General features: G+C 45.2%; 1 protein-coding gene across 3 annotated transcripts; it reads left to right on the forward strand.

Annotated features, from left to right (window-relative positions):
* Nucleotides 1-2,096: 2,096 nt before the first annotated feature.
* On the forward strand, nt 2,097-59,707 carry LOC147620120 (ubiquitin-like protein ATG12). Of its 3 annotated transcripts, none has more exons than XM_086772307.1 (7): nt 2,097-2,411; nt 8,297-8,397; nt 26,291-26,339; nt 26,518-26,576; nt 26,722-26,790; nt 59,006-59,068; nt 59,158-59,707. In XM_086772307.1, the coding sequence occupies exons 3-7, from the start codon at nt 26,321-26,323 to the stop codon at nt 59,215-59,217; spliced, it is 270 nt and encodes an 89-aa protein (XP_086628433.1). In that variant the 5' UTR covers nt 2,097-2,411; nt 8,297-8,397; nt 26,291-26,320; the 3' UTR covers nt 59,218-59,707. The 3 variants fall into 3 exon arrangements, with proteins under 3 accessions (XP_086628433.1, XP_086628432.1, XP_086628434.1); XM_086772308.1 differs by lacking the exon at nt 2,097-2,411 and adding an exon at nt 8,087-8,206; XM_086772306.1 differs by lacking the exon at nt 8,297-8,397 and having other exon boundaries at nt 2,098-2,411.
* Nucleotides 59,708-72,089: the final 12,382 nt, after the last annotated feature.

Here is a 72,089-nt window from a genome sequence, read left to right on the forward strand (position 1 = left end):
ATAAATGGTCAAGCCAAGAGCTCTAACAAAGTCCTTATTTCTATACTAACTAAAATTATTGAGGTTCAATGCAATGATTAGGAATTTAAGCTTACTGTAGCTTTATGGGCTTATCATACCTCTTATAAAATTGTAATTGGTTGCATACATTTTTAGATGGTATATGGGGTTGAGACAGTAATGCCTTGGGAATTCATGATACCTAGCTTAAGGGTAGCAATAGTCGAGAGACTTGAAGGTAATATGTTGGTAGACCAATTGTTCATTCTTGAACAACTTAAGAAAGAAAGATTAATGTGCAAAACACGTTAAACTAAAAAGGATTTCCAAAAAAAAGGCTCGATAATAATCTCAAGGGGGGTAAAGAAATTAAAATTAGAGATCTTATACTTATGTACGAGGTTTGCAATGAGAAAAATAATCTCAAATCTACGGGAAAGAACCATTTAGAGTTTGTGAAATAACGCCCCAAAGTATCATGTGTGTTGAAACTCTAGATGGAGTTGAAACAATAGGTTTCCTTAGTGGGAGTAAATTCAAAAAGTACTATGACTTTCTCATCGAAGAAGCCTTATGAGCTTCACATGATAAGAAAGCAGCCACACAAGGAAAAAGCTGCGTTAAAAAGTTCCATGCTCAACAAGAAGTAAAAGAGCGATAAATCCGACATCAGCAAAACGACAAGAAGCTAGCCTTGGACCTATACAAGCCTGTGTCAGACAGGTTAAAGGGGGGACAGATGATCACATAGCACCTCTTCAAACACCCATAGAGTTGAGTAGCCCTTATCGTAAAGTGTTCTATAATGCATTGCTTAATATTGGAGCTAGTACCAATTTACTCTCTCTTAATGCATGGAACCATTTGGGAAAGCCTCAACTCATGGATACCTCTTTGAAAGTGAAAGGTATCAATTGTAGGAATATCTTAGAATACTACAAACTGACATATATTGTGATAACAAGTACCTAGTGGGAGACTTCCTAGTTATGCCTACAAGAACACTAAAGGAACCACTAATACTTGGTCACTAGTGGATGAAAGATGTAAAGTGCAATATTGACTAGTCAACAAACCACGTCTCTCTGGGGGAATTCCAACCCCCACCGCTCAGTCCTCTACACACAACTCATCATCATTACCTCTTGCTCTCATTGAGAATCATAAAAAGGAAACCTCACCATTGTCTGAACCTAAAAAAAACTCTTCCACCTCATTGTCTGGGGATCAGCCAACTCATGGTCCTTTTCCCTCCACATTGTCAAAACCTCCTTGTCAAAAGAGCCAACCCCAATGGGCTAAAAATAGGCACCCCAATGGGCTAAAAATAGGCACCCCAATACACTTCAAATGGGTTCCCAAAATTTCACTATCCGCACCATCTCAACCAGCCCAGCAAAGAAAATCTCAAAGAGAGAATCTCTACAGAAGGTCCACATTACGAGAGTCACCCCAAAATAGATACCTACATGCTTACTTAAAGCTCAAGGCTACTACAAGGGTAACCATTCAATTTGGATATCTAAGCAAAAATAAGTACCCATAGCCTCAATGTTAACCAACTCCCAAGTCTCTTTAGTGCTTTGTATGTGTGTGCACGGGCCTTTTCACATTGTTGCGTGCGTATGTGTGCACACCCATGTGCACCCCATCCATCCGTGACATGCACAACGCCCCCTCGTCTCAAAATCAAAAAAATTAACCCTCCTTCCTCCTTAAAAAAAAATCCCCCTCTTTTTTCCCATTTTTCCTTTTAATTTTTCTACTTTTTTAATTTTTAAATATTTTTCTATTTTTCCTTTATTATATATATATTCCCCTTCTTAATTTTTTGCTTTATTATTTTATTATTTTATTTAAAGCAAAATATCCCCCTTTGCATTTTTCCCCAAAAAATCTCCCTTTTTTGTTTTTGTTTTTTCTAATTTAAAATTTACACAAAAGCCTTTATTTTTCTGTTTAAAAAATAATAAATCCTCCCTAGTTTTTTTATTTTTTATAAATTAATTAAAAAGAACAATTAATCGATTAATCAATCATTAACGATACTTAATTTTACCCCTTCCCCTAAGTTCTTAAAAAAACACTAAAAAAAGCCCGCTAGTACCCCTGGCCTCCACGTCACACCCGCAGCCAGCGCGCCCCGCTTCCTTCCGCAGCCGTCGTCTGGTCCCTGCGCCCCCGGTCTTGTGGCCGCCCGCATGGCCGACAGTGGTGGTGCGGTGGCTGCGAAAAGTGACCTTGAGCAGACGGACTATTGTATGGCTTGAGGCAGTCGGAAGCCAGGTGTCAGCACACACATCTACACATATACTGCGCATAAGCCGACACAGACTAACATCCAGAGCATTAGCCTTCATTACCCGGAGTCGTCGGCCACATATCGGTTGTGGAATCCCACAACAAATCAGGTATTCAGCTGTCAAACTTCATGAAAACATTTTTCCCTTTTAAAACATCAAGTGTCCATCATCCCGAGTGTCCTTTACTGTGGTGAGAGCTGGTCAATTGATCCTGAAGTAGCAAAGATAGCAGAATCCGGAGACAAGATGCGGCAGTGTATGTCCACCTCCATCATACATTATATCGTTGTCTACGAGCAAGCTGTGATTTGCCATTTCCATGGGAAGGATCCGAGTGGAGTGCAAAAGCTCGGTGGTGGGCTATTGGCCCACCTCCCTTTTGCTTCATATCCATCATCGCCATCATTGCACAGTGCAGGTCATGCTACTCGGTATCAATATACAATTTAAAAATGAAAATTGTAGGGAATAAGTGAATTTGGGAATACTAGTCACATGATTATCACGATATGGCTAACTTATTGCCCGGAGTGGAGTATTCAGAAGTTGTTCATTACAATGTGATTTTTGGACAGTCACTTGTGAGCAATTAGTGAAGTACCTGCCATCATATACCTTCTATAACCTATGAGGTAAACCATGATGAGTTGGCATGCCGGAGGTTGGTAGTCCTCTGGATTGTGAACTCTCCTGAGCCGCTGTAAAGAAGCCACACCCCTCCTCAAACTCCTCTCGTGCTCCCGAAATCCCTCCAATCTGCTCTGGGCTGCCTCCTCTAAGAAACTATTGATCTCCCCAGGTCCAAATACAATGATGCCAAGGGTCCTGTCCCCTGAGTGCCACTATCATCTCCTCCTAAGGCAGAGTACTCTGCTCTTGAGACTGTGGCTGTGCCTCCTCCAAGTCTGTCCTCTGCTGCCTCTTTCTCCGCCCATGCACCAAAAGTTAGCATGGGAAGGGCCTACCGGACTATGCTCCAAAAGAGGGCTCTACTTGCGGGGTTCAAGCCCGTCAATGAAGCTGCGAAGCTGGTCAAAGGGGCTGAGTGTCTCTATCTCGAGAGCCAGTTTTTGAAACTCTGAGATGTACGCGGCCATGGAGCCAGTTTGACTCAGGCGGCGGAGAGAAGACCTGGCATGAAAGTTCACATTTGCAGGCTCAAAAGCCTTGCAAAGAGCACGTGCCACACCGGAATTTATCCCACGTTGGAGTAGACTTGCCATCTGAAATCCTGCGTCGCCACCAAAGGAAGGCGGTATCTTTCAAGAGGGTACTGGCCAATGCCACCTTTTTATTTTTGGGCAATTTGGTATTTGAGAAATAAACCTCCATCTTGTAGAGCCAGTGATCGATTAACCGCTTATCGCGGCGGCCATTGTAGGGCTCAGGTAACTTGATATCCATCTTTCTTGTCTGTGCTGTGGTCATTAATTTCTACAAAAGTTTGAGTTCAACATTGTCTACCTGAAGCTTGGACTTCAAGTAGCATCACACATCACATGGTAAGAGTCATTCTACATCTAGTATTTTAAATGTGTACATTTATGGCGGCCGGATCGGGAGGAGTTGAGGGATCGTCCTGCTGGCCCACCGAGGATGACGATGAAGTTGGTGAACGCGATCGCCGCGCTCGCTGTGACTTCCTGGATCCCTTGCGCTGGTGTTGGTGCCGTTGTTGCATGTCTTCCATTCGTGATCTCATTGATGCCATACCGTCGAAAAGGGCCCTTTGCAAGACCTCCATCTGTTGTTGAAGAGTGGTCATCTGCAAGGCCTCCGTCTGAGGATCGGCGGGTGGGACGTTGTCGTGCGAAGTTGACATCTGGAGTACTCAGAGAGAGTACTGAGGTGAAGCAGGAAAGGTCCACTGGGGATGTAGGATGGAAGGAATAGCTGCTGGAGAGGCAGTAACGGGATCCTCGTACTCGAAGTCGGGGTCCTCCACTTCCTCGGGATCGTCCTCGGAGGTTACTTCGTCTGCTCCTACTTCCTCGTTTGGTGGCTGGGCATCGGAGATAATGGAGTATAATCGGGGACGAAGATCTCGCAGTAGAATGTCACATGAGGGCGCATGGAGAGGATATTGCGGAGGCCATCCACACTGCACTTTGGAAGAAAGTGTGCCAACTGAGGGTACCGTGACCGGAAGTACTCGAAATTAGTGAGGTGCAGTGGCTCGCAGGTGAGGAAAATAGTCCAGATCGCCCAAGTGTCGGGTTTGGTTACATGCGGGCTGCTGACATGTATGCGGTGCACCTGTGAGGCCGGGGCTACTGGGATAGGAGAGTCCGGGAGACTTGGAATCCACCCAGCATCGGCGGAAAATGGCACCGGTTCCGGAGTGGGGGCACGAAGAGGGCTGTGTTCGGGAAGGAGAGCCTTGGGGATCTCGTCTATGTAACTCAGGTAGGGGATGTGCATGTAGGGCTCCTCTGGAAAATTGTCCATGAAGCATGCACGTGAATGGCAATAGCGCACACACATTGTGACGTGGGTAGAGCCGGGAGAGAGGATGAAGGCGAAAGTGCTGTCGGCGGCATCTTGACACCCCGGGGGGGGGGGGGAGAGGGGCGGCTTCACACTTGCGCTCACTCTTAAAAAAAAAAAAAAAAGAGGCCCAAATGCCCCGTAGCGTGCCCAAATTTTGTTTTTTTGTTTATGGCTTAAGGATGACGGTGGCTTGGAATCGTCACGTACCCGATCGGAAGAGGGGGTGCGCCTCTTCGAAAAGGCGCCGCCAGCTGCATCTGCACGATGCGAAGAGGGGGGGCGGTCGATACTCAGCAGCGAGGGAAGCGAGGAGGGGGGGTGCTCCATACTCAGCAGAGGGGGGGGGGGTTCTGACATGCAGGGCTACCACCACCGGCAGCAGGGAGGGGGTAATCTAGGTGTGCAGAAAGGGTTCCCTCTCTGAGACACACAAAGTACGTGTGTATGGGTGTGGATTTATTTATTTATTTATTTATTTACATCACCATGGGCAAAGCTTTACGCCAAGTCCACCATCGCTCCGCTGCTTCCATACAACACTGAGAAGAGGGGTGGACGAGGGAGTGCCACGGAGACGGTGAGGGCTTCACAACCCACGGGTAGGAAAGGTTTTAGCTCTGATACCACTGTGAGGATTATGTTGTTAATCCCTCATATTGTGTACTAATTACTACTTCAGTACTTAACTTAGAGAACAAGAGACTTCAGGAGAACACTCGAGAGAAGATTGAATTGAATTGGAGATGAAGAGACACATTTGAAGAGGCATGCCCTTTGACAAAAGGACATGACCTTAGACGAAAGGATACAACTTTAGGCTAAGGGATGTGTCTATTCGATGTAGAGGCACAACCATTCATCAAGGGATACAACCATTTGTCGAAGGGATGTGGCTATTCGATGAAGAGGTACATCCTTTGGCGAAGAGTCGCAACCAGTCGAGGGTAGGGGTTCCCTTGGCTGGTTACTCTTTGCATCTGCAACAGGAATCAGCAATGAAGAGAGGATCTGATACATACATACGTCACAATCGTGAGAGAGAGAGAGTGTGTGGTGGGGGAGAGAGAGAGAGAGAGTTGAGCGAATGCAGGAGGGAGAAAGAGAGAGGTGGGCCTGTGCGGGGGAGAGAGAGAGAGTGAGAGACTCTTACGATGAGCGAGCACGACCAGCACGCAGCGAAGCCCAGCACGTGTGTGTGTGTGTGTGTGTGTGTGTATATATATATATATGTATATGTATATGTACATGTACATGTACATGTACATGTATATGTATATGTATATGTATATGTATATGTATGTGTACATATGTATATGTATATGTATATGTATATCTATATATGTATGTATGTATCTACATATACATATGTCATATACATATACATATACGTATATATGTATGTATGTATGTAGATACATACATACATACATACATACATACATATATATATATATATATATATATGTTATCTTTTGATAGACAAGTAAGAAGTGAAGTTTGCACACATTGAACATTCTAGCATTTTAGTCATACACATACAAACTACTAGAGTCTAGACTCGAACTCCATAATCAAGACACTCACAACACAGTGCACACAAACATTAATTCTTAAGTCTATAATTCATGGAGTTTTAAAGTCCTTAGTCTACACATACCCAAATAAAGTTCACACCATGATTGGAACAATGCAAAAAGAAAACAACATGATTGGAACGTTTTGAACCATGCCAGTTGAAAAAAATAGCAAATTGAGAGTTGTTTATAATAAAAAACGTACTTAAACGTGTGAGAGTTCAAAACGTCGTATATCATTTAGGATGCGTTTTTTATCCTACCTTGGTCACACCCCTAAAGTGGCGAGACTATGAAATCTCTCTTGAACGTCACCTTTTGAACATTGTACTCAAATTGTTGAGCACGGATATGAGCTTTTGTCTACCCTTTAGCGTTGCCCTCTTGCTTATCATCAAATACCATTGGGGGTACTAGATTCAAAGAGGGTAACAGCTGTACGGCATTCGTGTTTGAAGATGGAGGGGTGGATGTAGCGTCAGCGGCGGTTACTGTAGAGGAGGATGGTTTGGAGACTTTATAAGCTTGTAACTTAATGCAGTCTCTCTTACAATGGCCTACTTGATGAGAGAAAAAACAACGATTCTCTGTTTGATACCGCTTTTACTCCTCTAGCTAGAGACAACCTCTAGTAATTCCCTCTTTGGCCTTTCCCTCATGCGTCTTTTTATTCTTAGTCTTGTCTTTTTATTCTTAGTCTTTTCTTGGTGCTGAGGTGCTTTGGGACTTATTGTCCTTACTGTCTTTATTGTTATGAGAACCCTTACCCGGATGGGATGAAGACTATTGCTTGCTGGGTTTGGGACTGGTCTGGACCTGCTTAGGCTTACCTCTGTTTAGCATCATCTCTTGATTCTATGCCAGAGTCAAAGCCCGGTTGTAAGAGTGAGGCTCGAAATTGTGAACGGAAACCTGATGTTTGTATCTAATCCCTTGAGAAACTGTTTTAGCTTCTCATCTTCTCTTTCCCAACTACTGTGTCATGGTGATGACCTTATTGGAATAAGTCAACACGGGCGACCCATTTGGGAGAGTTTGTAAAACTCATCCTTGAAATTGGTCATGTATTGGGTGGAAGGAATCTCGCTTTGAGCTCCGACACAAAAGTCTCCCAGGTCGTACGTGTGATTAGGTCTGTGTGCAGACTTGACCAATGTTGCCACCGCTTCTCCTGTGAGGTGTGGAGCCATCGGATGGACTTTGTCTTGTGGATTTGAAACTTTAGCTAAAGGGAAATATTCAACAAATTGATGAATAAACTGTGTAACTACAGAATGATCACACTTACCATCATACTAATTGAAGTTTGGTTGAGGCCGTATGATGGTGGTGGATGGAGCGGATGAGATGCTAGGACCAGTCACACCAGGTGCTGTTTTGGGAAACGTTGCCATAAGACTGGTCTGAAAGGCTGCTAGCAACTACTGATGCTGAAGTTGCATGGCTTCCCGATCTAGCTTATCTTGGTATTCTGCCGCCGCGCATTCTATCTGGTGTAACCTCCTTGCTTTTGGTTTCCTCTATCTGTCGCACCTCAACAAGTTCCCGTCTTCTTTGTTGCTCCATGAGAAGACGCGTATGCTGAAAACTTTGGGGACCCTACTCCATAATCTGCCTTTTAGTTTGCTTTATGGTTGGTCTTTAGACTGATCCTTTTATTTCTTTTGCTTCTTTTGCTTCCTGTAGCTATAGCTTGAGTAACTTGTTTTGTTCCATTAGCTTTTGAAGGATAATAGTTGCGCTTTGCGGAAGTGTTTCTTCTTTTCTTGTGTCTTCGGGGACACTTTCTTGTGCAGTGTTGTCTTCGTGGACACTTTCTTCTACAGTGATGCCTTCTAGGTAACTTCTTTCTTCTTCTCCTGAGATGATGAATGGCTGCGTGGTTTCCCTAGCCTCAGTCTTACCATTCACGGTTTTGCTCTCACTTAGGTAGTCAAGCTTGGACACAACCAGAAGCTCTGATACCAATGTAACATGCAACTGGCTAGATCGTGTAACACACAGCAAGACCTTCTTTAAACCTTTATGAAGTGAGTATGAAGCAATATTTTATACATAGGAGGTAGAGCTATAGAGAGAGAGAGAGAGAGAGAGAGAGAGAGAGAGAGAGAGAGAGAGAGAGAGAGAGAGAAATGAAATGATATATTAACGTCTTCAAAAGGCCAAAATGACCTATGAGACCAAAAAGGTTACAACAATTGGTGGATCTGATACAATGTCTGTGTAAGAAAAGCTAAAACAACTAACTGAAACTGAAACTGAAACAACAACTAACTGAAACTGAAACAACAACTATGAGGAAAAGTAAGGTACTAGGAGCTCCTAATGGATAACATTTGGGAAGGAAAACTCCAGCAACAAAGGTAAGCATCATATACATCACTATCCAAAGATGTCTCTCATCGATCGATGGCGGATATCCTCAATGTCCTCCATGGTGAGTACTCTGACTGGACGTCTCCCATGCCGTGCTAGTATGGTCCTGATCCTCTGTTGTTGTCTCTGCTGGTGTCGAGATGTGCCTCTCATCTTGGGGCGCCTGGACCGCCCCAGCTCTATAGCCCGATCAATCAGTGTACCTCTGGTGCGGCTATACTCTGGGGCTAGCTGCAATGCTTGCTGGCCTGACTGCTCAATCTCTGGTCGAAAGAAGTCTGTAATCTGCCTCTGTAGGTGTCTCTCCCTCTCTGATCCCCTCCCTCTCAAGAGACCCTCTCTATGTCTACGCAGCTCCAGCAAGTATAATCCGAGGCATTCTACGCCCGATCTGTGTTCTTGCCGTGGGCTTCGAATCCGTGTACTTTCCTGTACCTTGGACCTGTACACCATCATATGGGACTGAATCAGCGTTTAGCCTGGCTGAGCGTGATGCTCTGATACCAATGTAACACGCGGAAGCTCTGGGGAGTCTTCTTTCAGTCCTAAACCCTCTTGGAAACCTTCTGATGCAAAAACGCCCATCTGATGCAAAAACGCAGGTAGAGAGAGAGAGAGAAGTGCTGGAAATTCAGTATATACTGTGGTACAAAAAGGGTACATATCTGCAGCCATGGGCTGCCTTCATAAAAAAGGTGGTTAACACCAAAATCTGTCCCCTATGGGACCTCTAAGGATCCAAACCCCTAGTGGGATTGAAAAAATAGCCCCCCTTGGAATACATGGGGAACTGGCCGACTGCTGGTCGGCCAGTTACAAGTTCATTAAAGTCCTTTTAATGCAGCCCGACTGGATCTGATCCTTGTTCTTGATGCGCCTGCTGCTGTCCCTATGTGCTGGTTCAGCCGACCATGGCTATGGGCAGCTGACACCACCTGTCCTGCAGCCGCCACATCTCTTGCCCTGCTGATGTCAGCCGAGAGTCCTTTCTGGAACCAGCCGACTGCTTCTTCCATGCCTTGCTCCAAGTCCTGCTCCATGTCCACCTCAGATGCTACACCTGAAGCTCCTACATTCTGGTTCTACCTATCTTCTACTGGTTCATGGTCTTTATCTGTTTGCCCCCTTTTGGGTTTAGCCCTGAGAAGGTCCATGGCATTGCTGATGCACATGACACTCATGACTCTGGAAAGTGGTCGGAAACCCTCTCTGAACAGGCAGTGAAAATGGCCTCGTATCTCATAATATACTGGACAGTGACATATGTAATGTAACTCGGTCTCTGGCTCCATCTGGCACAACTCACAAATCCTGGCCTCAGCTGGTACTCCTCTGAATATGCCAGTCTCAATCTCTAGCTGGTGTGAGGATGTGCGCATCTGACCAATAGCACACGATACCCCATGAGAAAGATGAGTATCCATGTAGCTGGGTCTATCACAAACCCATCCTCCGTGAGCTGGAGAAGATGATCTCTATAGAAAGCCATCTTTGTACCAAGCTCGTGTGTCGGCTGTATCCATGTTCTTTTAGTGTCCAGCTGAGTCAAGTCTTGCCTGATAAGTCTGGTAATCTCTGCCCGTGTGAGAGAGAGGGAGGGTGCATCCAGGGAGTACTGAAATGGAGGTAGCCTGTCCATACTAAAGCCATGTAGTTGGAACCAAGCTGTCATCTGTGCATACCAACATGATCCGTCTCCCTGTGATGCCAACTGTCGCGAAGACTCCAGGGCTAAGCGAGCATATCTATCTCTAGGGAGAGCCCAAGTGCTATGTATAAAGGAGACTGATCGAGTGAGTGCCTCTACTACCAATGGGGGGGCAGCCATCTCTGCACGGATAATATCATGTGGTACGGAGGCCTTGGCCCTAATCATCCGGGAAATCATAGAAACCAAGGGCCTCTCCATACATCTCGATTCTCCATCCATCAAAGCTACCAACTCGGCTGTGGTGATCCACTGAGGGTCCCCATATCTCCACTCCATACAGCATGGCTGAAGTGACCAAAGTGTCAAAGAGCCAGAGCTTTGTTCGAGGTTCCTGAAACTGAACCTGCGAACACATCCTCTCTAGTCTCCCCAATGCTGCATAAGCTCTGGTCAATCTGGTCTCCGCTGCACTCCTTAAGGAAAATAGTGGGCCACTAAAAACCACACCAAGGTAAGTATATGCATCTGTATACTCCACTGTCTCCTGACCATATGTAAAGGTGGGTGTTGACCTCCTAACCCACTGTAATGTGGTGTTAAACACCATCACCTTGGTTTTACCAAGGTTAACAGACAATCCACTGTCCTGTGCAAACGTGTGCAATGCATCCAAATGACGCTGCATCCCCTCTGAAGAATCTGAGATCAACACAATATCATCAGCATACAATAACAACGGAATCCATGTCCCTGCTAGCTGTGCTCCTCTGTCACCCTCCCGCTCTACATAGTCCGAAACCTCATCCACATACATCCCAAATAAGGTGGGAGAAAGGGGGCAGCCCTGTTTCACCCCAATAGTGGAGTGAACCATCTCAGATATACCCTGAGTAGTACGTACCTGCCCCACAACTGTCCTGTATAAAGCCATGATTCCCCAAATCAGCTCTGTGGGCACTCCCATCTCCTGTTATCAGCGCATCAGTCTGGCTCTCGGTACTATGTCAAAAGCTTTGCGGAAATCCACAAAGCAACAATAAATCCTCCTGTCATATGATCTGCCCTCCTCAATAATAGCTCTGAGTGTCAAGATATGGTCAGGAGTGGAGAAACCTCTCCTGAACCCTGCCTGCCCTGATGCACGTATGCCCTCTCTCTCTGCCCATCTACTCAACTCCTGCTCAAGAATAGATGCATATAATCTAGCCAATGTGTGACCAATCATGATGGTGCGATAATTCCCAGGAAGCATGGGATCCCCTGACTTGAAGATAGGCACAATCGTGGACATATTCCAAGTCTCAAGAAAACCCTCACACATGGCTCGGTTAAACATCATAGCAATAAGCTCTGCAAGCATATCTCTGGCATGAATAAAGAGCTCTGCTACCAAACCATCATGATCATATGCTCTCCCAGTCCTCATCCTGTCAAGAGAGAGAAAGAAAGAAAGAAAGAAAGATTTTATTAACGTCTTCCAAAAGACCGAACTCGGCCTATGAGACAAATCGGAGTACCTGTATGGGGTATCCTCTGTCATCCCAACAAAATGAAAAAGTACTGAACAAAAAAAAGCTGAATCTGGGTGTGCAGGGGATGGAGCTCTACTACTAGGGGAGAGAGAGAGAGAGAGAGAGAGAGAGAGAGAGAGAGAGAGACAACACCAGATTGGGTCCCAATTTACCCATTGAAGGCCACCCCCCCTCCGTCCTCCCTGCAAGTAGGAGTATTTGCTTATATTACTTTGGAGAATTGTTACAATGCAGAGAACTTACTGAGACTTGACTGACGGAGGCTGCCAACCGCAAGGACGTTGTAGACTAGGCATTTGCTGAACCATCAAGTGGTGTGAAACCAACTTTGAAGACACTTCGGATAGCCTTATGCACACCCAGATCTGCTGAGGGAGATGCACTACTGAAGGCTGACGGCTGAAGCAAACATCGGGGCTGCCTTTGGACTGAAGCACTAGGTGCTTGGCTGTGTTTTATGTTTGCAAAGACCTAGGTCTTCAAGCATACATATCTGCACTGTGTTCTATGAGAGAATGCTGATTTATGAGATGGATTTATGCAATGGAATGAGGGGATGCTTTCATATGAGTCTAAGCTGCTGGTCGGTGGAAGTAAATGGTTGTCAGCCAGTTTCTCCAGCCCAAGACCTGCTGAACATCTTGTTGCGCTTGCTGCCAATGCTCATAAATGCTGAAAGTAATCACCACGTGTGGCTGTGTAAGCATGTACTGGCTGACAGGGAACCAACCCCTGCTGGCCGACTGGGCACAGCATTCAAGGGCTGGCTGACTGGACACTCGGGCCCTCTAGCCCTTTTAGATGTTCCATGGGATAAAGGGCCCTTAGCTGGCCCTACATGCCTGCTATATGCTTCTATGTGAATGACCTTAACGTAGGGTGACCTACATGCTTTGTTCTCCAAGTGGGTTAAGGGACTGACCTTGACACCTAAGGGACTGACCCTGACACCTAAGGCTGGAAGAATGACCTACGTAGCTCGTGCCTAACATGTCCTAGATTGGGGCTCACAATGGGGGACGCTGTAAACCGGCCTGACGGGCGGTGGAACAAACACTCGCACATAAAATACTTCAACGCCATTGAGGACCTAGAAAAGGAAAACAAACAGGGAGAGCTAGAGTGCTCCTACAAATAGTACACGGACACCGATTGGCCCCAAATCGCAGTGGCGCCCCTTGCGGTATTTCTTTAATTGATTTTAAGAGCTTTGATTACAATATAAGGCTGGTAATTCAGCCGTCCTAGTAGAACTCCTAAAGCCTGCAAAGAACCTGCATCTGGCTTCTTGTCCACACGGCATCCACAAACAAGTCCAACAGCCATTGTTCACATCGAAAGACTCTCTCACATTGAGTCTGCATACAGAAGCTTTCTCCCATGATCAAGGCTGCCACAACCATCCATAGCCTCTCACACTATGAACAGCATCACACCCTGACACATCCAGTGCTTCTGCATCACAACACAGACTCCCAAACTGTCTCTCAAAAGAGAACTCGCATCACAGCATAGCATACCATACAGTTGACACACCTGTACAAACCCTCTCTACCTTCCAAGGGTACTATCCATCTCTATCATGGATTCCCTGTCCCCTGTCCTATCAGTAGCAAGGCTGTACCAAACATGTGTCCACTCCTGTACCTTCTGCCTGCATGTGACCTATCTCCTGGAGAAACCCAAAAACATGTCTCTTCGAAAAAACCTACGACCTGTTTCCACATGAAACCCTTAGGCCTGTTTCCCTTTGAAGCTTCTGTCCTGTTTCCATACATCTAGTTACCTGTTCCCTCATGAAACATCTGGCAACATAGAGATACCCATAGCTGTAGGTCCCTCTGTTCCTTTCTAGCAGGAAGAAAGCAATCTGCTCCACGAGCACGCAGCCATGCGAGCTTGCATCACTCCCATGCCAAGAAACATATTCAAGTGACCTGTACTTGCAGCCAAAAACCCAAGCAAATAGCTGAATTTGCAACCAAACAAAAACAGCCCATAGACTGTCCCAAAACAGTCCCGAATCCAAAGCAAAGAGAAACTGAAAGTTCCATCAGATGAACGCCATCAACATGATGTCTATGCTCATGGAAATCCAGTCTCTGTCCACCTTTGTATCAAAAGAAACCAACCCTTGTCTACTCTTCAGCAGAGGGAGAGAGAGAGAGAGAGAAAGAGAGAGAAAGAGAGAGAAAGCAATATTGGCTGTCCCCACATGTACGCCCCTGTTTCTCCTGCAATCCCCCTCTTTCCAAGAGAAACTCTCATGCCCTGTACAGTCCAGCACCTCTGCAGTCCATCCACGTGGAGTCCATGCAGACAGTCTCTTTGCGCCAGCTTTTCACCAGGAAAGGGAAGAGATCTACGCTCTTTTCAGCCCCTGCTCGAATGTCTTCTCCTCCACGCAGCCCACCTGAACCTGCAGTCCAGCCCACAAGCAGTCTACTGTACCAGCAGTCATACAGTATGGTACCTGCTGTCGTACTTGCCTGCGCTGCTTGTACCAGCAACCTGTACTCGCCTGTACCTGCACAACCAGATCTGCCACGTGGACTGTACCTGCACAACAGCCGTACGCTGCCACGTGGACTGTACCTGCACAGGCCCTTCCATGCGCAGCCCACATGCATCTTCAGGCGACCAGCCCTCCTCAGCGAAAAAGCACACCCTTCCTCTAGAGAGATAGGCGCCTCCTCCTTTTTCTGCCCGACAGCCCCTCTTTTTCCAAAAAGCTCACACCTGGCCCCAAAATAGCATAAGGGCCACGTTTTTCTTTATAAAAAGCATTAAAAATGATTTTAAAGGTTTTTAAACCTTTTAAGCTAAAATCTCTTTGCCCCCTTTCACACATGGGGTTGTCCACACATGGGCTTCCATCTTCACTCCCACCTGATGCCATTCACACTGTCCACCATGTCCCCGTGCACACCTGCATCTTGTCCAGAGAAAAACACAGGGTCGTGACATACCCCCCTCTTGAAAAATGGCAAGCGTCCTCGATTGCACTCAATGGCATAGTAAAGCATCTGATGAGCAAAGACACCCCATAAGGCAAAAACAATGGCCTTCCAATGCATCTGGGTGATAGAACAATCATCCTGCACAATAAGCCACACTGTCCTCTTGCTTGTTCTTTCAGAACCTACAGCAAAAGTCTAAAACCAAATGGAAACACGTTAACTGTGTTAGCCAAAAACAAAACCATGCATCATTCTACATATGACACACATATGCATGACACACACATGCATTCGCAAACAATATGCTCCTCAAAATGCTCTACCTACTCCAAAGTAACAGTCTAAGGGCTGCTCGCAAGCCTTACGCCCATGGGCATTCCGCAGGACCCACGACTGATGGTACAACATGAGCATATGCAAGCACTCAATGCATCCAAACACTACATCTACCAAGTACTTTCCCACATATGTCTCATGGCCATCCCGCAGGAGTTACACCCAATGGTGCATCCATGAACATAATAAAGCACTTGATGTATCATAACAACATATATGCAGCACATGACACAATGCAGAGTATTTCCCAATGTATTCTCAATGGTACCAGGATCCAATGGCACCAGAATACAAAAATACCTCTACCTCAAAAAGTGTATGCATACATGCACAAACAGAGTTCGATCCATATTTCCATGAACCAAACCAACTCTAGGACTGCTCGCAAGACTTATGTCCTCTCCATAGAGTTATCCATAGTTGCAGTTATAGTTCCAGGTGCGCACGACTGTGAACCATACTCAACCATCATCTCATGTGTCTAGAACACAATATCAAAGAAGTCCCATAAGCAGATGTACTGTCAGCCTCAGTACCTTCGGGTGAATACAATGATGTCACCAAGCGACTCCTAGATAACAACCGAGTCTGTCTGTAACAAGGGAGCGGAGGTGCTACCCCCCTCTTGAGCATCAGGCAATGCTCCAGACCTATGTTTTGCTGAACCTGAATGAGCCGTAGCAAGAGTCGACTCCAACTCAAAGGCATCAAGATAAAGCTGCAACTCCTGAGGTGAATCTGCTAAGTCACCCTCCTCCATCCACTTCGCATCCATCAGTGAACCTCCTCCATCCACTTCGTATCCATCAGTGAACAGCTCTTGATCTTCACAGGATAGCAACGGGAAACCTTACCCTGTACCTTTCTTTCCTTTATGTGCCAGTATATGCTCAGGAATAAGAACCTCGTCAAGTTCCTCCACTTCCATCTGAGCCTCATCTGATACATCCTCAGGCACCCAAAACCTGCTTGCCCTCCACCCAAGTGGTAAGCACAAGTCCTCGATGAAGCGTAGTAGATCACCACTAACATAGAAAGAAACTGTCTTCCGAACCCATGAAGCCGCTATGAAGATACCATCGGTGACAAACTGTCGAAAGCCATAGCCTTCAACGCATCTCCTGCACCATACCACTTCAACTGCTTCTTGTTCCTGGCCGACTACTTCTTGTCCTTGGTGTCTTTTCTCCTGAGCTTCATCTTCAGCTCTTGCTCTTCACCTCATATAGGCAAAGACACAAAATCCTGTACTGTGTCCTGCACTTCCTTTTCACTTTCCTCATGTTGAAGCTTTTGATGTGACTCTCATGAGACAACCACGAGCTCGCCCCCTTAGGAAAGTTGGCGATTGTCCCGACCAAAGCAACCACGGACTCGCCTCCTTGAGAAAGTCGACGATGTGTCCCGACCAAAGCAACCACGGACTCGCCTCCTTGAGAAAGTCGACGATGTGTCCCGGCAAACGGAACCTTGAAAACCGGCCTTCAGAAAGCAAAGGGCGGTGGAACAAACACTCGCACATAAAATACTTCAACGCCATTGAGGACCTAGAAAAGGAAAACAAACAGGGGGAGCTAGAGTGCTCCTACAAATAGTACACGGACACCGATTGGCCCCAAATCGCAGTGGCGTCCCTTGCGATATTTCTTTAATTGATTTTAAGAGCTTTGATTACAATATAAGGCTGGTAATTCAGCCGTCCCAGTAGAACTCCTGAAGCCTGCAAAGAACCTGCATCTGGCTTCTTGTCCACACGGCATCCACAAACAAGTCCAACAGCCATTGTTCACATCGAAAGACTCTCTCACATTGAGTCTGCATACAGAAGCTTTCTCCCATGATCAAGGCTGCCACAACCATCCATAGCCTCTCACACTATGAACAGCATCACACCCTGACACATCCAGTGCTTCTGCATCACAACATAGACTCCCAAACTGTCTCTCAAAAGAGAACTCGCATCACAGCATAGCATACCATACAGTTGACACACCTGTACAAACCCTCTCTACCTTCCAAGGGTACTATCCATCTCTATCATGGATTCCCTGTCCCCTGTCCTATCAGTAGCAAGGCTGTACCAAACATGTGTCCACTCTTGTACCTTCTGCCTGCATGTGACCTATCTCCTGGAGAAACCCAAAAACATGTCTCTTCGAGAAAACCTACGACCTGTTTCCACATGAAACCCTTAGGCCTGTTTCCCTTTGAAGCTTCTGTCCTGTTTCCATACATCTAGTTACCTGTTCCCTCATGAAACATCTGGCTGTTGGGGTAAAGGCGTTATGCCCACCCTTATAGTGTGTACAAGCCCATAAGTTATAGTACATAGTACACTTAGTACATTTAATGTACTAAGTGCACTATGTGTACTAGTGCAATATACATGTGTGATAGGGGAGTCACACACTCATGCCTCATGAGTTGACTTATCCCCACAACTCTCTCTCTCTCTCTCTCCCTTGTGCTTCTCTGTGTGTGTCTCCCACATGACCTAACCCTAATTCTCCCACACAACTGGTATCAGAGCTCTTGGTCCCCTCCCTCTTCTCATGATGGCTGCACTTGTTATCACATCCTACAGTTGCCCTAATCTGATTTCAGAACTGGTCGTAATTAACCCTGTCTGCTGGTCGTAATCAGCCCTGTGGTCGTTTTTTTTTTCTGGTCGTATTGTGGGGGCTGCTCGCCTTCAACTGGTCGTATGTAGCGCTGCTACTCGGTGAAGAGGCCAGAAGCGAACGCAAGGCAGCAATCAGGCGAGAGGTGGCAGCTCGTGCACGTACAAGGGCAGGCGTGTCAGGCGCCTACTGCAACTAGGCGGATACGTAAGCCGAGGCGTGCAAAAACGCTGGCCACCTAGGCGAGTGGCGCTAGGCTTGAGCGAAGGCGAATATAAGGCTAGCGCTAGGCAACGAGGTCGTCAGGCGCCTGCGGTTTTAATTCGCTATTGCTTACCTTATCACCAGCGTCTGCACTGGCCCGAGCATAGGCATGATTGCCAGCGCTATGAAGAGCAGATGAGGATGGGAGCTGTCCTCCACTACTTTCCTTTCACCTTCACCCACGAGTCGACTTTCCAAGCAAGAAGGTCATGTTCGTCGATACACTTGCCCTGGCCATGAAGCAGCATCATCTCTACAGCAGCAGCAACTAATTATCCACACGAATCAGCACTCAAATCAGAATTGCCCCTCAAATTCAGCCCAAATTAGAGGTATTTTGCTTCAATTTCGGGAATTTTTATGTCCATTATTTGCAATTGAGCAGGTACAGGTGCCAAATTGCTCAAATTTTGAGCAAAATTAGCAAAATTGGGTGACATTGGTCACACCCCAGGTCAATTGGCAGGAAATCGGTGACATTGGTCACATTTGCAGTCAATTGACAGGACATTGGGCATTATAATTTGGGGCTTTTGATGTAATTGTGCAATTAAGCACTCATACATGCTGTATGATGTGAAAAATCGCACATTTGGGCAAAATTGCAGCAAATTGCAGTGCAAATCAAGGGGCTTTTGTGCCGATTTGGTTGATTTGCATGCAGGCAATCGCATTTGATGCTGTGGATAATGTGTTGATGCCTTACAAGCACTCAATGTGCCTGTAAATCAAGCGGCTTTCATGTATTTGATGTATATGTGGCCAGGAGGAAGCATCGTGAACACTCTGGATGCCTTCATGTGCGTCAATGTACCATGTATGATCAGAAATTGATCTGTAAATCAAGGGGCTTTTCAAGTTCGTATGCTTGTTGAGCTTGGCAAAGCAGCAGGCAAGACATTTATGCCTTGAATCCTCAAAAATCAGCTTGCAGTCAAGGGGCTTTTGCCCAATTTCTGTTCGGAACTCTTGTATGCAGTGTACAGGACTGTAAAAGTCTGATTTTCACTCATTTGGACAGCCAGGAGAGCATTTATTGCTATTGTACCTGCTGGTACAGATTTGGCACAGCTTTGTGCAAGTTTTGGCATGGCTGTACACTGTTTTGAGTGACCAAAAGGTTCAATTTCAGCTGCTGTACTTGCCAGTACAGGTTTGGTACATCACAGGTGAGCACTTGGTACTGCTGTACAGTACTTTGGAAGGGCAAAAGAGCACATTTAAGGTGCTGTCCAAAATCTGCAGCAACCAGATTTTGGTGTTTTCATCACATAAAGTGGGAGAAAAGTTGCATTCTTGCTTCCGCAGTGGGAGATAAAGCTTGGGAGAAAAACTGTGAGCACTTTGTGTGCCTTTGGTGCAGTGTTTGCACATTTTGCAGGGAGTCAGGCATTGACAGGTTGCATTTTGCTATGGCAACCACAGGTGAGAGCTCTTCATTGCTTCATATCAAGAAGCTTGAAGGCTCTCATAATTATGATATTTGGCAAACCCAGTGCTACAATGTGTTGCTCCAGAAAAAGCAGCACAAGCCTATCAAAGAAAGGGGTGTGATGCCCGCTTCTCTTACTGCTAAAGAGTGGGAAGATATGGATGAGCTGGCAAGATCTACTATCATGTTGTCTGTGTCAGACTCATTACTTTTCAGCATTCGTGAAGAGAAGACAGCTTGGGGAATGTGGCAGAGATTGCAGGACTTGTATGCCCAACAAAGTGCCTCAAGCAAAGTGTGTTGGTTGAAGAAACTCATAGGTCTTCAGATGAAGGAAGGGGCGTCTATGACAGCCCATCTAAATGAGTTTAATGGTATTGTCAGCCAGGTCATTAATCAAAAATTGGCAATGGACGATGAGTTCAAAGCCACTTTTCTGTTATGCACTTTGCCAGAGAGTTGGGACACATTTAGGACAGCCACTAGCAATTCGAATGCTATGCTGTCATATGCAGATGTTGAGGGTGCTCTTCTTCAAGAAGAGATGAACAGGAAGAACAACTCTGTTGGAAAGTCCAATGCAATGAATGCACGTGGGAGATCCCAGCAAAGGGGGAAAAGCCAAGAAAGGGGAAGGAGCAAGTCTGGCTCCAAAAAGGATTTGGAATGCCATTATTGTGGCAAGAAGGGACACATTAAAAAACAATGCTACAAATGGAAAAATGATCAAAAGGAAAAGGGAAAAGGCAAAGACAAAGAGAAAGATGAAGCCAAAGATGTAAAGCCAAAAAGCAAAAGTGGAGTCAAGATTGAAGAAATCAATGTGTCACATGCAGGTGGCAGTGAGGATGAGGTCCTATTTACTTCTTCACTTGATGCCCATTCACTTCTTACAGGTGGTCATGGTATGCACTCATGGATCATTGATTCAGGTGCCTCCTTTCATGTCACAGGTTGCAGAGACTTGTTTGTCAGGTACACTGCTGGCAATGAAGGAGTGGTTTATTTGGGTGATAACCATGCATGCAAGATTCTTGGCAGAGGTGATGTGAGGCTTGTATTTTCAGATGGCTCACAGCTTATGCTCCATGATGTCAGGCATGTGCCTGAGATCAAGAAGAACCTGCTTTCTACTGGACAGCTTGATGATGCTGATTATGTTACCACATTTGGTAGTGGAAAGTGGAAAATTAGTAAGGGCTCACTGGTTGTTGCCAGAGGCTCTAAGGTGGACACTCTTTATTTCATGCATGCAGGTGTTTGTCACCATGCTAATGTAAATGCAACCGAGCTGCCGGAAATTTCTATGTGGCATAGCCGGTTGGGACACATGAGTGTCAAGGGAATGGAGCAATTGTCTCGTTTGGGTTACTTGCCTTCTCTAAAGTTTTCAAGTTTTCAGTTTTGTGAGCATTGTATATATGGTAGGCAACTACAGTGCCCCCACAAGAAAGCTCTTGGACAGAAAGATGCTCAATTAGAGCTTGTGCATACAGATGTATGTGAGATGCCTCAGCTTTCTTTGGGAGGGGCAAAATATTTTGTGTCTTTTATAGATGATGCCACACGCAAGGTGTGGGTTTATCCTCTTCGTTTGAAGAGTGATACATTCTCAGTGTTTGAGAAGTTTGTTGCTCTTGTTGAGAATCAAACTGGCAAAACACTGAAGGCTTTGCATTCCGACAATGGTGGAGAGTATATGTCCAAACAGTTTCAGGACTTTTGTGATGCTGAAGGCATCAAGAGGGAGCTCTCTACTCCTTATGATCCTCCACAAAACGGGACAGCAGAGAGGATGAACAGGACCATACAGGAGAAGGTCCGTTCTATGTTGTCACATGCTGCATTACCTCATGGTTTTTGGGCTGAAGCTGTTATGACAGCCGTTCACCTTATAAATAGGTCACCTAACACGAGGCTTGGTGGGAAAGTGCCAGAAGAAGTATGGACAGGGAAGCCTCCGTCATACAAGCACTTGAGAGTGTTTGGTTGCGTTGCGTATGTGCACATACGCAGGGAAATGCGCACCAAACTTGATCCTAAGTCTCACAAATGCATATTCCTAGGATATGGTGACAGAGGTGAAATGGGGTATAGACTTTGGGATCCCATGAATAGAAAGATTATACGCAGCAATGATGTCATTTTTGATGAAACATGCATGTATAAGAAGCCTGCAAGGCAACAGGAGCCTGGCAGAGTCATCTTTGATGATGATGGACATCATGGACAACAACAAAGGGCTGTAAATCAGCCATTACAGCAGGAAAACCAGCCCTTAAATGGTGCTGAAAATGGTCCAAATGGACAGCCAGAGATGGCAGAAGATATCCCTATGGATATACCACAGTTAGAGGAAATACCGGGCATGATTTTTCAGCCTTATGGCATGGAACAAGAGCCACCAATGGGTGATATGCAGGCTGGACAGCAACCTGCAAATGATGGTCATTGGGTACGGAGGTCCACAAGACCCTCCAGAGCCCCTGACAGGTTTGTTCCAGGGGTTGGCTACTTGATGCTCACTGACTGTGGGGAGCCCTCATGTTATAAGGAGGCTTTACAGAGGGCAGACAAGGCTCTATGGGAGCGTGCCATGAAGTCAGAGATGGATTCTCTGCATAAAAATGGAACTTGGAAGTTGGTGCATTTGCCTGCAGGCAAGAAGGTTTTGCCATGCAAGTGGGTTTACAGGCTCAAAGTTGCATCAGCAGATGCAAAGCCAAGATACAAAGCCAGGTTAGTGGCTAAGGGCTTCAAGCAGGAATATGGTGTGGACTTTGATGAGATCTTCTCTCCAGTGGTCAAAATGACCACACTTAGAGCTGTGTTGGCTTTGGTTGCGCATGATGATCTGGACTTGATTCAGATGGATGTGAAGACTGCTTTTCTTCACGGTGATCTCCATGAGGAGATATATATGCAGCAGCCAGAGGGTTATGCAGTAAGTGGAAAGGAGAAGCTTGTATGCAAGCTGAAAAAGAGTCTTTATGGGCTCAAACAGGCACCAAGGGAATGGTATCATAAATTTGATACATTCATGAAATCTCAGAAATTCAGGAGAAGTGACATAGATCACTGCTTGTACACCAAGAAAGCTTTGGATGGCAGTCTATTGATCCTCATCTTGTATGTTGATGATATGTTGATTGCCGGGAAATCTCGTAAAGAGATGGATGCCTTGAAGCAGAGGCTGCATCAAACCTTTGATATGAAGGATTTGGGTGATGCTAATCACATCTTGGGTATGCGGATACTTCGGGACAGAAATCAGCATGTGTTGTATTTGTCTCAGAAGGAATACATTGGCAAAGTCTTGCAGAGGTTCAATATGGACGGGGGGAAGAAGACTAGTACTCCTTTGCCTCCATATGTGAAACTCAGTGCTATGGACAGCCCACAGTCGGATAGAGACAGGGCTGATATGGCCAAGATTCCGTATGCTTCTGCTTGTGGCAGTCTCATGTATGCCATGGTTGCTACTAGGCCAGACATTGCATTTGCAGTGGGAGTGGTTTCTAGATACATGGCCAACCCTGGCAAGAAGCATTGGGAAGCAGTGAAAGGTGTCATGAGATACCTGAAGGGCACACAGGATATGTGCATATGTTTTGGCAAACAGGATGCATTAGTGCATGGTTACACGGATTCGGATTATGCCGGTCATCCAGATAACCGGAAGTCTACTACCGGTTATGTGTTTACATTCACAGGAGGTGCTGTGTCATGGATATCCAGGATGCAAAAGTGCACAGCCTTATCTACTACAGAGGCCGAGTATATTGCAGCCACAGAGGCTTGCAAGGAGGCATTATGGCTATCTCGGTTAGTGGTTGATTTGGGTTATACAGGGGATATTCCATTGTTGCATTGTGACAGTCAGAGTGCCATCCAGTTGGCAAAGAACCCTGTCTTTCATGCAAAGACGAAGCATGTGGATGTGAAGTATCACTTCATCAGAGAGGTGATAGAGAACAAGCAAATTCAGCTTGTTAAGATTCATACGGATGACAACCCGGCTGATCTGTTGACAAAGAGTTTGCCTCCGGAGCGGTTTGCTCATTGCAGACACTTGATGGGCATTGGATGAGGCCAGTTTTAGCCTTGATATGGCCTTGTATATTATCATGTACATGCTGATTTTTCTTTTCCTTTACTTAAGGGCACTTTGCCTTTAAGTGGGAGGTTGTTGGGGTAAAGGCGTTATGCCCACCCTTACAGTGTGTACAAGCCCATAAGTTATAGTACATAGTACACTTAGTACATTTAATGTACTAAGTGCACTATGTGTACTAGTGCAATATACATGTGTGATAGGGGAGTCACACACTCACACTTGATGAGTTGACTTATCCCCACAACTCTCTCTCTCTCTCCCCCTTGTGCTTCTCTGTGTATGTCTCCCACATTACCTAACCCTAATTCTCCCACACATGTTGGGGTAAAGGCGTTATGCCCACCCTTATAGTGTGTACAAGCCCATAAGTTATAGTACATAGTACACTTAGTACATTTAATGTACTAAGTGCACTATGTGTACTAGTGCAATATACATGTGTGATAGGGGAGTCACACACTCATGCCTCATGAGTTGACTTATCCCCACAACTCTCTCTCTCTCTCTCCCTCATGCTTCTCTGTGTATGTCTCCCACATGACCTAACCCTAATTCTCCCACACACTGGCAACATAGAGATACCCATAGCTGTAGGTCCCTCTGTTCCTTTGTAGCAGGAAGAAAGCAATCTGCTCCACGAGCACGCAGCCATGCGAGCTTGCATCACTCCCATGCCAAGAAACATATTCAAGTGACCTGTACTTGCAGCCAAAAACCCAAGCACATAGCTGAATTTGCAACCAAACAAAAACAGCCCATAGACTGTCCCAAAACAGTCCCGAATCCAAAGCAAAGAGAAACTGAAAGTTCCATCAGATGAACGCCATCAACATGATGTCTATGTTCATGGAAATCCAGTCTCTGTCCACCTTTGTATCAAGAGAAACCAACCCTTGTCTACTCTTCAGCAGAGGGAGAGAGAGAGAGAGAGAAAGAGAGAGAAAGCAATACTGGCTGTCCCCACATGTACGCCCTTGTTTCTCCTGCAATCCCCCTCTTTCCAAGAGAAACTCTCATGCCCTGTACAGTCCAGCACCTCTGCAGTCCATCCACGTGGAGTCCATGCAGACAGTCTCTTTGCGCCAGCTTTTCACCAGGAAAGGGAAGAGATCTACGCTCTTTTCAGCCCCTGCCCGACTGTCTTCTCCTCCACGCAGCCCACCTGAACCTGCAGTCTAGCCCACAAGCAGTCTATTGTACGAGCAGTCATACAGTATGGTACCTGCTGTCGTACTTGCCTGCGCTGCCTATACCAGCAACCTGTACACGCCTGTACCTGCACAACCAGATCTGCCACGTGGATTGTACCTGCAGAGCAGCCGTACGCTGCCACGTGGACTGTACCTGCACAGGCCCTTCCATGCGCAGCCCACATGCATCTTCAGGCGACCAGCCCTCCTCAGCGAAAAAGCACACCCTTCCTCTAGAGAGATAGGCGCCTCCTCCTTTTTTTGCCCGACAGCCCCTCTTTTTCCAAAAAGCTCACACCTAGCCCCAAAATAGCATAAGGGCCACGTTTTTCTTTATAAAAAGCATTAAAAATGATTATAAAGGTTTTTAAACCTTTTAAGCTAAAATCTCTTTGCCCCCTTTCACACATGGGGTTGTCCACACATGGGCTTCCATCTTCACTCCCACCCTGATGCCATTCACACTGTCCACCATGTCCCCGTGCACACCTGCATCTTGTCCAGAGAAAAACATAGGGTCGTGACAGACGCCCAAGTGGCTCTCCCCTATTTCGTGCCAAGGTACGGGAGGCCCAGGAGCTTCGTGTTGCCCGTATTGAGGCCATGACTCATGTCACCTACGAGAGGCCACGCCTCGTGTCACCCATAGTGTGGCCAAGACATGCAACTCACTGTCAGGGATCCCGTTCAGGCTTCCCACTAAGCCATTTCCGTGCTGGGGAAGACCTCCTATTTATAGGTTCTAGGAGCGGGGGATATATCCGTTGCATAATGCATGTGCATGCATCTCTCCTTGCTTGAAACTAATTTGCGTGACTTGTTTTCATGTTATTCCCTGCTATGACGTGTCCAATTCACAGGTAGGGGATGCCCACCCATGAACCGTGCATGCCCTATATTTTGACATGGTTTGTGGCTTGTGAACAGGTGGTAAGTATTCACACAAACCCTTGTTTCCTATTTGAAAGGTTTTATAACCTTTGTTGTTCACATTCATTAAAGTTGGGCTGTCACATGCACAATGCACTAAGGTGCAGTGTCACACACTGGCTCATCAACAATGTTATACTTATACACATGTTTAGTATCCTTTTTAGGATTAATTGTTGTATGTTGTGGCAAATGGTGATAGTATGCATCCAAGTGTTGTCGGAAGTTTTAAAGCTAAAAATACATTAGTCATTTTCTCTCTGTTGTATAATAATCTCCCATTTCTGGTCACAAGTAGGTTTCAGTTTGTGTTCTCATGGACCCCCTTCTTCTCCTCCCTTTTTTATTTCCTCTCGAATCCATTCGTCTTGAATACACAGTGCGCGCGCGCGCGCACACACACACACACACATGTACATTGTATGCCACACTTTTCAGTGATATTTAGAGTACTGAAGATCTTTCCTATTGACACACGGATGATTGCTCTTTTTTTTTGGGTGGTTGATACCAGAAGGATCATTCAGTGGTGGAGTCACTAATAATGTCAACTGCTCAAAAAGGTGGATTCTTCTGCCCATTCTTTTCATTCTGTGCATCATGCACTATCACATATCTTATCATATGCATCATTATTTATGGTGGTTTGTAATGACCATATATTGAGGAGCTTTTAGTACATTTTGGTCTGCCATTCGAGGCTACAGATGTATTTGAGTTGTTGGGAACTCTCAATTGCAGTTGTCATACTTTTCCGAGCAACAGGAGATGTACCCATTCTCAAACAGGCCAAATTTAAGGTGCTTGATTTAAAGTAGAAGTCTCTGTTGTATAAACAATCATAAGGGAGTGTGCTATATTAATTATGCTTAATATGGGGCATATTTCTCTTGAACATGAGAAGTTTTATAGGAAAAATATGTGGAATTGACATGCTTTTTGCAGGTGGATGCAACAGAGAAGTTCGCCAAAGTAATTGATTTCCTACGGAGGCAGTTGCATCGTGAGACTGTGGTAAGTCTCCTGCATCAATGTGATGTGAATTTTGATAGCTTACAATCAGTTTAAGTACAATGATATGCAGGCATATATCAGTTTTGAAATGATCAAGACATTCTCTTGACGTTCTGTCCGAGATGGGAGGCTTAACTCTGCCTTGCACCTGCTACCTGGTGTATTTAGGGGCAGCCTTGGAGGTGTTTCCACTTGTTGTTCAGCCTGTTCAACAACTTTCTGGTGGACCTTCATAAGTGAATAAGCTGCCCAAGGGTGGACCTCTGACTTTTAACACCGCTTAATGTCCACCCATAGGTGCACTGTGCACAACCTCTAAAAATTACTTCAGCACCATTCAGGTCCATGAAGCTCAGACAATAAGAAATCAGAAAAATGTAAAGAAGAGTAGAAATAGTATTTGAGCTAACAGAAGGTCCAATAAAAGGAGTCCTTTACCTCATCATTTTATTTTGGGGAGAATGGTTAACTTGTATCATCAACAAAAATGGTTACATCATAAGCCAATGCTCAAAGCTTTCACACTTGTCTTCTTCAATGTCCAAGCTCACTACAAGAAAGGAAAAAATCCAAATAATCGACCATCATTCCTGCATTCACACTCCTTGATATCCCAAAAACTTTCATGAAGCGTCCAAAACCCTCCAAATAAGGGCTTGGCTGCTATTATGCGTAAAAAGAGGGTCCCAAAATCAACAAAATGGCTTTGTTCGCCTGTGGCAGATTTAGCATTTTTCATGCGTCTTCTGACCCCAAAAATACAAGTTTTTGGTTTTGGAAGGTACCTAAGCTGTGACATACCTCACCTATGTACATAGTCCTGTAGTTAGGCGTAGTCACCTGACAAGCCATGTGCCAAGTGGCAGTCAACCAATGGACACAAGTCGTGGGCAGTCCCCCCCGGTGGCCGGCAATAGCACATATATATATATGCGTGGGATGTCGTCATTTCTGCCACTGGCTTGGACATTTCCCAGTATGAAAGGGGTCTGGTGGACTCTAGGACGTCTAAATATTTGGAAAGGACAAGCTTTGGGAATGGGGGATTATCCTAGAATACAAAGGATCACACTCCTAGAGTTGCTATTTTTGGCCCGACTCTAATGGAAATTTTGTTCACGTCATTACGTCTGGAATTGAACAAATACCAAGAGTTACCAAAGTACCTATGACAAATGGGCTACCGGTTGGGATATTTTTAAAGGTAAAGATTATGGGAGGACCCATCTCTTAGATTGAGACATGTGGCAAAAAATTGGATTAAAGTGAGACAAGTGGCCTCACACTTGTTAGAAAGTGGATCAAAGGGAGACAAGTGGCCTCACACTTGTCACTTTAGCTATTGTGTGGCTGTCAAATTGTCATTATGGCCTTCTCTTGCCATTTTAGCTCATGGGAGATTATCTGGCATTTTTTCCACGATTTTCGGCATTTAACACCATTTATCAGTCGTGTAGCATGTTCTATCCAGTCGGCCAGTATTTAGTGCCAACCGACTAGCCCTTAGTATAAGTATAAATAGGCTTGCTTTGTTCATTCATAGGATATCATATCAGCAATCAGCAATCAGCAATCAGCATCAAGCGCTTCAGCGTTTCAGTCTTCAGCCCATAGTTCACCTCAGCATCCAATGCTTTGGAGAAGTGTTTCATCCTACAGCCATAGGAGCATCAACACATGTGCATCCAGCCCTCCATCAGCAAAACGCAGCAATCTACAGCATTCAGCCATCAGTAAACCTTGCGTTTTCTGCATTCAACCAGTTTTTAGCATTCATCTCTTCATCGTTTTGCTACAGCCAATTGGTGAAGGTAAAACTCAGCATTCAACCAGTTTTCAGCATTCATCTCTTCATCGTTTTGCTACAGCCAATTGGTGAAGGTAAAACTCAGCATTCATATTCATTTTCAGCATTCATACATAGCCTAGAATAGTCCCAGACAGTCCCTATCTCAGCCTCAGATTTATAGCCTTCCCTCATTCCATTGGAAAGAGTGCATAGGCTTGAGATTGGACATCATTGGTGCTTCTACAGCCGTGTACAGTTCAGCCCGACTCTTGGTCTTCAGAGATCTTGCGTTTGGCTTATTGTCAGTCCACCGTCAGTCTCTTCAAAGTAATAAAGCAAATACTATTCCGGTAATAAAGCAAATACTATTCAGTCTCTTCAAAGTAATAAAGCAAATACTATTCCGGTAACGGGATAGGGGGCCCTTCAATTCGGGACCCCATACGGTGTACAGTTTCCATCTCTCTCTCTCTCTCTCTCTCTCTCTCTCTCTCTCTCTCTCAAATCTCTTAAAGTTTGAAGTCTTAAAGTGGATTGCTAAACTCGCGAAACTCAGGATACAGAAGACGGTGTGAGCATTTGTGTGACAGGATCCTCAATGACGAATACTTCCGTTGCATGTTACATTGGTATCAAATTTAGCTTGTCCACTGTTACATTTCCGTAATGCCGCTACGGGCATTACCACAAGAGGGGACGGCCTCTGGCTCACCACCCAGCCATAGAGGAAGAATAAGGATTGCCCCTCATCCCCCAGGCTATATAGTGTGTGGCCTGCCGTCCACACTAGCCTGGCCGCCCATGACTCCGCATGGGCGTCCTCTCCCACTGAACCCCGGATATAGCCATCCGGTCTGCCGTCGGTCACAGGCGTTACAGCCTACGTGACATTACCCCCCCCTTAAGAAGAGTTTTTGTCCTGGGAAACCTTTTGAAAATTGCACTACGGCGTTCCCAGGTTGCCACCTCCTCATCCCTATCTGTCCATTAACAAGTACCTTGTGGTACACTTTATGTCGGGTTTGTCTGTCTCGATACCCAAGAATCCTTTCCGGTTCATGTGGTATCTTTGGTGGAGTGATCAATTCCACCAAAATATCTAGAGAAACTACGTTCTCTAACCGGCGAACTTATTCTTCAGTTTACTATTAGGAAGACAGGATGAACTTGAGAACTCTCTGGTAACTCAAGTTTGTAGGCTACGCCCCCAATCTTCTTAAGGACCTTGAAAGGACCACAATATCTAGGAGAAAGTTTATCACACTTTCCCGTTTGCATGGTTGCTGACTGCGCAGGAACCTTTAAAAATACAAAGTCACCTTCTGCAAAGGTCACTTGTCTGCGTCCTTTATCGGCAAATGTATTAGCGCGATCCTGTGCGCTACGGATGCTCCTGCGTGCAGCTTTGAGCATATCATTTATCAAGGAACTCCTTGACAGATTGAATCTTCTCCTTTTCCAGGCCTACAGCCATCGGAGATCTCGGCTGGAATCCATACATTAACATGAATGGTGTTAATCCAGTCGCTGAGTGTTTGGAGCTGTTATAGGCAAACTCCAATAAGGGCAAGTATTCTTCCCAATTTGATTGCTTCTTACTTACATAAGAACGCAACATATCCTCGAGTATTTGGTTAACTCTTTCTGTTTGACCATCAGACTCCGGATGATCTACCGTACTCATACTGAGAGTAGTATCCAACTTTTTGAAGATTTCCCTCCAAAAATGATTGTTGAACTTTCTATCTCTATCTGACACTATATCTGTGGGCAGGCCATATAGCTTGTAGAGATGTTCAATAAAGAGTTTTGCCAACTCTGGCGTTTTTATAGTTTTCTTCGTGGCGATAAACTTTGCCATTTAGTTAACCTGTTCACTACCACCCACACCGAGTCATTCCCTCGACTCGTCTTGGGTAAACCGGTAATGAAATCCATGGAAATTATCCCATTTCCCTTGAGGAATCTCCAGTGGATGGAGTAGTCCTCCAACTTAAGACGTTCATGTTTATTGCTCGGCACTTACTGCATTTCAGCACGTAAGTCTGGATGTCCTTAAACAAACTAGGCCAATAAAACTGTCTTTTTACTAGTGCATAGGTCTTCTGAATCCCAGGATGACCCGCACTTGGACTATCAAAACTATACCCCGAAGACTCGGCTAGCCTCTCCGTACTAACTCTCGCCTCGCTACCCGTCGCACCTACGGCCAGTCTCTCCGGACTAGCATTACGTGCCGGCGAGGAAGGTGGGCGAGGCTGTGACAAAGTGCGTACGCGTACAGCGCGCCAGTTCCTGTAAAGACAGGATCATGCTCACACAAGCCATGATTTGGTATTTCAACCAAAACCTTAAGGCAAATTTCATGCCTTGATTTTGCATCATGTCATTAGCACAGAAGCTAATGTACTGGAGAGCACTCTAGTAGCGCAAGTTCTTAGACTATGCTACTAGATATTTGTAGACTACGCTACCATGTTGCTTCACCAGCTTGTTAAAACTTCTCCTTGGAAAGCTCTACGGCCATAGGAGAAATAAACTAGAGCCAATCTAATCATGCATCACAAGGATTAGTTCCAAAGCTGAGAGATACTTTCTCTCTTAGAGTAACATCTTTGCACAAGCATATGCTCTAGAATCTTGTTGAGTTTCTAACTACCATCAATCTACGGATGGTTAAACTCCACTCTAACTCAGAGTAAATGTAACTTTTGAAAATTTTTATTCAAATATAACAATCAAACTTCCTATCTCTTATGCCATACTATATATGCGAGCAGATCATATAGTATGTGGAGATGTTTGATAAAGATTGTTGCACCACTACGGGTGTCTCGAGTTACATCCAATCACTTACAACTCTTTGTTGCTATTACCAGACACATCCCTTCAAGTATTGTCTGGACTCACACAACTATTCGAGTTTATGTGATATTTGAGGATATCCCTCCTTTCCCTCAAGAAAGGTTTTTGTCCTCAAAATTTTACTCTCAAGCGGACTACGCGCTAGTGTCATAGGTTCAAGAACGAGTCTAGACCGTGTTTAATATATTTTTTATTCTTGAGTCCTTCCAAGAAACTTTTAAACATCTTGCACCGAAGATGTGGTATAGTGTCTACGCACATATGGTGGTACTATTGATAAACTGTTTTGCAACAGATCAGTGGTTTCACACTTGTAACAAAGTGCTTCATTGTTGCATATTATTACCCTTCATAAGCGGTTACACACTTATGAATCATTTGGGTGGGTTGTACCATTTATCAAGAAAATTTCAAACTACTAATAACCACATTATCACTCCACAGATAATGACTGAGCTTGCTGCGAAGCCATAGGTTGCTAGATAATTGATGGTAATTACACAAACCCAATGTCCCATTCCATCGTACATTCAATATAAATGCAAACATCACAGTACTTTGTGATGATTAACTTAGGAATTTCATCCTATCCCCATTTTGGTGTTGGTATGAAGTATAACTATGAGAACATTATTTGTTGCCTCCTCATTATAGCGGCAAAGCTATATACCCATCACAGGTGGCAATCTCTACCAAGCTATAATCAATGACAAGCAAATAAACGAGTACTCTTGTAAGAACTTCATAACCATATCTCACACCAAACTCATAATCACTACGGATTAAATGCCAGGGCTTACAAAATTGAATGTTATCTGATAGGTAGAGGGGATCATCAAACTACGGATGACCTCGATAACTCACTAGGACTAGTGATGTGTAACTTTTAAGTTACCTTACTCTCTTGCTTATTTCATACCATCGAACAAATCGGTCCCTCGATTTGAGCAACATCAACATATTTATGAGTACCTCGATACTCATGGATTGTGGTTCGGTAATTTAAAATGTTGATCTAGAGTATCTTTCACTCGAGGATCTTAATTTTATTAGCAGCTATGTATTAGTAGTGAGTAACTACGTACCCACTATCATCACACTAGTAGTTCCATACTAGTCTGTGAGTAACTCCGTACTCAATGGCGTACCTCCCCCGAGTGGGAGTACCATATACAACCATCTATAACAAGATGCTTAAGTCACTTGCTGCTAAGAAGTGACTACACAAATTGACCCCTCCATTGCACATTGCAGTATAATTTCTGGTATTACAACACCAATTTTTGGACGTCCTTATCATAGAGGTCAACTTATAAACTAGTGCATAGGTCTTGTGGAGTCTCGGCTGACCTAACCACAACACTGGTGACTTCCTACAAAAAATGTGGCGCCGAAGTCACCACCTATGTACTTTAACTCCGTAAAGTACATGGTCTTCATCTATCATCTATGGAAAGTTGTAAAACATTCCAGCGAGATGGATTTTTATCACCCTAAAATTATTGTGCACTATTTTAGTGTGAAGAGCTTTTTTCCTGGGTACCATGGTTCACCCCAAGCTCATCTTTTGCTAAATTCTCCGATTTAACAAAAGATATGTCTGCCTCCGAACACTCCGGTTCAGCCCCAGACTTTGAGTTTACTTTTTAACACTCCGGTTAAGTCAAAACTCACCAGATACAGTAGGATTTACCACTAAGCTCTCCGGCTTAGCCTTCTATCCTAACTCAGCCCGAGTTTATGTACACTTCATATGTCGGATCCGATACTAACAACAACCAGGCTCATCTGGAGTGAGATACTACTCACTATTGCCATGTAAAACCTTATTATCTCCTAGAAATGCTCCACTCATTTCCCAGGGGTCATACGACTCATAGGGTTTACACGCACATGAACTTTGTAAGCAACATAGCCTGTCATGCAATATTACAATTGCTTATGTAGGAAAGTAATATATTTTCCAAATTCATATGGTAGCAGCTAAAATGTGCTCACACAATCGCACACTTATGTTGAACATAGGCAAGACTACGCTTGCAAAATGTTATAGGACGTCCCCCATGCATGAAACTGTCCAACCAAGCTAGTCTTACTGCTAACCTCTAGATTTAGATCACTCTGGAACTAAATCACTCTGTTAGCACTAGTACACAATCATGGTCTTGCTACCTAGAGCTTCTCCGAACTCTGTAATTGGGTTTTATCCCAACTTATGGCTATATTTGATAATTTTCAAAGTTCAAATTTTATCTTGCACACTTTATCACTACAGACAAGTGTACATACAGACCTGCCAAAGAGTCAAGTTACATGCACAAGCCTTGGCGTCCCATTCCACCAAGACTACAATCGATTCCGTGAGAATTGGATGTCCCATACCATCAAATTACCACCAAACCAATTGATGTGACATACAAAAAGGCTCTTTCCCCCCTTTAAAGATTACCACAAACTCTCGAGCAGTGGGATGTTGACGCATGGCAATAAAAGAAGTTTAAGAACAGTTCTCTTCGATCAACTTCTATAAGGGCATTGAGCATTACATCTCAAGACTATACCCCTTCAGATTTACCTTTGATTTTTACAAATCAATCCTAAATCTGCTATTATTATCTAGGCGTATGCTAATCCTTCAGATTAGTACTCCTAGATAAACCAAATTGAGTACTGCTAGCAGCACTGCTAGCCCCGTTATCCCAAGTAATACACACCTTAGGGATTACTTTTACCAGGCAATCACGTGACTAAATCAAACTAGTCACTAATCTCTAGGCCCAAGTAGTGACACTATTTTGTTACTACCAACAAGGGCCAGCTTGCCTCTACGGGCCAAAGCCTTTTGTTGCTACAAACAGTAAGCAACTTGTTTGGACACAAGGCATAACCACATCAAGACTACGCTTGTACATGGTTCTCATTTGCCAAAGTTTATAACAATCTTCTAGCAACTGTTAAAAGATTGTGAAGGGTTATGAGCACTACGGCTCAATTAGGCTTACCTTGATTTCTCGTGATAAGCATTTCGTTTAATTTTGGCACAACTGCGCCATTTCTGGTCCTCTTAGCCCGAGTTAAAACACATTGCAGTTTTAGATTTACACTATAGCCAAACTACGTGACTTTTATGGTCAATACTAAATCTATGCTCAGCTTAAATTTAGTCTCTCTGAACCAAAGTGTGATCTCTACATGTGCTACTCTCGAGGCGCTACGGCCATAGACGTGTTCACTAGGCACAACGGCGATAGAACGGCTCTCTCTCGAAGGATTCGGCACTACGTCCGTGGGATTTGTCTCTCGCTTAGCACGCGACGCTACGGCCATGTGCGGTGGGTCTCTTTCGTGGAAAACAGGCACTGCGACCATACGACACGACGGCCGTGTGGATTTGTTTCGTGGGGTGTGCCGTTGTTTTGTGTTTTTTTTTTAAAAAATAAAATAAAATAAAATAAAATAAAATAACGAGCCGGGCCGGCCCTTGCCACTTCGGGCATGGCCGCTCGGCCGTGGGGAGTGTTCACAACAGGCCCTATTCTGGCCGCTGCCGCCTGCCTGGCCGTCCGCTGACCGCCAATGTGATTTTTTTTTAAAAATAAAAATAAAAATAAAAATAACGGGCCGGGCCGGCCCTCGCCGATTGGGCGTGGCCGCCCGCCCACCCGTGGGGAGCCTGGCCGCCGCCGTTTGGCATGGCCGCCCGCTGGCCGGCCGCCTGCTTCATTTTTAATTAAAAAAAAATGAACAAATAAAATATTTGTTTTTTTTTTCTTTTTCTTTTTTTCTGCTCGTGGTGTTTGCTGGGCTGGTGGCTGGCCGCCGCCGCCCCTAGCTGGCCGGCGTTGGCTGGCCGCCGCCGCCGCCGCCGCCTGGTTGGCTGGCTGGCCGGCCTGGTTGGCCGCCGCCGCCGGCTGGTTGGCCGGCGCCGCCGCCTGGCTAGCTGGCCTGGCCGCCGCCTAGGCTGGCCGCCTGGGCTGGCCTGGCTGGCTGTAAAAGTCAAGAACACGGCCATTCACTCAGACGTGGTCTTCGCCGGTGCAGGAGTCTGCTGCTACGCCCCTCCCCTTTCAAAGAGGGTCAGCTTTGTCCCCACCCACTCGACGTTGTCTCGCCAGCAGTCGTGGGCTGGTGTCGTCCCCCACACGCAGGTCAATATTACAACGGGCACATTGTTTTTCTTCGCACATTTGTGCTCTTCTCCCCAGTTCTCAGACGACGACTACTAGACGCAGTGGGGCTGCTCTTCGCCCCCCCCCACCTCTTCCACACACAGTATAGCAATTTTTCTCTACATTGAGATTAAAATGGCGCAGGCAAATCAATTTTGAAAGGAAAAAAAAAACGAAATAGCTTACCTGCGATTCGTTTGCTGCGTGTGACGGGGAGAGAGAGAGAGAGAGAGAGAGAGTTCTTCCCCTTGCATTCTTCCATGGCTGCCTCCCTCCACACCCTCCATTCGAGATAAGGATAAGGAGACGAATGGTCGAAAACCATCGAGTGGGCTCCGGTCCCCCGTTCACGCGCGGATTCTAACGATCCCATCGAACCACGCTCTGATACCAGTGTTACATTCCCGTAACGCCGCTACGGGCATTACCACAAGAGGGGACGGCCTCTGGCTCACCACCCAGCCATAGAGGAAGAATAAGGATTGCCCCTCATCCCCCAGGCTATATAGTGTGTGGCCTGCCGTCCACACTAGCCTGGCCGCCCATGACTCCGCATGGGCGTTCTCTCCCACTGAACCCCGGATATAGCCATCCGGTCTGCCGTCGGTCACAGGCGTTACAGCCTACGTGACATCCACACACACCGTATCCTAGCGTGAGAGCATCCTTGGATGGTCAGATTGCGTTCCGGCACGACCATCGACTTTAGCATCATGTCTACAGAGGAGAGTACCCATCAGCCGAAAGAAGTCTCCCCCGAAGGAGACCTTGCTGTTCTGACTATAGCAGACACCATAGCTCTACTTAGAGCTCAGAACCACCTTCTTATGGAGTGTCTCCAACTCTTCGAGGCAACAACACCACATCCTTCGCCGCCTCCAACAATCCCTGACTACATCTCCCTCTTCTTTCAGACGGAACAACAAAGAAGAGAAGACGAGGCCGGACGGAGAGAAGAAAAAGCAGAAGTAGAAGCAAGAAAACAACAAGAAAAAGCAGATAGACGGGACTACGAGGAAGTCCAACGCAAGACCGAAGAAGACCGGCGTTAGGCTGAACTCGTTGCTCGGGAGCACCAACGAGCGCTCGATCGAGAACATATGTTCCTCGAGCACCAAAGGGAAAAGGAGGCCATGTATCTTAGATACCAGCACCTCTCTTCAGCTTCCCTAGCCACCAGTAGTAGTCCGCAACATCAACTACCGTCATTCGAAGTCAACCAAATTTTAGCATCATTTAGCAGTTAATCAGTTTATTCATCAATTAACTGCTCATTTTCCATTAGCTAGGATCACAGATCCTCAAGATAGAGTCCATGTAGCGGCTCCCCACCTTACAAGTGAGGCAGTCACTTGGTGGTAGCATTGGTCTAGTCTTCATATAGACCAGACCATAGGTGTCATAGCTTTTAGCTGGGATACATTTGTTCATGACCTAAAGACTAGATTCCTCCCACCCCAGTATATTAGTGATCTGGCATATGAGTTCTATGGACTCACACAGAACGGGTCTCCAGTGCTTTAGTTTTCCAGCAAGGTTATCACTTTAGCACAACATTTGGGGCTATCTGCGCAGGCCAAGATGGATCAATTCATTCGTGGATTAGATCCCAACATCTGGTTCACAGTTCACAACTTTGAACCCAGTACATATGACCGGGCTTTGACTCTTGCTCAAAATGAAGATGAACGGAGGCAAGCCCAAGCAGTCATCCCAGTCCAGTACCAAACCCCAGCAGCAGCAATCTGTTGCATAGCGAGGGAAAGGTAATGCATCTTCCAAAGATGCTAAGAAGGACGGCAGTAATAGCTCCAGTTCAGGGGGTAAGAAGGGTAAAGAATCTAAGCCTAAGAAAACCCCCAATGAAAAGGCTAAAGCAGGCATCACTGGAGGTTATCTTCCTCCAGAGGAGCAAAAGAAATACTAGTCAGAAAACAGATGTTTTTTCTGTCATATCATAGGGCATGGTAAGAAGGACTGCCACAAATGGCAAGCGGAGCAAGCTGCCAAAGCACCTTCTGTCACAGTTGCCACATCTCCAGCTCCTCCAGTCCCGTCTACTACCACCAATGCGGTTCAGCTTTTACCTTCTATGCATCCTATGCCATCCGTGGTATTTGATGCTAAGCAGGAGAGTGAGAGCAATGCTGCACAGAAAAGCCTCATTCGAGCTTATGGCTCTGCCAAGGGCCGGTAGTTTGTAGTCCTGTTTGACATGGACAGTTCTGAGGATGCCATCTCTCCCCAGTTGGCTAACAAAATGAGCTGCACATTAGTACCATATCATTTGGATGTGGACGGGTTTGGATGTGGACGGGTTTACACCTGGTCTGCAGTGGTTTCGCCAATATGATCCTATTCCCGATTGGAGGTGTGACATGATCCTAGGAATCCAGTGGTTTCGCCAATATGAGTCTATTCCCGATTGGAGGTAGGACACTTTTACTATCTGTAAAGGTTTTCCTGAGCCTGTCATGATTCGTGGGGATAGAAGCATCCTTGGCATCCCATTGATTTTGCACCTCCAGGCCCGACGAGCTATCCACAAGGGAGCGGAAGAAGCACTACTTTATGTTCGTGCTCAGACAGCCTCTACCTCATCGGTAGCCCTATCTCATCTTTAGTCCCACAGTTAGCAGACCTTTTGTCCAGACATCAAGACATTATGCTTAGGGACGATCTTCCACCCAGTCTCCCTCCATCTCGTCGTGAGGACCATCATATCGATTTGGTCCCTGGATCAGAACCTCCTTGCAGGTTCCCCTATAGTCTTGGGCGAGCTAGAAAGACAGTTATCTGAGCTCCTTCGCGGCGGATTCGTTCGGTCTTCTTCCTCACCATTTGCTGCACCCATCCTATTTGTCCAAAAGAAGAACAAGTCTGCACGCCTTTGTGTAGACTACAGGGCATTGAATAAACTCACCATTAAGAATAAGTTCCCTATGCCAAGGATTGAGTACATTTTGGAGTGTTTAGATGGTGCAAAATTTTTCACTAAGATCGACCTCAAGAGTGGTTACCATCAGGTCTGCATTTTTGAAGCTGACATTCCAAAAAACAGCTTTTTGGACAAAGCGTGGTCACTACAAGTTCGTAGTCATACCTTTTGGGCTTACAAATGCACCTGCAACCTTCAATAAAATGATACCTAGGATTTTCGCAGTCCTCATTGGTAAGTGTGTCTTTATCTTCCTTGATGACATACTTGTATTCTCAGCCACTGCGAAGCAGCATGAGAAAGATGTGGAGAAAGTCTTGCAACTTTTGCGAGATAATGGGCTCTACATAAATGCCAAAAAGTCTATCTTCGGCGCGCGTTAGAGGTTCAATACTTGGGCTATATCATCAGTTCCAATGGGATTCGACTGGACCCCTCAAAGGTTCAAGAAATCTTAGATTGGGACATCCCTCAGACCGCCCAAGAGATCCGTTCTTTCGTAGGTCTTTGTCAAGCCTACAGCACCCTTGTTCACCAGTTTTCCAACCTTGCAGCACCTCTCACTGACTTGCTTAAGGGGGTGAAGACTCGTATACAAAAAGTCTCAGTCACAGACAAGGCGCTTGATGCATTCCGTGCACTCCAGAAAGCTGCCTTAGAAGCGCTTGTTTTGACATCTTGGGATGAACCGTTTGAGGTCATTACCAATGCAAGCAATGTAGCCATAGGTGCAGTTCTCTAGCAGGACAATAGACTCGTGGCCTACTACAGTAGAAAGTTGGATGTCGCCGAAAAGAATTATTCGGTTTATGACAAAGCGCTTTTGGGTGTGATCACAGCGCTCAAACATTGGAAGGATAGTTACAAGGGACGGGGGACGGGACTGGGGATGGCCATAAGTAGGGAACGGGAACGGGGATGGGGGAGGGGACGACACTCAAAAATACTTTAAAAAAAAAAGTTTTTCTACTCTACACTTATTCTATTTTGGAAGTACATCAAAATGAGCACAAATTTACAATAAAATGGTAAGCGTTTGAGTCATATTAACAAAATACGCCAATCAAAGAGTGAAGGCGTTGACGGTTGATTGTATTAATAATTAAGTAGATACAAAATGAGTCATGACTCAAGAGTCAGGACTAAGCCTTAAGGAGGCAGAATACATGGACGGACTTCAATGAGTCAATGACAAAAAGTGATGAAGCCTAGAGCCTAGAGGCTAGAGGCTAGAGCTAAGTAGTAAGGCCCATGAATCATGATCCATGAATGATCATCCACGTGAAGTGCTCGCCTCATGGTCATGGGTAGCTTGTGCCAAAGGAGCATCAAGCTCATCCTCACTCTCATCCTCACTGGCATGCTGCTCTTGCACCTCATCCTCTTGTTGCTCTTCTTGTTGACTCATCTCCCACTCAGTGAAGGGATCTGTCTTCTTGGTCACGCTCTTGCAAAGCATTCGCAAGTTCTTAGATAGACAAGAGAGAGAGAGGCAAGGGCGAGAGAGAGAGAGAGAGAGGCAAGGGCCAAGGCCCACAAGCCTCAAGGCATCCCCAAACGGCCACCCAAATAGCCATAAACGGCTAGAAACGGCCAAGGCATCCCCAAACAGCCATAAATGGCTAGAAACGGGCAAAAAAACAGTCGAGACAACGTGCAACGGCTCTCCCTGCCGTCCCCCCAGAGTGCCATCCTCCACAGCGTCCCCTCTCCTGCAGCTATCCCCGTCCCTTGTGAGGGACGCCTCTAGGGGGACGTCCGACCGTCCCCTGTCGTCCTCGTTTCTGATCCGTCCCGAATCGGCGTCCCGGCATTCCAAGTATCCGTCCCTTCCGTCCCCTGTGACTATGATTGGAAACCTTTTCTTTATGGACAGGTTTTCACAGTCAAAACAGACCACCAAGCACTTAAGTGGCTTCAAAGCATGCCAAGTGCCCAGTGGAGTGATCGGCAAGCCAGGTGGAGTCAACTCTCTAAAACTGTTTACATGGTTATGTGGCATGTGACAGGTGGTATGGTCAAAACCCAGCCTTAGAATATAGCATTAATTTATAAGTGAGCGTATACACACTTTATTAAGTTTTGGGCGACCAAAACTTATAAATTATGACCAGCCCTGTGTTCGCACACACTGATGTCTGGACAAAGCTCAATGTCCCCCGCCCAGGCCTTATCTCCTTTGTTCAAAGAGAGCAACCAGCCATATGTCCATTCCAGCTTGCACCCCAACTCACTTTCCCTCTTTGCCTGATACCGAGGGTGTACATCTCATCATCTCTCTCTAGACGTTGGTGCCCTCCTTCATGAGGCTCTTTGGCTTGTATTTTCTGCACTTTCCCTTCCCAACACCATATCCAAGCTCGCTAGTGTGTTTTCCAAGCTTCCAAGAGTGCTTCCAGGCGGTACTCACTCTCCTACACACTCCCTCTTGAATCAAAGGTCTTGAGTTCAAATCTTGTCGGATAGATCAATTTGGTCTCTTGGGATAGTTTCCTACGACGTTAAAAAAGTTCTCTTCTCTCTCTCCCAATGACTGAAATTCAGCAAAATAGCCCATATATTTGCTGTAATTTTTTGTCTTTTAGCTGAAAACCCTAATTTCAGCCTTCTTTAAGTTGAACCATAGGGGAAGCTTTCCCAAGGTTCCTTTCCTCCAATTGAAGACTTTTGTCGTGGAGGATTGTGACAGATTGAAGATTTTCACACTCAAGATGCTTCCATCACGAAGACTTCCGTTGTCATCGACTATACTTGCAATTGGTAAGCTTTAATGCTCAATTATGGAAGCAAGTAGCAGGAGGGAGGACTCCTCCATGTTCACAAGTGTAGTGTTCTCTTGTCCTACGTGCTCTCTTGCAGATTCCGAGTCCTTTGTTTACGTCAAAAAAAGGATCCAAAGGGAGCACATGAATGAAACTTCTCAAGTAGAATAGGGGGGCTTTAGCAAGAACCTTGGGCACCCAGGTGGGATCTGAGAGTAGGTTATTGTAGAATCCTTTCCCTAAATAAAAGATCTCTTGTAAAACTTTTTCTTGTAGCACCTCTTTCTCCAACTAGTTGGCCAACTCATGCCTAGACAATGTCCTTCCTTCTGCAAAACAACATCAATCCCGCAAGATGCAAATAGAGACACCTGTTTGTCAGCAAACTCCAAGGGGAGTGATGCCCTAACTTCCTTAGCCTTATGGTGAGAACCTAAATCTCGGAGATCAAGCTGACCAGCCTTCTCTTATGTAAACCCTTCTTCCTTTGTTTGGGCGCTTAATGGAGTCTAGTCTTGGCCCAATAAGCATTTTGTGTAACAGCATCATCCACGTCGAGGGTAATTCAATAAAAGATTTGGTCTTCATAACATTATACTGTACAGGCACTTCTTGCTCGACTATCACCTCATCAACTTCCTGAAAATCCTGGCTGGCTCAAGCCCTAACTCTGTACCAGCCACCTTTGTGATCATTGTTTTCCAAAGGTTGCTGTCCTGCATGTTGCGGTTCCCTTCCCCCTTCCCCTCATTCTTTCCTCAGAGTCATGGCGATGCCATGCATGGTCTTTGTGCCAGCTTTCTTACATTTAGTGGTCTTCATCTTCAAAACCATGCATGCAGTCCGCCAAAAGTATCAATTATTTGCTCTTAGGTTTTCACATAAACATCCTATATTTATTTCCTCTCTCTCTCTCTCTCCCTCTCTCTCTCTCTCTCTCTCTCTCTCTCTCTCGTGCATCCTGCACTTGGTGTCGTACAGGACAAATGCAGACCTAAGGCCAGACACCACATTTTGTAAGACCTTATCTAGGGACGAGTTGTCGGTGTACTGCCAATGGTGGTCAGTCACGTCACACGTCTCACATTGTCTTGTCGTGCCTGTCTGGCACTGTCCTTGTAATCCACCTGCAGTATGAATGATATATGAGTTACTTGGACACTTATTAGACACATGTTGGGTGTCCCGTGCAACTCAATCTGTGTCTAAAGTGAGTAGGCAAGAGTGTGTTGTGTGTGAACCTGAAGTCCCACCTACTAGCAGCAGCCGGGAGATGCACGGGAAGCATAGTCCTTGTAAAAGGCTACGAAGAATTAATGAGAGAGATTGGATGGGCCATATCTATAGGCCAAGAGCCGTGGGCAGCCCACACTGGCCCAAGGGCATGAGGGCCCATAAGCCTGAGTCGGCCAGCCTTAAAAGGGGAGAAACCCCATATTTCCAAAGTCAGCCAGCCCTACAGCAGTTGGCCTACACGACTACAGCCCCAAGCCCTATACCAAAACAGACTCATGGTTTGAGGATCTCTTAGACATGCCATGATGTTTAAATATTTGAGCGAGGAATATCTTAGACATATGTTGATGTTCTTACACACTAGAATGGACCTGTTGGAAGTGTGTTTGGAAGTAGTGTTGCTCTAGCATGCCAGTGAGTCATATCCTCTAGCTAGGTGAGCTGTGGTTTTGGGTTCATGGAGAATTTTGGTCCCAAAAGGATGACCCCGATGTGCAATCACAATTTCTCTAGTGATTGTGTTGAATGTGAAGGAGCCATGTAAACCCCCATGAATTGTGTTAAGAACTAATTGTGGTTTTTTCCAAGTTATATTAACGTCTACCGAAGACCCCAAGGGCCTATGAGACCAAAAGTAATACAATGGTACCATGGATATACTGAGCCATGGGAAACTGAAAGAAATCTGAAAAAGTAAAATGAAAACATCTGACAGTACAGGTGATCAACAGATGATCCTGTGTAGAGTGAGATATGCTGTGATCAGCTAATGACGATACCCGCCTTGGTCAGAACTGATCTGATGGTGGAGTGAATGTTAGGCCTTTGTGATGGGAGCGTGTCATGTCGACAGAGAACCTCACGAATCTGTTACTGTGTGGTGGAGGGACTTGATGCTCTGGGTCGGGGACGTCTGGCTCGCAGAATGGATCGAGCTTTCTCGCTAAGAACTCCTCTGGGGTGTGGAGCTGGAGCGTGGGTATGGGTGGTGGGCTCTGATGTTGTAGAGAAACTGTTGTGGGCAGTGGATTCCGATGTGGATGTGTGTACCACAAAGAAATCTGTGATGGCTCTTTGTGAGGTGCCCTGTCGGAGCCGGGGTTGTCTCTCATTCAGCATGCTGCCTCAACACTACATCCCTGTGTCGTCTGAGCTCCATCAAGTACATGCCCAAGCACCTCTGATTCTCAAAGTGTCACACCCGTGTGAGTGGTCCAAATCCCTCTCAGAAGAGGCAGTGGAATCTCCCTCGTATCTCGTAGTAAGCCGGGCAACTAAACATATAATGGGCCTCATCCTCTAACTGCTCCTTTGGTGCATACTGTGCATGTCCTCTCCTCATGTGGGATATCCTCAGCTTTGCTCGTCTCTACTTTGAGGTGATGGGAAGATACCCTGAGCTGGCCGATCGTGATACGCATAGCATGTGACATGTGTATCTGTATGTATCCCGGGATCTCCAAGAATTCATCCTCGGAGAGTCTCAAGAAGTGATCTCTATAGAACTCACACTTCTTACCAATCTCTGACGGAGACACCCGTGTCTGTAGCACGAGTAGATCTAACCGGATGATCCGGTTCATCTCCTGTCGTGAGAGATCAAGGTACTGGAAATCTAGGCTATACCAAAGGGGGGGGAGATAGTCCATTTGTATGCCATGTGCATGAAACCACTCGACTACCTTAGAGTACCATGCATGTGGTGGTAATGGTGGTGGCCATGTCGTTGAGGAGGGCAATCCAGCTCGTCTCAATCGCCCCCTCTCCCTCTCGCAGTATAATTTGCATAGTGGACTCTAGTGCTAGTCATGGGAGGCGATCTTTGTCAAGCGTGTATACATGCTGAATATAAGTGACAGTTTGAAAAAAGGCATATGCAACCAGTGGGGCCACCCCAAACTCTGCATGTAGCATGTCATGTGGTACAGATGGCTTACTCTTGATCATGCGTGACAACATCATTATCTGTAGCCTCTCTATGCTTCTCCAGTGAATCGTGATTCTTTCCTAGGCTTGGCCCACAAAGGCTACACCATACATAGCCGCTGGTCGTACTAAAGTATCAAAGAGCCAGCACTTGGTGCGAGGTTCTTGGAAATGTGCCTAGAAACACTGTCTCTCCATACAGGCTAGGGAGGCATGCCCCCTCGCAAGTCGGTCAATGGCAGCTGTGGTCATGCAAAACAAAGGGCCGGTAAAAGTGACTTCTAGATACACATACTTTTGCACAATCTCCACTGGGGCATCTCTGTATATGAAAGAAAATCGTGAGGCGACTGCATAAGATGTGTTCAAGACCATAACCTTGGTTTTGCCCAAATTGACCGTAAGGTCTCTCCTTGCAAAATCTTTCCAATGCATTTAAGTGCTTTTGTAAACCCTCGGCTGAATCTGAGATCAAGACTACTGTCATCAGCATATAGCAATATGGGCACTACTGTCTGAGCCAATGGTGAACCTCTACCTCCAAAACTATCCACAAATACTGCGATCTCATCAGTGTATAGGCCAAAGAGTGTAGGTGAGTGGGGGGCCCTGCCTAACGCCAATAGTGCTGCCTATATCTCCCAAGGTCCCACCGGGTGCACGTACTCGGCCGAGTATTGCCTCATATAGTGCCATCACACCCCATATCATCTCATGTGAGAACTGGAGCTCGTGCAAGTGTCCTATCAGATGGGATCGAGGCACGGAGTCAAAGGCTTTGCGGAAATCCACAAAGCAGCAATATGCATGTCTCTTTGAGGACCTCGCCTCCTCTATGATAGCTCGTAAAGTAAGTATATGGTCCAGTGTGGAGAAGTTTCTCCTAAAGCCTACCTATCCTGATGCTCTGTTTCCCATCCTCTCTGCCATAGAGCTCATCATGTCCTCTAGTACTGTCCCATAGATTTTGGCCATTGTTTGACCAATCATGATAGTCCTGTAGTTACCTAGGTCCGTGGGGTCTCTTGCTTTGTGGATGGGGACGATGGTGTTGGTATTTCAAGAGGGTGGAAAGGCTTCACAGAGTGCTCTGTTAAAAAGACTGGTAAGATTGGGAGCCAATACGTGGTGCCTGTGGGCAAAATGTTCCGCACGTAGATCCTCATGATCTTTTGCTCTCCCATTATGTAGCTTTCTAAGAGCCCTAGTGACATTGGGGCAATCAAAGAGATAAGATGATGTAGGCTGAGGGATGTGTGACATTTGTGGTATAGGTTTGTTTGGCACATCATACAGCTGTTGTGCATAGGCTTCCCAAAGGCTAGGATCTGTGATAGGTGTAGGTGCTCTTTTTTCTTCAAGAATGCGCCAAGCTTCTGAGTTGTAAAACTTTGTTCTCATCTGGCAAGAAATGCTTGTTTTTTTCGGTGAGTGAATGTACGGAAGATACGTTGCATCTTATATGCTGAAATCAGCCCATGTTCCCTCTCGCATAAGAGGCGAAGCCTGGTGGTTTTGCACTCTTCATCATACCATCCATTCTGGGGTTGGGATCCCACTGGCAAACTTGCTGTGGAACATGTGGTGTAGGGGAAGCTAGTGTGGGCGGAGTCATGGGAGAGCTGGGATGTAATGGTGGAAATAGGGAGGGATAAGTCGAGAGCTGAAATGTGGCGGGAGGGGTGGTCCTCATAGATATGGTCAAGATCATGATGGAAATGAATCTGGGTGAAGGTGGTGGCAGGGGGTGTGGGTGGTAAGGTGGGGCATGAGATCGTGAAAGAAAGTAATGCGTGGTCAACTAGTATGGCGGGAGGAGGAATGGTGAAGTTTGGGATGCGTGGTATAAGAGCGGGAGACCCCATGAGGTAATCCACCGTACTAGTGCCCCCTCCATGCGGAAAAGATGTAAGGATGTTCGACTGTGGCGGCCATCTGGACAACCCATTATATATAACCAGCTCATGCATAGCCCCCATCTCCAAGAAGTGTCTATCATATGGTGTTGCGTTTCCCATATCTTGGTTGGCCCTTTGGAGGCCCATCTCAGCCAAGTCAATTTCTGACAACATAATGGCATCTCCCTGGAAGTCATAGGAGGACTTGTTCCCCTTTTGTCTGTGCATTAAAGTTTCCTAATAGGAGGACCTCTCCTTGTTGGGGGAACTCTGCAATGTCTGCAAATAATGGCGCATATGGAGTCTCCCCTTTCTCTGTCAACCTGCATGCATATTCTGATTTCTCTGGTGGGAAGTAGCATACTGCAATATGCATCACTCTCAAGCTAGGCCTGTCTAATCGCATCCACATAAAGCGAGCCTCCTCATCGTGTCTAACCATTGTGAGCATGCCTCTCAAATGAGGACAAAACAACCATGCCACTCCTCCCGAGCCACGCACCCCCCTAATGGTGCGTGTTTGTCCTCTGAAAGTTGACTCCCATGTGTAACCCTCCACTTTGGGTAGCCCTCTCTCAGGGCTTTGATGCGTTTCTGTGTAGAAGATAATATCCCTATCTGTGTAAGTCTCTGTGAAGCCTCCTGTGTCCGACCATAGAGTTCCATTGCAATTCCATACACCCATCCTCAATGCATCTGTGGTCTCATAGACCCCGCACCATCATGTGGGGCGTTTATCCGTGATGATGACTCGCTCATCATGATAAATGGTCCATTTTCCTGCCTTGCGGCTTCCATAACCTGTAACCATCCCGCCTTTCGTGTGTTCCACCTATAGGGGGGTGAGGTCATCTCCAAGTTATATTTTGGTGATTCCGAGGGGGGAGAGAGAAAAGAAAGAAAGATATATTAAGCGTCTACTAAAGACCCAATGGGCCTATGAGACGAAAGTGATACAATAATGTCCATGGTGTTAGAATTAGTGCATCCCAGTGTTATGGGGTTAGCCTATTTTATGGGCATTTATCTATTTTTCACATGGTTTATTTTTCTTGGGCTAGTCGGCCAGCTTCATCATGCAGTCGGCCAACTTCTGGCCTCCCTATATAAAGGGCCTCCCATGATTCATCATCACTTGTATTCAATCCATTCCCGTGCACATTGTTCAGCACCTCTTCTGGCTATTGCTATTGTAAAGCTTGTTGCTATTATAAAAGGTGATCTTGTCCAACTCTCTCCATCTTCTTTTTCCTCCCTCATTGTTGTTCTGATTATGCTTCCGCCTGGGCATTCTCCAACATGGTATCACTCGCGTAGGTTCAGGCTCCTCCATTTTGCAATTTGCTCGCCGTCTTCTTCTATTGTGCTGTGCGTTTGCTTCCATTACTTCTCCTGGCTGCAGATCATCATCAAACAGTGGCTGCGTTTTATCACCTTGCTGTGTTTTCTGGTCCAGCCTGCCATTTGTTTGTTGTCGGCCAGCCTTCTTTGGCTGTGTTTTCTTCTACATAGGCAAGCTGTGAAGTTTGTGGCTGCGTTTTCTGCTCCAGCATCAGTTGATTGGTGAGTTTCGTGCATATGGTGTTGCCAAACAAGTGGCACTACATTTTTCTTCATCCTCCACGAGTCCCTGCCCTTCCGGTAGGAGGTTCCCGGTGGTTCTTAGACTGTTTTGCTGCTGTCCAGCCTCCTCCTTATTTCTCAGGTTTGAGAGGGGGCTGATTGTTTCTGGTGCCTCACTTCATTGGAAAGCATTCGAGAGGAGTCTTGGAGTGCTGAGATTTGTGTACTTTGTTGTTGTGGATATGGGTTCCCTCTTGGAGGAGGCATCTATCCTTGTTTCTCAAGAGCAGGTAAGGTTCCCTCCTAGTGGACAGGATCAAGCACTTGTTACAGTGAATGGGAGAATTGAATTAGGGTTAGGGTTTCATGTGGGAGACATACACAGAGAGAAGAAGGGAGAGAGAGAGAGTTGTGGGGATAAGTCAACTCATCAAGTGTGAGTGTGTGACTCCCCTATCACACATGTATATTGCACTAGTACACATAGTGCACTTAGTACATTAAAAGTACTAAGTGTACTATGTACTATAACTTATGGGCTTGTACACACTATACGGGTGGGCATAATGCCTTTACCCCAACAACCTCCACTTAAAGGCAAAGTACCCTGAAATGAAGGAAAAGAAAAATCAGCATGTACATGATAATATACAAGGCCATATCAAGGCTGAAATTGGCCTCATCCAATGCCCATCAAGTGTCTGCAATGAGCAAACCGCTCCGGAGGCAAACTCTTTGTCAACAGATCAGCCGGGTTGTCATCCGTATGAATCTTAACAAGCTGAATTTGCTTGTTCTTTATCACCTCTCTGATGAAGTGATACTTCACATCCACATGCTTCGTCTTTGCATGAAAGATAGGGTTCTTTGCCAACTGGATGGCACTCTGACTATCACAATACAACAATGGAATATCCCCTGTATAACCCAAATCAACCACTAACCGAGATAGCCATAATGCCTCCTTGCAAGCCTTTGTGGCTGCAATATACTCGGCCTCCGTAGTAGATAAGGCAGTGCACTTCTGCATCCTGGATATCCATGACACAGCACCTCCTGTGAATGTAAACACATAACCGGTAGTAGACTTCTGGTTATCTGGATGACCGGCATAATCCGAATCCGTGTAACCATGCACTAATGCATCCTGTTTGCCAAAACAAATGCACATATCCTGTGTGCCCTTCAGGTATCTCATGACACCTTTCACTGCTTCCCAATGCTTCTTGCCAGGTTTGGCCATGTATCTAGAAACCCCTCCCACTGCAAATGCGATGTCCGGCCTAGTAGCAACCATGGCATACATGAGACTGCCACAAGCTGAAGCATACGGAATCTTAGCCATATCAGTCTTGTCACTATTCGACTGTGGGCTGTCCATAGCACTGAGTTTCACATATGGAGGCAAAGGAGTACTAGTCTTCTTCCCCCCGTCCATATTGAACCTCTGCAAAACTTTGCCAATGTATTCCTTCTGAGACAAATACAACACATGCTGATTTCTGTCCCGAAGTATCCGCATACCCAAAATGTGATTTGCATCACCCAAATCCTTCATATCAAAGGTCTGATGCAGTCTCTTTTTCAAGGCATCCATCTCTTTACGAGATTTCCCGGCAATCAACATATCATCAACATACAAGATGAGGATCAATAGACTGCCATCCAAAGCTTTCTTAGTGTATAAGCAATGATCTATGTCACTTATCCTGAAATCCTGGGATTTCATGAATGTATCAAATTTATGATACCATTCCCTTGGTGCCTGTTTGAGCCCATAAAGACTCTTTTTCAGCTTGCATACAAGCTTCTCCTTTCCATTCATTGCATAACCCTCTGGCTGTTGCATATATATCTCCTCATGGAGATCACCGTGAAGAAAAGCAGTCTTCACATCCATCTGAATCAAGTCCAGATCATCATGTGCAACCAAAGCTAACACAGCTCTAAGTGTGGTCATTTTGACCGCTGGAGAGAAGATCTCATCAAAGTCCACACCATATTCCTGCTTGAAGCCCTTAGCCACTAACCTGGCTTTGTATCTTGGCTTTGCATCAGGTGCAACTTTGAGCCTGTAAACCCACTTGGATGGCAAAACCTTCTTGCGCCTGTAGGCAAATGCACCAACTTTCATGTTCCATTTTTATGCAGAGAATCCATCTTTGACTTCATAGCACGCTCCCAAAGAGCCTTGTCTGCCCTCTGTAAAGCCTCCTTATAACATGAGGGCTTCCCACAGTCAGTGAGCATCAAGTAGTCAACCCCTGGAACAAACCTGTCAGGGGCTCTGGAGGGTCTTGTGGACCTCCGTACCCAATGACCATCATTTGCAGGTTGCTGTCCAGCCTGCATATCACCTATTGGTGGCTCCTGTTCCATGCCATAAGGCTGAAAAATCATGCCCGGTATCTCCACTAACTGTGGGATATCCATAGGGATATCTTCTGCCATCTCTGGCTGTCCATTTGGACCATTTTCAGCACCATTTAAGGGCTGGTTTTGCTGCTGTAATGGCTGATTTACAGCCCTTGGTTGTTGTCCATGATGTCCATCATCATCAAAGATGACTCTGCCAGGCTCCTGTTGCCTTGCAGGCTCCTTATACATGCATGTTTCATCAAAAATGACATCATTGCTGCGTATAATCTTTCTATTCACTGGATCCCAAAGTCTATACCCCATTTCACCTCTGTCACCATATCCTAGGAATATACATTTGTGAGACTTAGGATCAAGTTTGGTGCGCATTTCCCTGTGTATGTGCACGTACGCAACGCAACTAAACACTCTCAAGTGCTTGTATGACGGAGGCTTCCCTGTCCATACTTCCTCTGGCACTTTCCCACCAAGCCTCGTGTTAGGTGACCTGTTTATAAGATGAACGGCTGTCATAACAGCTTCAGCCCAAAAACCATGAGGTAACGCAGCATGTGACAACATAGAACGGACCTTCTCCTGTATGGTCCTGTTCATCCTCTCTGCTGTCCCGTTTTGTGGAGGATCATAAGGAGTAGAGAGCTCCCTCTTGATGCCTTTAGCATCACAAAAGTCCTGAAACTGTTTGGACATATACTCTCCACCATTGTCGGAATGCAAAGCCTTCAGTGTTTTGCCAGTTTGATTCTCAACATGAGCAACAAACTTCTGAAACACTGAGAATGTATCACTCTTCAAACGAAGAGGATAAACCCACACCTTGCGTGTGGCATCATCAATAAATGACACACACAATTTTGCCCCTCCCAAAGAAAGCTAAGGCATCTCACATACATTTGTATGCACAAGCTCTAACTGAGCATCTTTCTGTGCTGCTTCTTCTGGAGCAACACATTATAGCACTGGGTTTGCCAAATATCATAATTATGTGAGCCTTCAAGCTTCTTGATGTGAAGCAATGAAGAGCTCTCACCTGTGGTTGCCATAGCAATATGCAACCTGTCAATGCCTGACTCCCTGCAAAATGTGCAAACACTGCACCAAAAGCACACAAAGTGCTCACAGTTGTTCTCCCAAAGTTTATCTCCCACTGTGGAAGCACAAATGCAACTCTACTCCCACTGTATGTGATGAAATCACCAAAATCTGGTTGCTGCAGATTTAGGACAGCACCTTAAATGTGCTCTGTTGCCCTTCCAAAGTACTGTACAACAGTACCAAGTGCTCACCAATGATGTACCAAACCTGTACCAGCAAGTACAGCAGCTGAAATTGAGATTTTTGCTCACTCAAATCAATGTGTAGCCATGCCAAAACTTGTACAAAGCTGTACCAAATCTGTACCAGCAGGTACAGTAGCAATAAATGCTCTCCTGGCTGTCCAAATGAGTGAAATCAGACTTTTACAGTCCCGACCACTGCATACAACAGTCCCGAACAGAAATTGGGCAAAAGCCCCTTGACTGCAAGCTGATTTCTGAGGATTCAAGGCATAATAGTCTTGCCTGCTACTTTGCCAAGCTCAACAAGCATAAAATCTTGAAAAGCCCCTTGATTTAAGATCAATTTCTGATCATACATGGTACATTAACGCACATGAAGGCATCCAGAGTCTTCGCAATGCTTCCCCCTGGCCACATATACATCCAGTACATAAAAGCCCCTTGATTTACAGGCACATTGAGTGCTTGACAGGCATCAACACGTTGCCCAAAGCATCAAATGCGAGTGCCTGCATGCAAATCAACCCAATCGGCACAAAAGCCCTTGATTTGCACTGCAATTTGCTGCAATTTTGCCCGAATGTGCGATTTCTCACATCATACACGCTTAATTGCACAATTACATCAAAAGCCCCAAATTTTGACATCCAATTTCTTGCAAATTGATCTTGAATGTGACCAATGTCACCCAATTTTGCCAATTTTGCTCAAAAAATTGAGCAATTTGGCACCTGTACCTGCTCAATTGATGATTGCAAATCCCAAAAAAAAATGAAGCAAATACCTCAGGCAATTTCTGATTGCAGGAAAAGGGGGAGGTCGTGCTGATGCTGCTGCAGAAAAAATTTGCTGTGCAGGTGGGCAATAGCTGAGGAGCTCTGCGCTTCACGGTCTGCCAAGACACCAACGTCGCTTACAGCTGGCCAAGTTTGCAAACGCCTGTACTGCCCAGAGATAAACACATGCGCTTCTGTACGACGCCAGGTGATGTTTGAGCCGGTGCTGCTGCTGGGGCGCAATCGCTTCGCTACACGCAAGTTTGCTTCGACCAGTTGAATGGGAGAATTGAATTAGGGTTAGGGTTTCATGTGGGAGACAGACACAGAGAGAAGAAGGGAGAGAGAGAGAGTTGTGGGGATAAGTCAACTCATCAAGTGTGAGTGTGTGACTCCCCTATCACACATGTATATTGCACTAGTACACAGTGTGCACTTAGTACATTAAAAGTACTAAGTGTACTATGTACTATAACTTATGGGCTTGTACACACTATAAGGGTGGGCATAATGCCTTTACCCCAACATACAGTGCAACAGACGGGACGGTGTCACTGCTCCTCTTCTGGAAAACAGGTTCATTTGGCCAAGGATTGCAAGCCCGAAGGTACAGCCCAGGCCAAGACCGAGTTTTCAAAGACAAGCAATGATCGTATACAGGATAATGACTCATATTCTTCTAGTACCACTTCTAGGGCTCCCAGGGCGCGTCCGGCTCAGGAGGACCGAGATGGTGTACTTCTCTAGTATACATGCAGTTCCCCCCATGTGCTTCCAGCCAGAGGAGGCTTGTGGGTACGAGGGGGCTAATTGCAGCTCACTTACTGGTGCATGGGGACCGTGATTTGGAGTTCCAAGTATTATACATCTGGCAAGACATGGTTATCTTATGTGTAGCAGAGATTATGAACTGGATCTGTTCCAAGTTCATTGTCTGAGGCTTTTGGGACATGATGTGTTTTCCATCCACTGTTGGGGATTATGGGCGCGGTGTGTTTAGTAGCCTATCATCTATTCTTGGAGTTCACTGCACACTTGTGTGGGAATTTGTAGCCAAGTAAAGCTCCTTGCTGTTCGTGGTGGCATTTTGTTTCAAAGAAACAGGTTGGCGGGTGCTCTCTCCGAGTTGATTCCAGTATTCGCGGTGCTGGAGGGTCCATGGTTGCATCTTCATCAACTTATCTTCTTCAGACTCTTGCACACTATGAGCTATAGAGGGGGTGCTAGAATTAGTGCATCTCAGTGTTATGGGGTTGAGTCTATTTTATGGGCATTTATCTATTTTTCACATGGTTTATTGGTCTTGGGCCAGTCGGCCAGCTTCATCATGCAATCAGCCAGCTTTTGGCCTCCCTATATAAAGGGCCTCCCATCATCACTTGTATTCAATCCATTCCTGTGCACATTGTTCAACACCTCTACTGGCGATTGCCATTGTAAAGCTTGTTGCTATTATAAAAGGTGATCTTGTCCAACTCTCTCCATCTTCTTTTTTCTCTCTCATTGTTGTTCTGTTTATGCTTCCACCTGTGCATTCTCCAACACATGGCATATCTCATCATGGAATGGAAAATAAAACAGAAAGAAAACATAAACATAGCTATCTCACTGGGGTGAGACAAAACTGTCCATGGAAACTCATCATGGAATACTAAGAACATAGAAACATGAGAGCAGCATCAGCTCCGAGTAGATGGTATACCAATCTCCAAAATATCAAGCATGGGGCTAATGAGTATGGCCAAGAGGTCTCCCTCAGCTATGTCACGTGGAAAGGTAGCTCGATGGCGGTGGAGCATGTCCTGGATTTGGAGCTAATGAGGTGATTGTGGCCAACGGCTGGGGGGCCAGGGGCATCAGGCACGCTGGTTTGCAGAGGCTCGGTCTGAGGTAACTCCTTTCAGGCGAGGTAGGTCCGGAGCAACTCGTGGAGGGTCCACAAGATCCACTATATCGGTGTCCTCCACCTCTTGGGCCCGGAAGAAATTGGTGATGGTTGGCTGGCAAGGGAGGGGGCGGGGTGGCTGGGACCGAAGCTCTCTCAGGGTGTCCATGTGTCTGTGGAGCTCAAGAAGGAAGAGGCCTAGGCAACATTGGTCCTGGAAGTCAATGATCTTGGAGAGTGGACCAAATCCCTCACGAGATAGACAGTGAAAACTCCCGCGGATCTCATAGTATACTGGGCAGCGGCATACGTAATGCTCCTCTTTCTCAAACTGTGTGTGGCATAATCGGCAGGTCGTCTCCTATCTGGGTCTCCATATGAGCTTCCCGGTTCTGAAGATGCGCTCAGCTCTACCTGTCTCCACTGTGAGGCGGTGGGATGAAACCCGTATCTGGTGAATCGCAATCCGCATGGCATGGGACAGGTGAACACTCAAGTAGCCCTGCTGCTGGATGAATCCACCCTCAGTGAGTGTGAGGAAGTGGTCTTTGTAGAAGTGCTCCGGAGGTGTGATCCATGTGCAATGGGTGTAGAGGCTGAGAAGATCTAACTGGATAACCCGGTTGGTATCCTCGTGAGAGAGCCGGAGAAAAGTGGAGTCCAAACTGTACTGAAGGGGGGGGTAGGCGGTCCATGCGGAGCCCATATGCTGAGAACCAAGTGGAAACTAGTGCATACCATACTCCTCAAGTGCTAGTTGTCTTGAGGACTCTAGGGCAAACCTTGGGTACCTGTGGGGATCCATGACTGATGCGATGGAGGTATGTAACTGTCTAGAAGAGTGCATCCACTATCATCGGGCCTGTAGCAAACTCTGCCTGGATAATCTGGTGTGGGACTGATGGTTTGTTGAGGATCATATGGGAGAAAATCATGACATGAGGCCTCTCAACTCGCTGCCAATCCTCATCGGATAAATTTGGCCCCAAGAAGGCTGCTCCATGCATCAAGGCTGGTGTGACGAGGGTGTCAAGAAGCCAGCCCTTGGTCCTGGGCTCTTGGAAATGTGCCTAGAAGCACTGCCGCTCAAGTAAGCTCAAGGCTGCATATCCCCTTGTCACTCTGGCATGTGTTGCGGGAAGCATGGTGAAGCGTGGGCCACTGAAAGTGACACCAAGGTAGACATGGGATGAGACAATCTCCATAGAATCCCCTCTATATGTGAAGCTCAATCTAGATGTGAAGGGCCGAGAGGTATTGAAGACCATTACCTTGGTTTTACCAAGGTTAACAGAGAGGTCCTGCTGAGTGAAAAAGTCTTGTAAGGCATCCGATTGTCTCTGAAGGACTTCGGCTGAGTTTGAGAGGAGGACGATGTCATCTGCATAAAGTAGTATGGGGATCAATATGCCTGCCAGTGTGGGACCAGCCCTGCCTAATCCATCAATGAAGCTTGAGATCTCATCAATGTAGAGGCCGAAAAGAGTGCGTGATAGAGGGCAGCCCTATTTCACCCCAATAGTGCTGGAAATCTCCTGTGATGTTACCTCCTGGGGCTCTCACTCATCCGGTGACAAACTCATAGAGGGCGATGATGCTCCAAACCATGTCAGATGGGACTCCTATCTCCTGTAGACGGTGTAGGAGGCGGGCTCGGGGTACAGTATCAAAAGCTGTGCGGAAATCCTCAGAGCAGCAGTAAATCCTTTGATGTCGTGCTCTACCCTCCTCGATGATGGCATGGAGGGTGAAGATGTGGTCAAGGGTAGAGTAGCTCCTCCGAAAGCCAGTCTGTCCTGAGGCTCTGCATCTCCCTGGCTCTCTGCAAATGAATTGAGCTCTGCCTCTAGCACTGATCCATAGAGTTTGGCCAATGTGTGGCCAATCATGATCGTCCTGTAATTATTAGGATCAAGTGGATCTCCGGCTTTGAGGATGGGGGTGATGGTGTTGGTGGACCAAGAGGGTGGTCCGTGGAAATCCTTCACAAAGGGCTCTATTGAACATGTAGGCTAGTAGGGGCGCTAGGGTATCATCGACATGCGAGATGGCAGCAGTGAGTCCCTCATGATCTTGGGCTCGCCCGTTGCGTAGTCTTCGAATGGCCTTGAGGACCATGCCCTTTGTGAAAAGGTGGAGGTGGTGGGATGGGGATCTGGTGGTGGGGTAGGGGTGGCTGATGGGGGATATGATAGAGGGATCGTGCATAGGAGTGCCATGTGTCCGGGCAGGTGATAGGTGTGGGAGGGCGATGTTCTCGGAGTTTCCTCCAGGCCTCTTTACAGTTCCGCCCTAAGAAAAGTCGGCCTCATTCCGAGCGTAGAACTCCCTTTTCTTGTGTTTGGTGAGCCGTTGAGAAATCTATTGCGCTTGGCGCTTCGTGATTTGCCCAATCCATACCTCATGCTTAAGATGGGAGCATGTGGCCCGGCATTCGTCATCATACCAATAGTTCTGGGGCATGGAACCGCAAGGTGGCTTGGCGGTAGACTGCCGCATGCAGATGAAAGAAGTGTTGGTGGATGTGTGGAGTATGGTGGTGAGTTGTGATGTGAGGGTGGATAGGGGGAAGTAGGTTCCACATCTTGGTGTTGGCGGTACATGTGGTTGGAGTAAACAAGGTCAAGCTCGTGATAAAAAAGGACCTGAGTGTAATGTGAGATGGGGGGTGGTGGTGGAGGGATGGGTGTGTGCAGGTAAGAGTGAAAGAGAGGTAGGCATCGTAAACTTCAAAACGGGGTGGCGGGATGGAGAAGTTGGGGAGAAGGTGTGCCAAAGCCGGAGATCCCATAAGGTAGTCCACGGTGCTAGTACCTCCTGAGCGAGGGAAGAAGGTGAGGGCGTCGTAGGAGGGCCATCGAGACATCCCGTTATAGATAACGAGACCATGTGCAGCTCCCAGCTCTAAGAAATATCTCCCATACACCGTGACCTCGTCACGGTCCTGTGATGATCTCTGCAGCCGTGTGTCAGTAATGTCCAGCTCCTGTAGTCTGATAGGGTCGTCCGGATTGAGTAGTGGGACCTGCTGGCCTCCCGTCCTGGGTTGAAATCCCCGAGCAGGACTTCCCCTAGCTGTGAGAACTCCATAATATCCCCATATAATGGTAAGTAGGGTGACTGGCCATGCTGTGTGGCGTAAGGGGAGTGGCGTGGTGCAAAATAACACACAGCAATGTGGATGACTCTGTCATTGCTAAGTTGTAGCTGCACCCAAAGATACCGTGCATCCTCGTCCTTCCGGACGATGCTGAGAATCTGTCGAAGATGGGATCTACAAATGACAGCTACCCCTCCAGAGCCACGGAAAGCTGACTCCCACTCATACCCGGCTATGTATGGTAAGCCCCTCTCAAGGCTTTGATGAGTCACTGTATAAAAAAGGGCATCCCTGCCTGTGAGAATCTCGCTCAAGCCTCCTAGATTCGACCACAGCTTGCCATTGCGGTTCCATATTTTGCTAACCTCAGGTGTTCGGTCTCATAGACCCCGTGTCCCTATTTGGGACAGCGCTCAGTGATAATGACCCTACCATCTCTGTAGATGGCTCACTTGCCTGCTCTACGGGCCTCATGAACTGTCACCATCGCCTCACGCTTGGTGTGCCACCTGTGCTGGGGTGAGATCATCTCCCATGTACACTAGTGTGCCCTGGAGGGCAGCCCGCCTGTCTAAGAAGGCCTGTCTGCTGGTGGCATCAGGGAATCTAATGATGAGGGGCCGCTCTCGTGTCATATCCTTGCCTGCCCTCCATGTATCTGCAAAGGGGGGTGCGATCCTGTCCACTCCTAGCATTTGTCAAAGTGTCATGGCATCCTCCTTGGGGGAAGCCCCCGCACTCGCACATGGAGGACCCTATCCTTCCTGCGTTTCTCCTCCTCGAGAGTCTCATATATGATGCTCTGTGGGGGTTTGTGCTTCTTCACCACCTCCACCCAATCTTTCTTAGTGGTCTGCAGTTCTTCCCGCAGCTTATCACTTGCAGCTTTCAACTGCTCCAAGTCAGTCCTTAGACCCTCCTGAATATTCAGTTCCCCTTCCTCCATTGTATGAGAGAGAGAGAGAGAGAGAGTGAGAGAGAGAGAGATTTATTAATGTTTGCTGAAGGTCAAAGTGCACTACAAGGGGATCTGTGATGGAGGGCTTATTGCGGCTAATAGATGACGTCATCATTATTATTACTTTCTCTGTTTGGCTTCACTCTAGCCAAGGGATGCCCACAATCCAAAAGAATGTACCATGCATCGTGTGTGACAGTCTGAACCTGCTGAAAATGTTCTTGAAAACATGGTCGCCTAATGATGCAAAACCTGTTACCAGCAGTGATATGGGGTCTCCAAAGAGTGTAGGGGATAGTGGGCACCATGTCTGATTGTGCTGCCAGTAAAATGCTCATATAGTGGCCCAGATCACTAGCCTAGCTGCCACAGTCTACCGATCAGTAAAATGCTCACGTAGTGTTATAGTGGCCCAGATCACTAGCTTAGCTGCCACGGTCTACTGATCAGTCGAGCTCTTGGGACCGTAAAAACTTTTGCAGAATCTGCAAAGCAGCAATATAATTTCTACCCTTAGCTTTGTTTCTTCAATGATGGCCTTAAGTGTAAAAATATAGCTATGACCCCTTCGGTCTCAATGCATGCATTCAAGTATACCTCTAGTAACTAGTGCAGCTGCAGAGAGAGAGAGAGAGAGAGAGAGAGAGAGAGAGAGATTTTACTGAGCACCACCTTTTTTTCATGATATTAGTTCGTTTACATCAACAGTGCTTTTTCCCCAAGCCCTGATGAAACAGTCTCAGATCTGTTTGAGGTATGCATTCGTTTTAATAGCAAGTAAACATCCATTAATATTTTTCATACTAAGATATAGTTGCTTTCTTTGTTCCATGGTCATACCAGAACTTTGGCATTGATGGGAAACTTGTGGTGAATTATGCGTCCAACATGGCATGGGGTTGAGGCTAACTACGTGATGTGTTATGTGGATTCATACGAACAAATCATAAGTGCAGAGAAGCCTTGAGAGGTTGAAAGTTCGTGGAGTCAATCCCTATCAAGCAAGTGGTTAGCCTTATGGGTTTCCACTTGAGATTTCAAGTTGATTTTGGAGAGAAGGTCCAGATGCTATTAAATGTTACAAAAGCCACTAGGGTAATATCCACTTGATTACTCGATTTTATGTGTGCATCCGTTATATCCATTCATAGAGAATTCCTTCTTTATACGCAATGATATAACTTTATTTTGGTGCTTCCACAAATGTGACACTTTTAGCTCACTTAGGAGTTAGCCCTTGAATGAAAGTTCTGAGCCTAAAAGCTTAATAAGACTAAATACATACATTGCTAACGACAGCACTAAATAGTTCTTCAGGCTACGGTTGGTTTTTGTATAGGGGTTCTAATTGTACCCATACATTTTTTGAAGTAGAGACTTCATGCCAAGGAAATAGGTAGTAGACTGTTCCATCACATTGTTAATTATGTAGTATGATTGGGCTAACTGAAGGTTTTTAAAAAAATTTCAAATGCAAGGAAACTAGGTAGTAGACTGTTCCATCACATTGTTAATTATGTAGTATGATTGAGCCTTTAAGATGATTATGTAGTATGATTGTTCATTATGTAGTATGATTGAGCCTTTAAGATGCTTGTTATCCTATGATAATTTATGTTGATACTGTTAGAAAAGAGCATATTGACTAATATTTTGTAGATTGGTTGTGGTTTGGATCAAGATGGCATCCTAAACTTTGGCCAACCTTTGAGAAGTATTTGCATACAAGTCCCTTGGAGCTAATTTGGCACTTCCATGGGGATGTGTTGATACCTTGTAAAAGTGTACACACATCATTGTTTGATAGATGATATCAAAGAGGCAAGGTAGTAGATTCACGTGAGAATCGTTTTCTACCAAACTTTGTATATGGGCCAAAGAACTTGTGGAAGTTAACTTACTCGGTTGTGAAGCACATCATCCACTTCATCATTGATGGTGAAATTTTCTTTGGGATAAGATGCTTGATGAATGTGTAGTAGTTACTAATGTCTACAAGACTCATGGGCCAAAGACTTGAAGGCTTGGAGAAGATCAATTAATTTAGGCGTCTAGTTAAATGGAGGGTGGGGGGGGGGTGTGAAAACTTGCACACAATATTTCTAATGAGGGCTAATATTTCTCTTCAAAATCAAACCATAATCTAAATCTTAAGTAACTTGTTAGTATTTTTAAATGAAAATTTTGCTATGTATGTGAATTTTTATCACAACTTTTACCACATGTATCTACACACCAACTCTTTTCATATCTCTTCCCACATGTATCTATATACTAATTAAGCATACTCAATGTTCAACTCAAGAGCTTACCTTAGCCTTTGTGGAATCATCTGTCATTGGGTCATGCCTTGGAGTCGTAATGCAACTTCCTAATGTGGGTGTGCTTATTCATCCATCGCATCCTCACTTTGTTGTCACATTGGAATGCTCCTTGCTAAGGGTGTCAAGGAAGAGCTATCCTTGCCTAGATGAAGGTAAGTAGAGATAGTGGTTCTCTTTCACAAAAGGCAGGGCAAGAAGAAGCTAATACACGAGGGAAATTCACAAACAAATCTATGAATAGAAAATGGTTCTCTCATAAAAGGCGAGCATAGAAGAAGAAGCCAATGCAAGAGAAAAATCATCAAACAAACTTTTCCAGTATGCATCTATGAGCTTAATGTCAAATAGAAAAATATACAAACTTAGTGTACTAGTTACTTGTATATGTCATTTTTGACAATAAGCAGTACTTAATCATTCTCTTTTAATAGTTTTCTTGTGAGCTCTCCTCCTTCCCTCTTCTTGCTTGCTTGCATGCTATTGTGTTCTTACTTGCTTGATGGACAGTTATTTGGATAGGTGTGATTGTAGTTTTTTCTCTTGCATTAGCTTCTTCCTTTCGCAACTTTTGTGAGAGAGAACTATCGTGAATGACCATCTCTTCTTGCCTCCATCTAGGCATTGAGAGCTCTCCCTTTATCCATTCGGTAAGGAGAATTCTAGTGTGACAATGGAGTGAGAACACGACAGATAAACGAGGACACCCACACTAGAAATTGCAGATTGTGGTTATTAGGCAAGACTCAACAACACATGCTTTGGAAGGCTAAGGTATTCTCTGGACTTGAACATATTTGGCGACATTATCAAGGACTAGCCTAGGGCTTAGCTCTGTATTTTCGTCCATTTGAAGCTATTGGGATCACCCAACATTACTCGATGTTGTTGATTAGGAGGTCGCATTCTAAAAATAAAATGGTTTTGGATGATTGGGTGTGTTTGTTTATTGATTTGGATTTTATTTCACATTAGGGCATTCTATGTTCATCTTTGGATACACAAGCTTTAACATGGTATCAAAACCAGTCTCTTGCTTCTTATATCTTAGTATCCATTTTCTTTAGCTCACACATCATTAATCTCAGCTCATATTAGCTTAATCACTTTATTAATCAACTTTATAGTTGCTAATCATAAGCTTATCCATTTGCCCTCCTTCTAGCTCGCATTTGTGGAACTCCATTCTCTCAATCTATAGCTCCATTTGCTAAATCCTTTTAGGGGAGCCTTGTTCACATCTAGGCGATCTCACACTTTCGGGGAATCAGCTCAATTCGCATTGTACGGCCACCCAACCACGATTCAATCCCGATTGGTCTTTTTGTCAATTCTCCTTGTGTTCTCAAAATTGGGTTAGGCCGTCTTAAGATTAGTTTAGAAATGCTATAAGCTACCTCCACAAACCAAATCTTGGACCATTTCATCCATGGGAGTGAGCACAACAAGTTGAAAACCAGTCACCTCTTCTTGAGTAGATTTAGGACTACAGGGTCCTTGACAAGCTAATGCCTCTCATCAAGCTCTACAAGCTTATGCAAAAATCCCCATCAAATTTTTTCTCCGCAAGATCAATTGAAGCCTCCAAGTTTTAGCCATGTTAATCACAATGATTAGCACTTTAATCATTATTATTAATAATTGATTAGAAAAAATTGAGTATATTTAACATCAAAATTAGAAAATTAGAGTACTATTCTATCGTGGGAAACTCTCTCTTGCATCAAAATTCATGTCATCTACTTGCATTGCTCAATTTGAAATTCTTTCACCGCATTTAGTTCATTTTTAGCACATAGCTTACATTTTAATCACTTGCACATATATGTATATGTATATATATATATATATATATATATGTATATGTATATACAACCCTATCAAAGACCATGAGCAACAACATGCAACCCAACCGAACACTAGTAAACTCCCTAGGTCCAACGAACCATAGAGAGGCGCAACGAGCACGAGCACGAGCACGAGAATGGGTATGAGCTAGGCCGAGTGAACCATAGACGCCATACAAAGGCTAAGCAAGCACGAGCACGAGGTAGGCTGAGTGAACCACAGATGCCGACGACATACAAGGCAGACTATATAGAAGCCCAACAAGCATGAGCACAAGCACGAGCACGAGGTAGGCTAAGCAAACCACAAACGCCCACAACATGCAGGGCAGTGCCTCGAAAAGAGGAGCCCACTCCGCCTTGTTATTACATGGACACAAGCTCATGGTAAGACCCTCTCATCATGGAGCATGTAGAAGTTGTATCAAGATTTAATGGTGATGGGTTTCACATGGCAAAGCAAGACTGTACTGTAAGGGACTGTGGCACCTAATTAAGGATGAACAAGTAGAGGTTGAGCCACTTCAAAATAACAAAGCATTGGGCCTTATTTCTCAAAACCTCGATGCTGATGTGACTAGTCACATTGCTGGCATTAAGGATGCCAAATTGGCATGGCAAGAGCTTAACAAGATTTTTGGCATCGACTCGAAGAGTTCAAAGATTAACCTTCTCATGCTGTTTTATAAGCTCAACAAGAAGGACATCAAGACCATGGCACAACACATCAGCAAGTTCAAAGGTTTCAAGCAACACTTAGTGCTTTTAAGAAAGTTATTGAAGAAGATGAATCTATTGCTGTGCTGTTAAAGAGTGTTGATAAAGAACCATATGAATTACTTGTTGCTACACTTAAAAATTTACCTAACACAAACTCAAGATATAGAATCAGCTTTTCTTAAACATGATTCAAAATTCAAAGATAAAGAACCATTCAAATCACATTCAAGTGAGCACTCTATGCAAAGGGTGGAAGACTTCAAAGGACAAATCAATCAACACCTCGACTTCCAAGATGCTATCATTGTGGAAGAATGATTGTAAAGATAAACCAAGATTGCTTGTGACTACCGTGGAAAAATTAGTCACGATTGCTATCACTAAAAGAAGCAAGAAAACTACATCGAGGTCAAAGATGCTCTAACAGAAGACACACTCTTCTAGAGAAAGAACCATTGTATTCTTCACCTCTCTTGTCTCTACAAAAATTGCGATGTAATCAACCTTTGAGGCCTTATGATGAACTCAAGCTGAAATTCATAGCCAAGGAAGCTATAGTGTCAACGTAGCACAAGGGCCAAAGTAGCCTAGCACAAGGGGAGAGAGAGGTAGAGTTAAACCTTAAAAAATTGTACCAATCTAGCATCAAGTAGGGGTGTTGAAATGAGTAATGTTAGAGTGCGAAGTCACATAGTCAGTTATCCCACATGAGCTATCAAAGCCTTGTTATATCTAACTCATATAAAAGTGGTCACTTTCAATCAATAGAATCAAGAAAACTCTCAAGCCTCTTTATGAGTATAAGTCTTAATCTTGTAACCTAATTATGCTAGTACTAATCACATTGTTAATTAGTATAGGATTACACATTTCTCATTATCACCATCTCCATGGGAGCTTGGATCAACAAGCTTTAACATGTCAAAGGCCTTGTTCCTACAAAAAGGAAAGAATGTGAGTTCCATATAGACCTATTTTATATTAGGAAAGAACATGAACTCAGTTCATACAAAAAAGGCATGAGCCTACATACCTAAACTTGGAGACATGAATTTACATACATGAGCCAAGACCCGTGAGCCATGCACCTAGAGACGTAAGCTGAGAGCCTCGACGCATCAGCCTATTAGCAAAACAAAAAATGTTGTTTGAAACCACTCTCAGACCTTATCTAGAAGCAGCTCCACGGGACCTTTGATGCAAACCTGATTTGAACTAATTGTTGATTGTTGGAGACAACAATATATTCAATTGTAACACATCAAACCAGATCTCCTCAAACCCACAAGCCTTTGGTCCTAACAAATGACCAGCACTCAACATAGTGCTCCCTAGTTAAGAAGGCTAGACTCCTTATGATCCACCTCAAGTGAGGAGCTTTGGAAAGAAACGAGCCAAATAAACATAGACGTGAGTGAAGAAACAATGGAACACCTAGAAACAAGAGCTATTAATATGGTCCTTCGAACTCTAGATATGCCAACTGGCTTTGTAAACATCACCTTAAATTCTATGGAGAAGGCGTTAACTGCCCTATTTTTGGGCATAGATCTAGTGAAGGAGTAGCTCAAGATCGGGAATCTCAAGGCTCACTCACACATGGAGCGGTCAGACCATTTCAACGCCATAATATTTCAAACATTTGGTATCAATCCTGAGTTGCATTTATCCCAAGCAGACCATGGCTATCAAACAACCCAAAAATCGCCATTATGACAAATGGTACATGTATCTTTTGCATACCACCAAGGACAAGTGTTCCATAATACATCCAACAACAAGTGCACAATGTAAGAAGTAGGACTCCCACATTCCACAAGAGCTCACTATAGAAGGGCCTTTACCATGGAACTAAGTTCCAGTTCTTCTCCGTTTAGATTAGGAACATGGAATTCACGAAAGGGTATAGAGCCATAATAGGGACTACCTCATCACAAAGGGATCCACAAGGGCATTCATGGAATGTGTCCTAAGCTGGCAAGACAATAGCCTTAAAGCCAAGCCAACATAGCACAAGTGCCATTGGAAAACCCTGCATCCCAAATCTATAGGGTAAGAGATCGTGTACCTTGAAACAAAGGGTCTCGCACAACCATATCCTTACATTCCACCACCACCATGTGAATACGATAGGATATTATGCCTAGATGGGGCTTTTCTTACCAAATATATCACAACCAAGGTGAGGTTTTGTTGGTGGTGAATACATGCTTTGGATGGTGTTCAAAATGGGAAGGGGGGTTGCAACCAACCTAGCACCTAGAGGCTCACATTTGGCTAAAGGCAAACCAATCAATATATCAAGGATGATGACCAAATTTCATGGAGCTAGATATCCTAATTAGTACCTAGAGAAGTTCGATCAATTTTGCGAGGCCATGGGATGGATTGGTGATCCCACCAAGATCTATTCAGTTGGACTTTCCCTTGAAGGCAAAGAAAGCTAGTGGTTTAGATCATACCAAACCCACTTGAAAAGGCCAAATAGGGTTCTTAAGACACACATTCATTGTGAAATTATCACCCAGTGGAGCCAGATAGAGCCCTATCACATAGATCTATAATCTCAAGCAAGAGGAGGGAGAAACCATGCCGGACTAATGATTGCTAGAACAAAGTATCTCCACATGAGATAAAGCACTCGTGAAAGAGATGACTTATTGCTCATCGATAGATTTATAATCGACCTTAAGAGAAAAAGGCTTTATGACCATCTTTATAGGTCTAGGTACTACATCTTTGATGAGTGCTACCGTGAGGCAAATAGACCTACTAGACACCCTACAAGACAAGGCCTGTAGAAGTCATCCATCCAAACCAAGAGATAGGAATACCATATTAGGGAGTTTGGGAAAACCCCAATTCCCGTTTTGCAAGATTAAAGAAGGGAAGGCATGGTGAACCCTTTTAAGATTTTGTCAAAACTCTATTATGTGACATATCATTAGAAAGCTCTTAAGAGTAGGTTCTAAATCTACATTCTCAAACAACTTTGGAAGGAGAAAGCTCTTAAGAGTAGGTCCTAAATCTACATTCTCAAACAACTTTGGAAGCAGCCCGTTGGGACTTTGTAAGGATGCCATTGAGAATCTTCCATCTTACCTAATCAAATAGGCATCCCAATCATAGTCTATGGCACCATCCCGACCCATAAACCTAAATGGTAGTCTTCACATTTAGCGGTGATTCACACACCACACTCTCCATCTCCCTCCAAGGCATAAATCTTGCCTACATCTGTCTTAATCAAGCAAGATAGAGTTGCCCTAAAGGTTAAGGAAATATCTCATGCCAAGGTCTCCATAGTAAAGAGAATGTGGGGGAGAGGGAGAGCTTCAAACCCTAGCAAGCAAACACACACACACAAGTGAGAGCATGACATAAGAGAGAGTTGGATAGCTGAATTTTCTTCTATCTTCTTCTCTACTCAACCAACATAACATAAAGATAAGAGTACACACTATATGGGTTACTACTCAACTACTACAACATACAAGGGTTAGTCCATAATGTGAATCCGACTAAATGAACTGGCACTATAACTATGCCAGTCTCTAGTAATCCAAAATGGCTATCACACAGCCTGCCATCCCACTAGCCGCATATCACCCATAATCTCACCAACCATGCCAGTGGTGTAGATGCAGAAGCTATCACCCAGGTGGGTCATCAATGTCTGCCGTAGCACTAGTTGAGCTCGATATCGCAACACTTCCCCTCGAGCTCAACTCCACACACACTGCACTCCAAGTAAGCTCCTAAACTTGTGGAGCTTCTTCGTGCTGCCCAATGCCTTCGTGAAGATGTTAGCCACCTGATCCTTTGTGTTAACATATACCAGATCTACATCTCTTGCTAGAACCTTCTCCCTCACAAAGTGATAATGCACCTCAATGTGCTTCGTTCTAGCATGATATACTGGGTTACTGGCCAACTGTATGCTGCTCATGTTGTCACAGTATATGACAATTGTCCTATCCACCCACGGGCTCTCCCATGTCACCAAGTAGCTTCTGAAACCAAGCTATCTCACAAGCTGCCATAGCAGCACCCTTGTACTTTACCTCTGTACTCGACAGGGCAACTGTTGGCTGCTTCTTACTGCTCCAACTCATAGCAGCACTCCCAAAATGAGAACATAAAACAACTAGTAGATCTCCTGTCTGTAATACTACCAGCCCAATCAGCATCTGCGTACCCATGTAACTATATCTCTGTACCAGCCTTATAGAAAAGTCCATAATCAACTATGGACTTTATGTACCTAAGGATCCGTCTAGCCGCATCCAAGTGTGGCTTCCTAGGAGCCTACATAAACTGACTCACAAGTCCAACATCATAGCTCAAGTCTGGCCTCGTAATGGTCATGTAGATCAACTACCCACTATGCGCATGTATGTAGTGGGGTCCTCCAAAAGCTCACGTATATCTACGGAAAGCTTGGTGTTCTTCTCCAATGGCACTGAAATAGGCTTACAACCTGTCATACCATACTTGGATAACATGTCCAAGCCATACTGTCTCTGCAAGGAATACTTGTTGAATCACAATAACTGGAAGGGGCGGTGGCAACAGAAATCTACACATACCAAGAGGCCCTTCAAGAAAAGATACTTGGCCCTACTATGCAAGAACCACAACAATAGCTCACCCCTCCAGCAAGCCCCGCACAACTTATTTTTAAAGACCTCTCTCCTCTCAAGGATTCAAGCCTAGCAGATACACCAACAGAGGCCACTCAAGAACAAACACTGAGGAACCAAGTTGCGGAGGGACTAGTAGTAGAAGAAGCAACAATGCTCCCCCAGAGTCAAGTAAGAAACAACAAACACCAAAACCTTCAAGTCCAATCAAAAGGAGAAAGTTGGAAGAGAAAGAGCAACTTTCCCAGCTAACCTCCTTCCAGGACATGGATTCTCAACAATTCATCCCCAGGAAATCATGGAAGGCCTAGAAGCACTCTTTCACGATCCACTCAAAGAACTGGAAGCTGAGTCAAGTACAAACTAGGAACAAGAGTAAAAGGTATGGCGTTGCCACCTATTAACAACACACATGTTACATGACAGGAACGCCACCCTCCTCTGGAAGCAATTGAAAGATGCAAATACACAAGTACAAAGCATAGCAAAATGCCATGAGGTGATCTTACCACCTCTATGCCCAAGAAATACTGCAGCTCACCCAAATCCTTCATCTTAAACTTCTGCTTCAAAAGCATCCTGACATCATGTTATATGTCTGCATCACTATCATGAGTGATAATTTAGTCATCCACATAGATGACTAATAGCATGATCCCTCTATCTGTCTTTTTCACATATAGTGAAAAATCTGCATTGGATATATGAAATCCAATGGTAACAAGATACTCCCCGATTTTGTTTGGCCATGCTCTAGGTGCCTGCTTCAAGCCATACAAGGAAAGCATTCTTTACATTCATTTGATGTACAGACCAACCCTTAGCAATGACAGCTCTCACGGTTGCCATTATTGCAACTGGGTTGAATGCCTTCTCATAGTCTATGCCATAAGTTTGTGCATAGCCCTTGGCAACCAATCTTGCCTTATATGTGCTCACTGAACCATCAGCATTGTGCTTGAATTTATACACCCACTTACATCCAATTGCCTTCTTTTCCTTAGGCAAAGGCACTAACTCCCATGTTGCATTTGCATCCAATGCTACCATCTCCTCATCCATGGCATCTTCCCATTTCTTATTTCCAATTGCTTGCTCAAAGCAAGTGGGCTCAACGTCCTGTATTGCTTTTACCATGTAAGCATATTGATGGGATGCATATCCATCATATCTCAAACTGTCACTCAATAGCGTATCTAACCCTCGTAAACCTGCGTACATGTGGATCACTGCTAGGTGTCCTTAAAATAGCCCTGGTTCTCCTTACACCAGGAGTAACCACATACGAAATTCCAAGCTTCTCATCAAGGCTCTGCTGAGAGCCACTAGAGTCATCATATGAGTGACTTGCTGCAGGCACAAAAGGTTGATCTATCTTTTCCTTCCCTTTTCGTGATACATGTGTACCTACGTCATTCCTCAACCTGCTTGACCATGGGCTAACATTGGATCCACTGCTCGAGGACTCCCTAGGTCCACTCAACACCTGTGATTGCTGCTCTACATGTGGTGCAACACCAACACTTCTTACATTTGCATCTTCTGTTGCCTTCACTATTGGTGTATACCAGCTACTCATCTCATCGAAGACAACATCTCTGCTTACTCGCATCTCACGAGTGGTAGGGTTATAGCATCTATAACCTTTCTACTCCATAGCATAACAAATGAAGTGCATTTCTCTACCTTTGGATCTAACTTTTTTCTCACTTCATCAAGAACATGTAACACTGAAACACTTTCAAGTGAGAAACATTCGGTCTTATGCCTGTAAACTTATGTTTAGGAGTTATACCATGAACAGCTGCAGTGGGTGTCCGATTCATAATGTACACAGCAGTCGTTGCTACTGCTTCTGCCCAAAAGTAATGTGGCAGATTCTTTTTCAGCCACCATCAAGGCACGTGCCACTTCTGCAATGTGCCTATTTTTACTTTCTGCAACACCATTCTGTTGCGGAGTGTACTTGCACATAAAGTGCCTCTTGATTCCATGATTTCTCAAAAAATCGCTGAACTCATTGGAGAAATATTCTCTCCCACCATTTGATCTTAGGCATTTTATTTGCATGCCTTTTTCCTTCTCAACCAAGGCTTTAAATCTCTAAAAGTGAACAAACACCTCACTTTTCTCCTTCATGAAATAAACCCACACTTTTCTAGTGTGGTCATCAATGAATGTAACATAGCACCTGCAACCTGCAATTGTTGCAGTCTTGGTTGGTCCCCATATATCTGAATGTATGACATCCAATGGCCTTGCACACTGACATGCTTTTCATGTGGGAAAGTATGTTTTGCCTACTTAGCAAGTTGGCCTGCTTCACATACCTTATGCATACCATCAACCTTAAACTTTGGAAAACCTACAATAATATTTTGGGCCTGCATAGACTTTAGTCTTGTACATTCACATGACCAATGCGCTTGTGCCACATGTCAATATCTGCAATGACACCTGTTCCATGCGCAAACATGGCTGCCTTATCTCAGGCATGTTTACATCTAAAGCAAACATCCTACCATTTGTGTTACCCTTTGCAACTAAGAGACACTTATTTTTGAAGTCTTCCACAAAACATCCTTGAGGATTAAACCTCACTTGCAGACCCTGCTCAACTATTTGTCCAACAAAAACTAGGTTCTTTGTAATATTCGAAACATGAAGTACATCAGCCAAGTACTTCATTTTGCATAGACAATGGCACATTACCAACATGCACAATGGGATGCGCAATATCATCACATGTTTCTACATAACTTGGTTTTTCCATTTTTTACATATCTCTAAACCACTCAGGATGTTGGGTCATGTGGTTAGAGACGCCAGAATCCACATACCATATATCTTGAGATCCTGACACATCCCCTGTTATGGAACTAAGCATGTGCTGCATCATAGACAACAGCTGCTGTGTCATCACCTCCATGTTTGTTAGATGATGCATAGTTGTCTTACTGCAACTTCCTGCTTTTAATGTCAGTTTGCTTTTTGTAGCAATCCTTTGCCATGTGTCCTAGTTTGCCACAATAATAGCAATCTATGCTATTTGCATTTTGATTTCTTTGCCAATCACCTTGGCCTCTTTGGCTCCCCCTGCCTCTAGACTGGCCTCTTCCACGTGTATGATTGCTGCTGTGAATCATTGGACTATTGTTGTCCATAATTCTGATTTCCTTATTGGCCACCACCTTGGCCTCGACCACGGTCTCTACCTAAATTAGAGTAGAAGGCCTGTTCCGATGTGTTCTTGCTTTGTGAAGAAGAATCCTCACCTAAAGCCTTTTCTTCTATGATCAGCATAGGTATCAAGTCCCGAAAGTTGGGATTATTCTCCCTAACTGCAATGGAGGTCTTGAATGGCTTGTACTCTTTGCCAAGTCCATTTAGACAGACACTCACCAAATCATCCATTGAGACATTGATAGACCCAAGGGATTCAACAATGCCCTTGATCTTTAAGGCATATTCATTGTTGATGGACATGCTTTTCTTTTTCATAGTATGCAACTCTTGCTTTAACTGCAACTTCCTTGCCTTTGTGTTAGTCTAGAACATCTAAACCCGATTCTGCCATGCAACTGCTGGAGTGTTTGCATCCTGTATGTGTCCTATCATAGTGTCTGTGACACTAATTGAAATCCAGTACATGACTTTTCTTGCACCCTAATTCCAATCCTTGTCAGATAACTTTGATTAACTACTACAACATACAAGGGTCGGTCCATAATGTGAATTCGACTAAATGAACTGGCGCTATAACTATGCCAGTCTCTAGTAATCCAAAATGGCTGTCACACAGCGTGTCATCCCACTGGCCGCATATCACCCATAATCTCACTAACCATGCCAGTGGTGTAGATGCGGAAGTTGTCACCCAGGCAGGTCATCAATGTCCACCGTAGCACTAGTTGAGCTTGATATCTCAACATTTAGCACTCCCAAATTTCACCCCCAAGCCGTGGACTTTTTGTAATGCTTCCATTATTTTACCTAACATCACCATGCTTTGAGAAAGTGGAAAAGTTTACACAATGGCTCAAGAACCACCAGGATCCATTCAGCCCTGTCCAACAAGTCACCCATCGTTCAACAGCTCACCACTGTCCTTGCCAGACGGGGTTTCCTAAATTGTTGCATTCTCATGGATACCCTCTTATAGGTACCTCCAATCGCTTCAATGCTCATGACCTCTACTTTGGCACCACGACCACAACCTCACCCTGGGTGTTGTATTCATCAAG

This window comes from Cibotium barometz, chromosome 32, assembly GCF_041138505.1.
Source record: "Cibotium barometz isolate CiBa-2024 chromosome 32, ASM4113850v1, whole genome shotgun sequence".
Classification (NCBI taxonomy): domain Eukaryota; kingdom Viridiplantae; phylum Streptophyta; class Polypodiopsida; order Cyatheales; family Cibotiaceae; genus Cibotium; species Cibotium barometz.

Bases quoted from the DNA above. Each gene is read 5' to 3' on its own strand.
- LOC147620120 (XM_086772307.1), top strand. The intron at 26,577-26,721 runs GTGCTTGATTTA...TGCTTTTTGCAG, and splicing joins TCAAACAGGCCAAATTTAAG to GTGGATGCAACAGAGAAGTT. The intron at 26,791-59,005 runs GTAAGTCTCCTG...TCATGATATTAG, and splicing joins AGTTGCATCGTGAGACTGTG to TTCGTTTACATCAACAGTGC.